The 71,765-nt window shown below is 40.8% G+C and overlaps 4 protein-coding genes across 28 annotated transcripts in view; 1 reads left to right on the forward strand and 3 right to left on the reverse strand.

Moving 5' to 3' along the window:
• The window catches only part of LOC121666270 (ABI family member 3 binding protein), a 129,666-nt gene extending 124,012 nt beyond the window's left edge, over nt 1–5,654 (forward strand). For all 22 annotated transcript variants that reach the window (XM_042031640.1, XM_042031651.1, XM_042031649.1 and 19 more), the window contains 2 exons: nt 2,143–2,256; nt 4,275–5,654. In XM_042031640.1, coding sequence (XP_041887574.1) covers nt 2,143–2,256; nt 4,275–4,390 — 230 coding nt within the window. In that variant the 3' untranslated portion in view covers nt 4,391–5,654. The remainder of the gene's footprint in view (nt 1–2,142; nt 2,257–4,274) is intronic.
• An 824-nt stretch (nt 5,655–6,478) lies between these two features.
• TFG (trafficking from ER to golgi regulator) lies at nt 6,479–30,460 on the reverse strand. Of its 4 annotated transcripts, none has more exons than XM_042031665.1 (9): nt 30,306–30,460; nt 27,841–27,945; nt 26,002–26,210; nt 19,201–19,284; nt 18,212–18,358; nt 16,580–16,747; nt 13,738–13,878; nt 9,695–9,784; nt 6,479–7,253 (listed from the first exon to the last, which is right to left on the reverse strand). In XM_042031665.1, the coding sequence occupies exons 3-9, from the start codon at nt 26,183–26,185 to the stop codon at nt 6,895–6,897; spliced, it is 1,173 nt and encodes a 390-aa protein (XP_041887599.1). In that variant the 5' UTR covers nt 26,186–26,210; nt 27,841–27,945; nt 30,306–30,460; the 3' UTR covers nt 6,479–6,894. The 4 variants fall into 4 exon arrangements, with proteins under 4 accessions (XP_041887599.1, XP_041887598.1, XP_041887601.1 ...); XM_042031664.1 differs by having other exon boundaries at nt 6,479–7,256; XM_042031667.1 differs by lacking the exon at nt 16,580–16,747.
• A 2,266-nt stretch (nt 30,461–32,726) lies between these two features.
• On the reverse strand, nt 32,727–58,332 carry ADGRG7 (adhesion G protein-coupled receptor G7). The gene is given in 22 exon segments (XM_042031668.1): nt 32,727–32,905; nt 32,908–33,021; nt 33,024–33,075; nt 34,301–34,457; nt 35,453–35,608; nt 36,113–36,126; nt 36,594–36,661; nt 38,226–38,590; nt 39,915–40,028; nt 41,360–41,509; nt 42,940–43,020; nt 43,022–43,097; nt 44,798–44,905; nt 44,995–45,060; nt 45,063–45,112; nt 45,414–45,505; nt 46,006–46,161; nt 48,526–48,570; nt 48,573–48,637; nt 49,406–49,537; nt 54,442–54,549; nt 58,227–58,332. Coding segments are annotated over 22 exon segments (2,319 nt in total). The 3' UTR covers nt 32,727–32,861.
• A 3,872-nt stretch (nt 58,333–62,204) lies between these two features.
• Nucleotides 62,205–71,765, reverse strand: part of TMEM45A (transmembrane protein 45A) — a 23,510-nt gene continuing 13,949 nt past the window's right edge. The window contains exons 3-6 of the mRNA XM_042031669.1: nt 69,727–69,939; nt 69,057–69,241; nt 66,817–66,962; nt 62,205–65,591 (exon numbers count right to left, since the gene is read on the reverse strand). Coding sequence (XP_041887603.1) covers nt 65,498–65,591; nt 66,817–66,962; nt 69,057–69,241; nt 69,727–69,939 — 638 coding nt within the window. The 3' untranslated portion in view covers nt 62,205–65,497. The remainder of the gene's footprint in view (nt 65,592–66,816; nt 66,963–69,056; nt 69,242–69,726; nt 69,940–71,765) is intronic.

A 71,765-nucleotide genomic window follows, 5' to 3' on the forward strand; every position in this document is an offset into this window, starting at 1 on the left:
AAGTGAAATATTTATGTAGAAGGAAAGCTGCTTTTCCCCCGTTCACTAAGTGAGGCCTCTGTGTGCGAGTGAGCAGTTTTCCAGTTTGAAGCCAAGCTCTGTTCTGATGCGTTTCACGGTCACCTCGCCTCGCCATGCCCCCGAGGCCAGCGGAAGTGTCCCTGCAAGCACCAGCCAGCTGGACCATGTGTGCCAGCAGTGCAGGGCTGCACTGAGCTCTGAATTCCACTGGAAGCTGAAAAATCTTCCAAAGCTTTGCTGCTGAAGCAGTGTAACTACCTCAAAACTTGAGTGCATTGTCCAAATGCTGTTGGATAAGGCAGGCAACAACTTATCTTTGCATGCTGGTTTTTAGCATGAATTTATTCTTCTAGTGCTGTGGAATTCATAATATATAAAACAAAGTTTGTATGTAAGATTGTAAGGCCACCCACAAGGGAACACTGGGGAAAAAAATTTACTTTGTGCTAGAACTGCTATCCCCGAAACAGAAAACCAGTTATTTGTTAGCTAAACGGTTTTAAGTGTGTTCTTCTATTATGGAAATAATTGGGCAGTAAGAATGTAATAGTCACTGAGAATGCTGCTAATTTATGAAGAGCAATTGTTTAAGTTATGCATAGGTTAAGCTGTGGGCCAGAAGAATATGTGTGTATCTGGTGTTAGCCATTAAAATATCTGGTTTATTCTGTCTCTTATGGAGAAAAACTGATCTCCATTACACATGCCAGGACTGTTCTATAAACCAGCATCTACTGCTGACCTCATTTAACAGTCCTCCAGAGCAGTCACTGTAGGCATTCCAGAAAAGCAGGCCACCTAAAAATAAGTATTTATTGAGGGGAAGAAAAAAATAAATTCTATGTGTGACCTTCAACAGCTGTGGATAAAAAAAAAGGCTTTTTTGAGCAGCCTGAATGTTCTTAATTTCAGAGCAAAAAATTGCTGAGAGGAACTCCCTCTGACCAGTTCTCCTATGGAAAAAACATGCCTGTAGCCAAAGCTAGATAGTAATAAATAATTTTGTAAGCTAGAGAAGAACCACATGCACAGAGGCCATGGACTGGAGGTGAGAAATTTTGGCAAAGTATTTTTGGCAAAGTATCAGATCACTAAAACATTGGAGAGTTTATTGGTAGGCTGCTCTTAATTGCATTTGGGAGCATATAACCCACCCCACCATCTCTCAAATGGCCAGACTGGCACAGATTCAAGGCTACAGGACACCCAGGATCTAATGAGTAACTGGACTTTCTGCCTAGCTTACACCTGCGTGCTGAGCCTATTTCTAAGTGCTCTCACCTTTCTTTTAAGCATCACAACTGAAGGTTGGACATATTGAGAACTAAGTGCTGTGAAAGGAGATTAGGAAGAATGGTAAATTTATCTACAAACATTTCCATCCCAGACTTGGGAAGAGAATGTAGCAGTGCTCTCCTCCATCTTCTGAACTGAATGTTATTAATATCTTGCAAATCAAATCAGTAAGTAAAAACATCTGTCAAAGCTTCTTCAGTGTGCCTGTTAACAGGATAAGCACAGCCTGTGTAACATCAACACATGCTGCATGGGACACTTGAGACCTTGATTTCTACTCAGTTGCAGTCAAGTGTCCTGTTAGACAATCCTGCAAATAAATACATGGGCACACTCCATGCTCTGGATAAGTACTTATTATCCGAGGTCATCTATATGTTAAGGGCTATCACTTGCACACATGTTGTAAAAATATGATTTATAAAACAGGCCTTGGCTATGTTAGGAGGTGGTCTATAAAAACATCTCTGAAGGTACTGGGGGCTTCCTGACAGGGAACCAGACCTGCCTTCCATTCAAATCACTACCAAAACTTGCTTTTTGATGAGGTTGTGGGTAGTAACAGAATTTCCCTTACTGTATGAAATGTAAGGAGAGGGAGAAATTACGTCCAGGCATAGATTTTGGCCAGGAGTGGGGCACTTCTGCCTTAGCCATGAGCACTTGGAGCCTGCACATCATGTTCAAATTACAGCTACAGGTCCTGAGAGGAAAAAAATCATAGCATTCACCTTGGCTTCCCCACAGAGGAAAGAGCACAGCCCATTGCCTCTGGTGGTTTTTGGAAATAGCCTTCACTAAACTTTGCTGCTTCTTTGCTTTCAGGAAAATTTTATAACATAGGAGACCAGAGGGGCCATGGAGAAGATCACTGCCAGTTTGTAGACTCATTCTTAGATGGAAGGACAGGACAGCAAGAAGATCTACCAGTCAAAGATGGTAATTTCTTACACCTGTCTCTGTAGCAAATCTTGGCAATTCCTTTATTTGAGTGTTTGTTTTTCCTGCCAGTGGATTCAATGCCCACTGCTGGGGTAGGCAATGAAAGCAGCTGCCAGCTTTGCAGGCAGAAGAGGGCCAAGAAGTTTTTGATGGTGAACGATGACTTATTAAGACAGTTATGACTTGGGTTCTGTCAGGTAGCAAACAGACTCTCCTCATTAAAACAGCCCAACAAATCATTCACAGTTGGTATTACATATCTAAACCCAACCACACATTTGAGTTTCCAGAGAGGCATTAAGTGGTGTGTTCAAACTAGCAAGGTTGATTTAAAGCACAGAACATAATTAGTTGGGCATTAAATACTTTGTTTGGTACTAAAGAGAAATGGAAGAGTTATGGCTGGAAAATATAATTCATGCTGCAGTAATTCTGTGTGTACTGATTGCAACTGGGTGCCCAAAATTCCAGTCTGGTCTAAGTGGACATGGCACTGGATGTGCTAAACACAGCTGTGACCTGCCTGGCTATTTTTCACACATTGCTGAGGCTGAAGCATAAGAAATTTGTACTTCTGTCAGCTGAACTCCTGCCTTGCTGCTTGGCAGCAGTGCCAGGGTGAGGTGTTTTGTTCCTTGTGGGGTAAGAACACAGGCTGTACTGGTATGTGCACACGTGCTGAGCGAGTCATGGAACATTTTATTGGGGAAAACAGAAAAACAGTTTTCAGTACAGCATCAGCATGTTGACCAAACCTTCCTGTGCTTCATTTATAAAACACCCCACAGGAGTCCAGAAACACATCAAGGTAGGTGTGGGAGATGAATGTGAAGTTCCTAAGTCTTTCACAAGTTTTTCCAAAAAACAAAGTAGGTGAACAGTCTGAAGGGTGTTTGTTTACGCGTTTTGTGAGTTTTTTCTAAAGAGGTTTTGCTTTTCTCTTCCCAGTCAGTGCTGCCCATTTAAAAGGTATTTTGTGTGACAGATCATCGGGACCCAATTTGACACTGCCAGGACAGCAAACTTCTCAGTTGTACCAGATTCACATTTTTAAAAATATTCGATTATTTAAAAACCTTTTACCTAACAACCTTGCTACCTCAGTTTAAAACACACTTAAAACCAATTTGATTTCAGCAGCTGGATTTGAGTGAATCCATAAGCTACACTCATTTTTAGACCAAAACAAACAACAAAACAAGCAAACAAGAGACCTCACCGTTTCAGTAGCTTGTATTTCTAGTAAATTAACAGAACAGAGGAAAAAACAGACCAACAGACCAATTGTTCTGGCTGCAGCTGGTTGATTTCTGAATTGACTACATGTATTTGACCTGAAGTGCTTCGAGGGAATCACAGCCAATGTTGTCTCTCAGCCGCAGAACAGTATTTTGTGTGTGTGTGTCCACACGAGCACATGCCTTCTCTAGCCACACATACATTCCTTATGGTCAGGTTGGATGGAGCCCCAATTCCTCACTTTAATTTGTAACTTAATGTTAATTGTTTTAATGGGAAGCAAGTGTGTTGTTAAAGACAACAGAGTGAAAGCAGGAGGACGATTTTGCATTTAAGGGTGGGGAGGTGGTGTGAACTATCCCCAGGGGCTGAGTTTTACTGAGGTTCACTGCGATGTCAAGGCTGCACAGTGGGGACTATTTGTTACTGTCACTTTGTAACGTGGAGCAGCCTCCTGTTCCGAGACCCCAGCATGGACAGAGGGGGCACAGGCTGTGCCCAGCCAGCACCACCCACGGGTGGGTGCTGGGATCTCAAGGAGAGGCAGGCTTCACCTCTGCGCTGCCATCCCAAGCACTTAATTTGATTTGGGTGGGCAAATTGCAGAGTGCTAATGGACATAGGGGCAGCAAACAGCCCTGCTTGTGGCAGACAGGTTAACAGCTTGGGGACCAGTTTAGCCACTAACTGGATTGATAGTTACAGACTTCTCAGGGAACCCAAGCATGGTACTGTCCTGAGGGCTTCCATGTAAACAAAGCTGCTCTCTGTTCCAGGATTTTTCAGGGCAGTTCGTCAGGAACCTGTCAAATTTGGGAAGATAGGCGGGGAGACTCAGATTAACTACGTCCGCTGGTACGAGTGTGGCACATCGATACCTGGCAAGTGGTAGAGGCCACATGAAGTTGGTGCAAAGGCCCAGCCCGTGCCACCCCCGCCGACCGCCCAGCGCAGGCTCCAGGAAGGCAACGCTTACGGTGCGCCTGGCACTTCAGTGTTGGCTGACGTGCGAGGCTTATACAAGTCTGATGCCAATACTGCATTAATTGTGTAATAGTGTAGGCTGCTTACTGTAGTTATCCAGTGTTACAAATTTGTTTTTAGAATAAAAAGAAACACAGGCTAGGGACATGTTGTAGGATAATGTATAGGGAAGCTGGCTCCCTATCTTGAGGTATGGTTTATATGGTATTTTAAAAGATACAGTGTGTATATTATTTATCACAATGTTGTAATAAATGTTTAAGGCACAGATATGCCAGAGTTGGTTGTGGAATGCAATGTGCGTTAGTTTTTAAATATTCACTGGTCCTGTAACACAAGTGCCATAAGCTACCCATCCTAATCCATCTGTAACATCTCCCAGTCATAAATTATAGAAAAGATCCTATAATTTTTAATATCCTGCAGCCAGTAAACTTGAAGCACTTTCTCCTTACACATACAAATAGTTTATGCTCCTGCCGAAACGCCGAGGTAGGTTGCTGTATGTGCAGCTTTAAATGATCAAGTTCAGTGGGGTTTTCTTCCATGTTTGTTTTCAAATGTTTCAGCACCAGCCCAAGCCATAGCCTGTCACTAGGGGGTCAGAGCTGCTGCCCGTGAGCCTGGCGGCGGCTGGCAGGGGGGGTTGGTGTTCTCTAACTGAAGTGGACAGGTACAGAGGTACATGGAATGAAAAAATAAAGCTGGCCTCCACGGCTGGGGTTTTTCATGAAAATGTAGTTTTCAGAGCCTGACACTTACTGGTTCAAAAGCCAAATGTTTGTACTGTGCAAGGGGACTTGGGAAAAATGAAAGAGGAAAAAGAATAAACTAGTTATAACAGCATGATCAGGTTTATTTTATTTAAAAAGGAAAATTCTGGTTTAAAACATTTTTCATTTGGGACAAAGGGGAAATAGTGATAACTGAACTTTAAAACTGCGCTACAGTTATTTTGATTAAAACCTCTCCCAAAGCTACTTGTTGTACTGCTTGAACATTTATGAACTAAATAAAGAGATGTAGGTTTTTTTAAAGGTGTTATTCATTACTAATGTATTGAATAAATATGAACAGGAACACCCAGATATATATAGTAGTCATTTATAGAAAATACCTTATAAAGTACATTGCAGGTACACTGTACTCCTAATAAAATATTTTTTAATCAAGTCGTTTTTCAAGTGTTTTACATGAAAGCAGGGGTTAGTTTCTGTGGTAAACGCTGTTATTCAGAACAAACTGATGGCTGGAAACAAGCCCCTGTTAACCAGCACAATGAACACGGGATGTATTAGGTATGAGGAGAGCAGAAATGGGAGGAGGTACTGCGTAGCTGTGGGCATAGCACTATTTAAGGATGCTGAAGGTAAGAGTATTTTGACTCGACTTCCTGATTTGTCTTTAGGAGAGTTCAAGCTCCAGTTCATTTTTTATTTCCTACTTAGTATTACATATTCCTAGAATCTGCAACAGGGAAAATATTAACTGGGAGACTGTTTTGCCCTCTGCTGTAATATGGTCTATTGAATTCACTATAGCCCTCGCTCTGCTTTTTCTTGGCTCAAAATTGAGTCACTAGGATTGCACTCCCAAGTTCTTCTGGGTGGCAAAGAACCTGTGGAAAGTTGAGGGTTTTCTAAGAGCTCTTTTTTAAAGATACATATTTGGTTTAAATTTTCAAGTAATAAATGAATTCTCCCCCACACCTTGTTAAAGCAAAATTGGTTAAGAGGCTTTAAGATTTTACAGATTCGTTTCTAACCATTTGGTAAAAGGGTCACTTGACAATTAATGACACCAGACAGCACAAAACCAGCTCCTGCTGTGAAACCTCTGTGAAAGCCATCTGCAGTCACAGCACTTCTCCATTTACACACTCAGACATCTCCCAACCCCAGCACCGCTGCTCTTTACACCCAGCATGCACACTGGTCTTAGCACAGTTGTCGTGTTCAATATTGCCTAACTTCTAAAATCAAGATCAGGCATTTAATAGATTCAGGGTTTTTATTAGATTTTCCATGTGAACATTACAATTTATAATACATCATATCTAGTTTGACCTCCAGAATGAATCTAATTTAGTACATCATGGTATTAGTAAAAACAAGCCTGATAAGTGGGCTAAACTTCCAACTAGTATCTTCGTATCCTTCAGACAAGGCAAGCTAGAATGTCAATCACTTTACAGACATTTAAGTAGTGTTTTCCAAAAACCACCCAGCCCCAAATTAAACTAGGAAGCGAATACAATTTAAAGCAGGAAAGATTTGGTCATTTCCCTCCCCCCAGCAGAATTTAATTAACAGCTATAGTTTTGCCTCATTACGGTTTTGGATCTCAATTAAAAATCCTGGAGTCTGTCGGGATGGAATCGCACGTGTCAGTCGCCGTCTTCGGGGCAGCTGCTTAGCGGTAGCCGGGCCCGGGCTGGGTGTAGCCCTGAGGCCCGAAGGGCGGACGGCTGCGGGCGTAGGGGTTGGGCCCGCTGGGCGGCGGGGTCATGGTGCTGCCGGGCGGGGGCGTGAAGCCGGGCCGCGGCTGGAAGGTGCCCGGCGCCGCCTGGGAGCCGCTGTAGGCGGCGGGCTGGGAGGCCTGCGTGGTGTAGGGCTGCGGGGGGAAGCTGCCCGCCGGGTACTGCGGCGGCTGCTGCGCCGGCAGCTGCTGCGCCTGCCCCGGGAAGGTGGCGGCCGGGGCCGGGGCAGGCGCCTGGCTGTAGGCCGGGAACTGCTGGGCTTGCTGCGACGGGGGCTGCTGCTGGCTGTAGCCTGCTGGAAAGGCAGAGAGCAAGGTGGGGTGAGAGACACTAAAGAACCGTGGGCGCCTGCAGAAAGACCTTTTGTTTTCATGTTCACAGTGACAAACGCAAAACGATGCAGGAAGCACAGAAAAGGCAAACCAAGCGCGAGCTGCGAGTTTTCCTGCCCTTCACATAAGCGCACGGCCGAGGTTTTGGTGCACACCGTGGCAGCACAGCACACTGACAACAGTTACTATAAAACAGTTTTCCTGTGACTGACAAGAAATGAAGAAAAAAGACAAGGAGTCTTTTCCTTAATATCACACAAAAAATAAAGTCTTCATTGGCAAATGAGGCGAAATTCAACCCTTTTCCCAAATAAAACCTCCAAATTAAACTGTCATGAAAATACTCTCAGGGTTTAATATAAGTCATACCTTTGGATAAATCATAGGTGTTTTCAGTTCCTTAGAGTTAAATATGAAAAGGGTGTGTAGAACAGAATACTTTAGCACAAAACTTCCATTTACACATGTCGCAAATTTGATTTTTCTGTATAAAACCAGCTTCCAAAGGGAATTTCTCTTCTCAAAAATTTTAAAATAGAACAAAGTCCTTTCATGAAGAAATAGCTACTTTTATCCATAATGAAACACACCTGCAGCTACTTGCAATGAAACCTCTCCAGTGACTGGAATCCTGTCAGCATTAAACACCAGACACACAAATTATTAAAAGTGCACAGCCCTAAACGGAAAGAGTAAGGGTAAGAATGCACTGGCGTAAACTCACCTTGAAACTGGCATCAAAATTTACTCATGAGACAAACCACTGAAGGGTCCATTTTTACAACCAGGTATAAATAGCCACTGTTGCCTAGTAGATCTACAAGAGTGGGAAGGGATCCTTCTCTTGGGGAGACATGGGTTTAAAAGGAGACAATACTCATGGGAACTAAAGCAACACAAACAAAAAGATCCTATGACTCAACATCTTCAAAGGCTGCTGTCAATAGGTCCTCAAAAAAACACCCTGTTTCTGAAGATTAGGTTAATTGTGAAATAAGTTATGAGACACAGAGGTGCCTCAATAAGTTTTTGGTGGCGTTTCATTCATACTTGACAATGATGTTGACTGGAACGCAAAACTCACATTGCACTGCAGCTTTCACAGGAACATCAGTAAAATGATGGATTAGATAATGGTAGGATATGACTAGAAAGCAGATTGGAATTCCTTTGTTTGCCCACCCAGTTTTTAAGCCTAGAGAGTCAGACAGACCCTTCTACTTCCAGCAGGCTTGTTACTTCTGAAATTAGACCTCAGCACATGTCACTGTATTCTAATTACAAAGGTGGGGGGGAGAAATCTGCAGAGAACAAGATACCATTTAGACACTCAAACCAACCAGCTCTCAAACAGTGCACAGGAACAAGGTCTGAGGTACAAACCTTCAATCCAAGTATTCTAGGGTTCTTATCCAAGCTAAGCATGGAATTTCTCCGTGAGCTCTGCAAATCCTCTCATCTATATAAAAATTGATCAACTCCTACTGTGCACCAAGAAAAGGTCACACTGGCTCTGAGTCACTTAATGGGAGTCTTTTGTTTAGTTTAAGGAAGATTTTTTAAAACAAGGAATGATAAGTGCTTTGTATCATTTTCTAAAAGTATTAAAGCAAAATGCAATTTGTTACAGAATCTACTCTTACAGGTTCATCCCTAAACCTCATCGGGATTTATCATTCCTAGCATATACTAAGCATTCCTAGATGCCAGCTACTTCTAAAGGAAGTAACTGAAAAGTTCTGAGGTCAAGTTTATTTTTGGTATACACCAAAGCCAGCTTTTCATATTTCACTGCACATAAACCACTAGTGCACTAAAATATTCTTCTGCTAAAAGTCTACTGTCACCTTAAGGTATCAGCAAAATCAAAAACTAAAAAAAAACCTATCACTTGAAAGTTTCTCTGGGATTTACAATATTTGTAGTAGCCAAGGATTTACTGAATGACAACTACCGTGTTTACACCACTAAATTTTGCACATGGAGATCATTCTAGATGCAAGAAATAGGGGCCATCTTTAGACACCTTCAATATTTAAGGAAGCTAAATTGGGATGTTTCACTTGCTTGCTAGAATCCCATGATTGCAGAAGATAATCCTGAAGGCTGCGCATCCTTCAGGTGATTCATTTTGCCTGCCTTTCTAACAAGGCGTTCTGCTGATTAGTAATGAAGTCTACCTTCAATCAAGTAGGACTGAGACAGCAGAACTCTGACTACGTATCAACAATGTAAACAGCTACAGTGTTCTCTTCCTGGCAATTTCTGAATTGTGCCACTTCCCATAAGGAACCTGGGCAGCCCAGCACCCTGACCTGCCCCACAGGGTCAGGAAGTGCTGACAGGGCCGGGCGCTGCAGGAGAGGTCCTACAGCTGAGCTGCTGTTGCAGAGCTGCTTACCTGGGTACTGCACGCCGTACTGCTGCTGGGGCTGAGCCTGCGGCTGCTGAGCAGGGTAACCAGGCTGCTGGTACTGCTGATACATCTGACCTAGGGATTAAAAACGCATTTCATTGAAGCCCAGTACCCTGGTGCATTACAGCAAACAATACCCTGACAGTTCAACATCACAGAAACAAACCCGATGACACCGAAGTACAGATTTTAGTTGCTGAAACATGTTGTTCTGACTAAATAATGTTTATCTAAAGAGTTCTAATTTGGTATGTGAGGCTTACTATTGCACATTTTCAGAGGCTGCCAGAAGCTATGCACCTTAGTTAGCACTACTCTTGTTGGTAACAGACCAGGAATCTTTAAACATCTCCATTACTGCTCCAGAACTTACACTGTAAATTAAAGTACTTCAGAAGTTAAACATGTCCTCAGATTGTCTGTTTAGATTAGGTTTTTAAGACCATTTCTGCAACCAAGTACTGTAAGCAGAGTGGTACATTATTTATGCTTACCACATTTTCCAGATAAGTCATCCATCTTTTAGCATCGCCAAGTCTTCTTAAGAGACCCAGGGGTATACACCCGAAGCAAAAATAAAACCATACATTCTTAAGCTTGGGTAGTCCAAGTCAATGCTTATTTTTCCTACATTCACTGTTTTCAATTTCTTGGCCAGAAGAGGCAGAATATTTGTTTAGACAACCTATGGGTCCTGTTGAGGCTTTATGCTTCTGCTGTTTTTCAATCTAGTAAGTCACAGTCAAAGAACAAAATCAATTATCTGCCAAAACTAAAGCTTAGCTGAACTGAAGCAGACATGGAAACTTTACTATTATGAAGTGTTACTGTATTATTATTCATTCTGCAAAGACCAGCAGACTGTATAAATAGACTGTAAACTCTGTCTTTGGAGCCACACCAAGACAAAAGCAACTCGACTCTACTCCGAGTCCTCCCAGACAGACCCCTGTCCACACTGATTTAAACTCCTTATTTCTTCTTTATCTGCATTATTTGTAGCTGAAAGGAACAGTATTTTACATTCACACTAAGGTGTTCTGAATACTTTATAATGATGCAGTCACTTAAACTATTATTTGGTGCGCAATTATTGTGGGATGATGAGAGTGCTGAACACAAGGCTGGAAGAGAATTTAAGCCTGTTAGCTTGATGTTTAAGAATTAGAAACTCAGAAAGCGTGTTTTCTCTTTCTTAAACTCATTTGACACGGGGAAGTTCTGGGAGAATAACCAGCAGGCTGCCTGTCCTGGGATAATTCCCTGCAGGCTAACAGAGAGACCACACTGGCACCTGCTGGAAATCCCAGGTAAAGGGATAGCAAAGGAACAGCATGGAGTTTTACCAAAGGTTTCTGAGAAGGCTTGCTGTCTTCTCCAAGGCTGAGGCATTACTGAGGAACAGAGAGGTGTTCCAGTGCCATTCAAGAAAACATTTTAAATTTACAGCCATGAATACAGGCAGGGATCCTATGGGTCCTCAGACACAGAGTCTTCTCTCTCCCTGGATTTTTATTCTGAAAACTAGATGACCTACAGCATCAGTGTCTGGTTTTGTACTTAGCAGTGCTTATTGCAGTGAAGGATCTGCCAGCATTTACCATTGTTCCTGTGCACTGAAAAAGACTTTTAGTCTGATTCAGAATAAAGACCATTTACATATATTCACACAACATTCTCTTCCCTAGAAGATCATGAAGTGCTTATGGGAATGAGATTTTACATGTATTTCAGTAAGGACTAAAAAAGCAGTATTACATAATTGGTTCTTCTCTGTGTTCAGGACTGAATTTAGTGGTAGAAAAGCACCGGCCACAAACACAGCACTGTATTAGAATATCTTTGCTGGATTGATTTAATTCAAATTAGTGAATACTGAAAACTTCTCAAGGGAGGCAGCCCTTCAGTAGTATCAGCACACAGAAGTGAGTTGAGTTGGTATTCACATGTAACAACAACCTAATAACCAATCATAATCATCACAGCATTTACTGGCAGAGAATGCCATTAAAAAATAATCCCTGATATAACCAGAATGACTGACACATGACTGGCATCACCAGTTTACTTGTATCTTCAAAATACTGGGAAAGTGTGTGGGGGAAGCAGAGCTTGGGGTGTTTTGGGTTTTTTTAAGAAGTGAACTAATAATTTCAAACTAGTTTCAAAACTAGTTTCTAACAGAACCTGCTCTTCACCAACAGTGCCATATATGTGAGTTCATCCTGTTGAAAACCTAACAATCAAAACTTATCCGAAGTTCTGGCTGGGTTATGGCTCTATGGGGACAGCACAAGCCCCCAATTACGACTGGACTGAGGTGCTATCAAACCTCAGTGAAATATGGAAAACTACTCCATGTTTCAAAGGAAAGTCTTTGAACACTGTGGAATAAAGTCGGTAATTGCAACTACTTTACCCAGCTTTGGTAAGACGCTGATGTTTATCATACGCATACAAGGCACAGCAAAAGCAATCCTCCTCATATTTCTAATGAACTGATCTCTGATCTCTTCCCCAAAGACTAAACCATGGAGTGAAGAAAATATAATCAATACTTAAAATATTGCAGTAGCAATAATAAAAACTATATAAAACTAAAGATCAAACCCTTTATAATTATTAGTGTTGCACTATACTTTCCTTGATCCAAGTTCAGAAAAATCACTACATCTACTCTGATACATGAGCCTAGATAACTTCTTCCCCAAGTAAGATGAGTTTTACTGAAACAAATATTTTTCCCCTTCCCTGGTGTTAGCAGCCATACAGGATTCCAAGCTAGTGTTGCTAGTGCTTTTAAGTGTTTCATTTCTTTGTTTCAGTTCTAGTTTAACAGCAACACTTAAAACTTCTTACCTTACTGTATTAAACTAAACTAAAAAAAACAAACTCAAAATGCAAATTCAGTAGCTGAGAATATGGTTTCTGAACATTAAATTTTCTGGCTGCCAACAGAACAACCTGGAGCCCTTTTTTGCAAAAGTAACTTTTATACATAAATGCCAAACCACTCTAAGCTATTTAAAGACAAAAATGTCTCTTGCTATAATACTTGACTAATAAGCAAAAAAAGGCTGAAAGCTGCAAAAGAAGTAACCTCCACTGCAACCAACAGTATTCATACCTCTTTAAATATACATAACTACTAGCTGTTCAAATACTCTGCTTGATCAAAATATTACTTATTCCCTTCAGGCAAGACAATCCAAGTGACTATGGATACTGTGACCACCATCTCACACGTGTTGAGCATTACATCATTAAAGCAAGCATCAGGGGGCTCTCACTTGTGCCTACACAAGCACAGAAACAACTTTATATTATTCTTCATACGGAGGAAGAAGTAGCAAAGCAGGTTATTTCACAGACAGTTTAATCCAGAAGTGTGCAGGTCAAAAGGCTCAGTGCACTTAGAAAATAGGAACAGAAAAAAATGATGCCCAGATGTAGGAAACCTCAAAATAGGTTAATTTTGAGAAGTCGCATAGCATGCTAAAGGGCATAGTGCAAACAAATCTGAATAGCAGAGTTAAGACCTTAAACTTTAAAGGACAGCCAGGTGGGGCTCTCAGGAGTTATAAGGAACTCCATGCATTTAAGATGTTACAAGGTTTAACTTGACCAGCACAGAGCCATACACGAAAAGGAAGCAACAAAATAATGGCTCCAGTCTGTCAGACAGAAATGATGAGTAAACAACACTTTTAATACATAGTAGACAAGTCCACAAACTGTTAGTTGAGTGAAAGCTCGACACAACACACAGTGTATGACACGAGCACAGATGCAAGCAGAAAACCAGTACCATGAAAATTCTCTCATGTTACACCGCCTGCCCTTTCAAACAGAGCCACTGCTCCACCTGCTGTTTCTGTACTGAACAGCACGGGCAGCGAGGACAAAAGCTGTTCTGCCTAGGGGCATACATCGATTTGCAGTTTGGTATCCACTTTGGGTCTGCTAATTGAAGGCAGAATCAGACACCATCCTTCACATCCCGGACAATAGAAAAGCACGGTGCTTACCTTCCACCTGCCCCGTCTGTGGCTGTGTGCTGGGGTAGGGCGGCTGCTGTGCCTGAACCCCAGGGGGATGGGCTGCAGAAGAGGAGGAAGCTATGCTGTCCGGCGTTCCTGATCGCTCTTCTGCAGGGGCACTGGGTGGTCCTAGAGGAGCAAGAACAAGTATGTGAGATGAACAGATGTGAAATAAAAAATTCTCATATAAGAATTTTTGCAAATATTTTTAACGTTTTTTCCACATCAGATTTACATCTGTGTGTCATGCCCAAGCTAAAACTAAGTGTGTATTTACACATCTTAAAAATATTTGAGGGGGGGAATTTTCCACCTGTCTCTAGATCACTCAGATTTCATTCTTTTGAGGAACTTAACTCATTTGTGAGTTAAAACCCTTCATGATAGCATACTTTTTCAACAGCTTCAAGAGTTAACCTTGTACACACACACACCAAGAGCTGCCACGTTTGGACACAACATGCACTTACCTATTTTTTCTAATCTGGAGAAAAGGTGAAAGGTTGTGATGCCATGAAGATTTTTTGCCTTTTCTTTTACATCCCTTTTATACCTTTTTTACAACTTCTGTATTCTTAGTGCTTTTTCCCTACATTCTTGAACTTGTTGTCAAGCTGAGAGACTAAACATTTTCGAAGCTTCGTAGCTAAGGATCAGTGTGCCCCAGACCCCAAGGTCCTCTCCAGAACACATTCTGTAAACTGAGATAGAACCATCCAGGAGAAGGTTCCTTGGGGAAGGGGGCTCACTTGAGCCTCTCACTGGGGAATCTTTGATAGATCTGCTAATTAGTAACACCTATAGTGTTATACCAGATCTTTTGAGGGTGTGCATTTTTGCAGGGTGCATTTCAGTGCATTTGACCTGGATATAATGCACCCAAGGATCCTTAAAATAAATACCAAGGTAAAATCCCTTTTTCCCTTCTAACCGTGTATGACTCTTGATTTTAAGACCAGGAAAAGGCATCAGATGCATGGAAGTATCCAAATGGATTAGTGAACCACATGGACCAGGCCACAAAGTGTTTTACTGATAGTCAAATGGCATGTGAACAGAAAACCGCCAAAGAGGTGTTAAAATCACACTCCCAGACAGGATATGGCAGGCTTCAGTCTAAAAGCAATTGACTGCTCTGCTAATTCTGAAAATATTCCAGCTGGAACCCAAAGACAGCATGGAATCAGGGAATTCAAATTTTCTCTACATTAGTAAGAAGTTCTGAAACACACATGTGAACAAATATAAAATACTACAATTTAATGCAAAATATTTTGTTAGAAACATGGAAACTTAAACCTGGATCTTTCCAACTGTATGAATGCTATGAGACTCTACTTTCAAATACACACTTAAAGTTAAGCACAAGTACTACAGCTGCTGCCAATTTGCAATTTTAAGAATGCTGTATTTACACAATATAAATATGCATCCAACAAGCCCCTAATTGTGTTTTCATGTTAACCTTATTAGGGGAAAGTTAATTAAATTTGCCTTCTTCTTGATTTGCATTTATATACATAACTGCAGGATTACAGCTTTAGAAATGGGATTTCTTATATCCTGCTTAAATGGTCCTCTGTGGAGGTCTTTGTACGTTCAATGAATGGTCAAGTCAGTTCAATCTCTCAGAAGCAAATATTGAGCTATCACTGCTCAAAACATTAACTGAAACTGACAAAACCACTCATTCAAAAATTAGCTCAAATTTTCTGCCAGTTGTGCTTCACTTGCTATTGCTTACTTGTTCAGAGAGCCCATTGCAAGTTTTCAAGTACCATCAAACCTTTTTCAGGCTTGTGAAAGAACCATGCTGTGACAATAACCAAAATGTGCCATGGAGGAAGAGATCACACAATAGGCCTGGCCTACAGACCAGTACCTCACACTGAAGTCAACCACTCTCTGTGGGTACAATTTTGAATCCTGCACAGACACAATCCCACACCTATTCCTTTTACTCCACACTTTTGCCATGGCAGCCACACTGAAGAAATAAGCTCCAGATGCTACTGGCTTGCTCATCTGTATCATCACTTCATATATTATATAAAACTCACTTGCTCTGAAGCTGAGAGTACACAGCAAATCCTGTTAGCTAACAGCAGTTTCATTTTCATGTTTAAATGCACCATTAAACCTTGCCAGGCCCACACAGATTCTGTGCAAAATCACTTCCCTATGTTCTGCATTGCACTCCTTATCACATTCAACATTGCTTTTCTAGCTTCAGCTATCCTGTCTCAAACTGATGGCATTCAGTTTAGTATAATCAGTTTTCATATGCTCAGCATTCTACTAGTAGGGCCAACAGTCCTCCAGCTCTTCAAAAACAAATGTAAGTCAGACAAGTATGTTATTCCTTTCTGTTAATAGTACAAAAGTTGACTCTATTTACTTCTAACACGAGACAGAGAAAAGGTGGGGTCATATAACACATCCTGACTGACCCAAACAGCAGAAGCACAAGCCAAGAACATGAACTGCAAGATCAAACCCTAAAGCAGAGCAATGGGTTCTGGCAGATAACAATTAAGTTAGTCTACACAATAGCTTTAAGTAATTCAAATTTTTTTAAAAATGAAGCCGTTTTCTACTCCAAGCTAAAACACAATGCTAAAATCAACAGCAACATTTCAACATTTTGTATACGAAAGTTAGCACACAGATACAACACCTTAACACAGCAAATTTTAGAATTCTGAAAAGAAATAGTGAACACAGAACACAGCTTAATATATCCAAAATACACATGCTTTGCTACAAATCAAAACTGGAGTCATTGATTATGAACAGATTAAGCTTTCCTTTTCACCAGCCACATCCTTACCTGACACCTGATCATCTGTCAAGCCAAAGGCTGACATGACATTCTTGCTGATTTCATCCTGGTTCTTTAGTGGATCGAATGCAGACATGCTCGCTGCTATAACTTGAGTGGATGGCTTAACATTAGCGTCAGCAGCAGCAGGCTTTTCATCCCTACCATCTACAGCATCTACAAAGCAAAACGCCCAGTTACCAGCTCTCCAGAACTGAAACACCAGCACACACACATTGCACTACAGCAACCTTAACACCGCAGAGTTGAAGGCTTTAGAAATTTAACTGTTGAAATGGGCACATTAGGATAACAGCAAAGAATCACTGCTGTATCTGGGATGGATCACAAAGCTTAGGTTTCTTTCACAGTTACTTAAAGATACACTAACACTGAGGAGTATCAATATCCTATACCACGTGTTCTGAAATTCAAAGGCACAAAGCTCCTGCTTCAAACAAATGAATTGACTACAAAGAATTCAAAATAAGAAAAACATACAGGATAGTTCCAGCTTATTATGGTGTTTTATCACTGCAGTTTCTGGTTTGTACTCTACTTTTCTCCACTAATTTTTCCTAAGCTGATAGGTGAAGTTGAGATCTTTGCAACTATACACGTAACTGAATTGCTCAGAATTGCCTTGCCTAATTAGTGCTACATTTTCTGTTAAAAACAAACCAGTACAGATAGATACAGACTGGCTAGTTTTGTTTACACTCTTAGATCATCACTCTAACCTCCTTCCAAATAGGTTGTAACGAGAATCCATGGTATTCCATTGAAATTAGTATTTGCATATATTGTAGGAACAGGGCTGGGATTTTTTTAAGCAGCAAAAGCAGTAAAATTTAAAAGTGCAGATACAAAAGCAACATTTCTTAAAAGGCAGGCTGATGTTCTTCTTTCACCTCTTTACTCAGAGCACTGTACTTCATGACTTTGTGTCATTATTTTCTGTGTCCAGCTGACCCAAACTCTGAAGTTGAGCAAACAGAGATACAATGTTTGCAGCAGTACAACTGCCCTAAGCTAGGAGAACAAGACCTCAAAACTGTGAGAATAAGACTTTCTTTCCCATTTTGCCCTCCCCCAAAAATCCTTTCCCACTCCTACCTGCACCCTTGTGCTGCTTACCCTGAGACAGCTCTGATGCTGGTCTGAGCTCAAAATGTGTGGATTCAATTTCCTAACCTGGCAAAAAAAGTGGATATAATTTTTGCTGAATTCACTTCTTACTGTTTTAGTGAATCAAACTTGCTTAGCAACACTAGATAAGCACCAGAGCTAGCCCAAAGTAAGCAGAGGGACTACTCAACTGCGAGCAAGAACTCTTCAGCAACAACAAACTATTAATTTAGCTAAAAGCCCTTTCAAGACATTGCTGGGGTTCACAGGTGTTAGTTACAGTGTTTTCATACATTGCAACAAAACCTTGGATTCTGAAGTTTCATTCCTAAGTTAGTTCAGTGCTTTACTCCACATACCTCAAATGAAAGTTCAGTCTCTGAAATAGCTAAAGCTATTAAAAATTAAGTTCTGGGCCATCAAGCAACAATTAAGAATGATCCATGTTTCATTTTGTTAAACAGCACACCACTCTGCAAATCAAAGCAAACAACCCTTTGCCAGGCTGCCTACCACTCTCAGGCAGATTAGTGGAAAGCCCTGGATCCGCTGGTGGTTCTAAACAGTCCAGTAAACGATTGACTTTATTGCGAAGTTCTATCAGCTCTCGGCGCAGGTACTTCACCTGGTTAGATTCTAGGGGTCTCGGTTGTCCATTCACTGCAAAACAGCAATTAGATAAACTTAAGACTGTAGCTAACATCCAGTTCTAACCTTCAGTTTAAGATGACAAAAAAAAATTCAAACTCTTACTTGCTTGTAGCATCATCATCCTTTATGGAGTTTAAAGTGACCAAGTTTAGTCCACACAGACTGAACTCATTCTAGAGCTTACTGTTCCTTTAATAGAATCTCAGTTCAGCAAAAGCTACAGTACCAAAGCAAAGTCCACAGTAAGCGTCCCTTTAGAACTAACGCAGCACACGCGACACTGCGGCAACTCATGAATCAGGTCAGTGTCCAGGTTAAAGGCAGGAGCTATTCCTTGGAACTAGATGCTAAGTTACCTACAACAGCTTGAAAATACAGAACTTTTACACAAAGGCTAAAGGATAAATGTTAAGATCTATTCAGCTCCAAGCAACTAACACTAGTTTGGAGCAGTGTACCAGTAACACTGTAAGATAATCGTCAGCTTCAAATTCTCATGCACCTGTGAAGAAAACCCTACAAATGCTAGAGAGTGGAAGATAACATGGAAAAGAGCACTAAGGAAGAAAAGAACCACTGATCACATGTATATGTACATATGTCAAATACTTTGAGCAATCTTATAAAAAGCAGTAGTTTCAGTTTCCATTAAGTTCAGAAGTCTCATGAAAAACATCACAAGAAACCAGATATCATGTATTAATTCAGCAGTTCTAATGTACCGATTGCCTTTTCTTCACCTTATAAGCTGACAAATTTAAAGTTTTTTGTACCTTCCAGTGAAGCCTACTGCCTGAATCTTAATAAATATTATTTAGAAGAAATTGAAAAATACAGTCTTCTATACTTACCAAACAATGTCAGTTTAAGTATCCTACTGCATTGAATTGCAAATGAGAGATCTGAGCTATCAAAAATTGTTATAAGATCTCCATCTGAAAAGAATAAGAAAAAGTTACATTAAAATCATAGCCTGTGACTACTGAACTTTACATTAGGACAGAAATGTTCCTTCATTACTCAAACCCAAATTTCCCTATTTGATTGTGAGGTCACTAGAAAAAAATGTTTATTATTTTAGTGCAAGAATCAGCGTGCAAAAAAATCATGCACAGAAGGTAAGACAGAAGCACGACTGGTTCCAAAAGTTCCAAATTAGCCCTTTGATGTTCCATATAGCACATCATTCTTTTATGTTTACATACAGGATGAAATATTAGAGCTAAGAATTTGCAAAGTCCGACACCAGAAAGAATGATGCTACCAGTTAAAAGTGAAATGCCTCTGCTGAGTGCCTCCAGAACCATGCTGTTCATGAACAGACAGGAGTCAGATAAATGGCCCAAACCAAACCCAACTCAATTTTTAAAAATCAAAACACAGATGCTGACAAGGGAAAATTTCAAATGTCTAGAACACTTCCTCAGGTTATATTCAGAACACATGAGTTGCAAGACTATTACCATTCCCTTGCTGAAAAACAAAGTTCATGTGTAGAAGTGAATATTAAAGATCTCTCTCAGCTTTAACACACAAATAAGTATGAACACATGAAGATGCCAAAGTAGTCAGAAGAAAACTTCTCTCAAACAGGAATTTGACATGAAGTCACAGATCTTAGGCATGGGTTTCTCCCATGTCACATGTCAGAGGATCCTAATGAATTTGCGCACTGCCATCAGTCACAGGAACTATATTACAAGTGGATGGAATCATTTATTTTTAAGATACAAAGGGCCATACACAAAGCACTGATCACCTTTAATCGTATTAATTAATCGTACCTCAAAAGAGATACCAAGTTCCCATTAAGTCTGGTCTCTCACGATTTTTGAGTCAAGAAAAGCTACATTAACATCTTTACTTACTCAACAAAATCACAACTAAAACAAGACTATTGTCTTTGGCAGGACAGATTTTCTAGTGTTTAACATATTCCACAGGTTATTAACAGCTTAAATGAACCCAAGCTAAGCAGTGCAAAGGAAAGAGTGGGAGCACATTATCAGGAAAACGGGTACTGGCACAAGGGATAGCAGGCACACTTCCTGCCAGGGCAGTTTGATGACTTCGAACTGAGGTGAAACACCATCTAGTGATGTTTCACCTTGAAAAGCAACAGTGTTTAGACAAATGACACACAGCTTGGAACAAAGCCAACTCCAGGCTGCCCAGGTTCCTCCAAAAACGCTGTAGCAAGCAGGCTCTCTGGACAGACACAGGAACACGTTTTCCATTACAGATTACTGCCTAAAAATTTTGAATGTATATAAATTCCTTACACATTGGTGACAAAGGCAAACAACCTGTATATAAGTTATGGTTAAAATTTTCAAATAAATTAATACTTCAGTATGAACAGTCATAAAATATGTGATACCAAGTCAAAAACAGCTCAGAATTTGAAGAACTACATATTCTCATTTTGTAATACCTGACTACAAGTAACACCTCTGCAATGGAAGGTTTTTTTAAGTACAGTATTATTAATAACACCTCACAGTGCCTGTCAGTCTTCAAAGAAGGTGCTTTCTAACAAAATAAAGTTGCAAATACTAATGAAGTGATGGCATAAAAAATAATTTTCAAGTTTTCCCGAAAGAAATACTGCTGCCTCCAAAGATTTTTTTTTATGCTCTGTCTCCACTTTCACAATCTCAAAAGACATCTGTTGATAGCAGTATCAGTCATGGATTCTCTGACTAGAGACTGGAAAGTCTCCAGAAATGAGGGCTCCAAACCCCACCAGGCAGCCTGCTCCAGTGACACACTGCCCTCCTCGCCAAAACTCAGGCTCAGCCTCTCAAACTGCAATTTCTGGGTGCTGCCATCCAGTGCTACTGCAAACAGGTCACATTCAATGGTCTTTGCAACTCCCATTCTACTCTAAGCTGCTCTGAACTCTGCCCTCAGCCCCCTCAGCACACTGAACAAGCGCAGCTCCCTCCCGTGCTCCCTGAAGGCCACCTGCACAAAGCCCCTCCCTGTCCTCACCACACCCTGCTGGACCCTCTACAGCTTTTCCAAGTCTCTTTGTCCTGGAGTGCACACATTAAAAGCGAGCACAGACAAGCAGCCTCACTGTTGCCACCTCACCAGTGTGAGGAAGAGGAAGATCAGTGTCCCTGTTTGCCATTATGATCCATAACGGGACTTAGACAATCAGACTTAATCAAAGTTAAACAGATTTTTTTTTCTTTGGCAGTAAAGGGGGATGGGATGAGGTGTGCGTTCCCTCCAACTCACACGCTTCCTCCAGCTTTTCAGTAACCTTTCCTAAATGCTGATACCAAAATCCACTGGTGTCTTAACACAAAGCCCTTCTATTCCTTATTATCCTGGTAACACAATAAATGATAATTACTTCCCTTAGCAATCCACAACATTGGCAAACCATCCTTTGATGCTCTTCTGTCATATCAGTCAACACTCAGATTCACTGCCTGAACAAAGATGCATGTTCTAAACAGTCTATCCTGCACAGTGAAATGAAAATGCACATCAATACACATGGCTTATATGGATTAATGTCATCCAAAAGAACTGGGATCATTCCATCTCAATTCTCCCTCACCTACTTTAACCTTTAGGTTGAAGGCATTTTCAAATAATGAATAATTACCTATTTTAAATTGTTCGCAGAAAAAAAAGGCTGAGAAGCACCAAGTACAGAATCTTGTTAGATGCATGACGTCAGTTCTGTGATTCCTATTGATAGCCACCAAGTTATTATCCAAGTAGAGTATATGCCAGGATTCATAAGATACATGTCAAGCCATAGAAATAGCTGATAATTTAAGTATATTAGATTTAGCAAAAAAACTTTTCATCTTAAGGAATATCAATGAAGCTTAATTCCTGTTATCATGACACACTATTACACAATGTTAATTATTTTCTGTTGGAAAACAGAACAGACCTTCCTTTATTTTCTCTACTAATCTTGTTATTTTAAGAACTTATCTTTCTCATTTTTACAAGGGACACAGCTTTCCCTCTCTACAATTTCTCATGTATCACATTCTCTGCTATGCCAATTATAATTTTTTTATCTTTCTATAAACTAGTGACACCCTTAACTAATGAATGGACTGCAAGGTATTTTAGCATTAATGCTGCATCACCATGATGCATTTCAACCTTTATGACATTAGAAATCTGCCTCATTCCTTTGCCCTGGCAGCTGTTTCCTCATCTACTAAGCTTCATTATCTACTAGATTTATCTACCCTTATATTTCTCATTTAGTCAATTTTTGAAAAAACAAAACCAAAACAAAATCCCACACAAACAAAAATCCACACTACATCAAAATGTAGTTTTCCTTCACTGATAGATTTCCCAAAGGCTGAGAGATTACTGACTAACACAGCAGCTTGAATACATGCAGTATGAGTAAACAATCCATTATTTGCTCTGACACGGAGACACCAACTTCTATTTTAAGGTAATGAAGAACAAGAGCAAAAAGGCCAACCTCACATTACACCCTCTGTTTTAAATTCAAGCATAACTTTAAAAAAAGTGAAGTTCTTGTTATTGGCTCTATAGGGCCTTTTAGCATGTGCAACTCAGTAACATGGCGTGCTTAAGATGCAATTTTACTCTTTGATTCATACAAATTCACTACTGACAGTTCTCATTAGTTTGTTTGGGGTTGGGGGTTTTTTTGCTGACATTGGGTTTTACGTGCTCAAGAAGTTTAAATAGGACATGAAAATTGTTTCATATCTAGCAGACCAATTTCCTTAGCTCAGGAGTTTGAAAGATGCCAGCTTGAATCTAGAACTTGACTTCACAAAGCAATATTCAACCTGAGACTTCTTTTTAAGCACCACATAAGCTAAATACAATGTAGGAATATGGAGGGGTAGATGAAGCATTCTTTGAATGCTCAAAGACTGTGCACATGAATTTGGAGAAGACACAGATGGACATTGTTAGACCAGTTTAAGATACCTCCTTGTAACAGATCCAGACAAGCATTCCTGCAGGTCTTAGGGGATAAATAACAAAATAGAAACAACTAAAATATATACATTCCAATGCACCTCATGACTGAAATAGATTTAAAGAATCTTAGCTTAGTTGAAATGAAGTTAACGATATCACAGCTCTCATATGACAAGAAAATTGAGGCCTTGTTAACCTTTTCCTTGATCACTTGCAACTACCTCTGATACTAACATTTATTTGTTTTCAGTAGTGATGATCAGCTAGGATAGCATACACTGAAATCACAGTGGAATAGGAGTACATTCTGTGTAGGGGGTGAGCCCTGGCTGGATGCCAGGTATTCACCAAGGCCATTCTATCACTCTCTTCCACAAGTGGCTGGGCAGAGAACATACAGTGAAAGGACAAGATACAAGACAGGCGCAGGGAGAGATAACAAATTGATTACTGTCATGGGCAAAACAGACTCCAGCTTGGGGAAATTAACTGAATTTATTACCAGACAAAATCAGAGCAAGCTAATGAAAAATAAAACAATCTTAAAATCACCTTTCAACCCCTCCTTCCTTTCCAGCCTCTATCTCTTCCTCCGCCAGTGGTGCAGGGGCACACAGAATGAAGATTATGGTTTTTGCCACTGCTTAGGCAGAGGAGTCCTTCCCCTGCTCCAGCTTGGGGTCCCTCCCACGGGAAAGTCCTCCATGAACTTCTCCAATGTGAGTGCATCCCACTGCCAACAGTTCTTCAGGAACTGCTCCAACATGGGTCACTTTTCCATAGCGTGCAGTCCTTCAACAACAGCCTGCTCCACTATGGGTCCTGCCCAGTGTCACAAGTCCTACCAGGAAACCTGCTTGAGTATGGGCTCCTCTCTCCATGGGTCTGCAGGTCCCTGCCAGGAGCCTGTTCCAGCACAGGCCTCCCACGGGGTCACAGCCTCTTCCCAGGCATCCACCTGCTCCAGTGTGAGGCTCCTCCAGAGGCTGCAGGTGGATCTCTGCACTTCCACTGATCTCCATGGGCGGCGGGGGCACATCCTGCCTTACCATGGTCTGCACCATGGGCTGCAGGGGAATCTCAGCTCTGGTGCCTGGAGCACCTCCTTCCCCTCCTCCTCCACTGACGTGGGTGTCTGCAGAGCTGTTCCTCTCACATATCCTTGCTCCTCTCTTCTCTGGCCACAATTACATCTGTGCTATAACTTTTTTTTTCCTTTTTAACTATGTTACCACAGACACATTACCACCATTTCTGATTGATTCAGCCTTGGCCAGCAGCGTGTCTGTCCTGGAGCTGCCTGGCTTTGGCCTCCCCTGTAGCCCCTCCACTACCAAAACCTGGCCACACAAACCCAATACAATCCTGAGACAAAGAAAGCTAAAAGTAAAAGCAGGAAGTCTCTAGACTGTAAAAGACAACCAAAGAATGAACCCATAATTACTGTCTCCATCATACACCATTATCTTATTTTGAATAAAACAGAGACAGTAATATACACTAAAAACCCCAGAAGAATATACTTGAAGAACAGGTAAGAATGCAAAAAAACCCAAAGTAACTAGAAGCTTTAACCTGAAGAAAAAGCATCCAATCTCCTTTCACCTTTCTCATTCCAGAAAGTAAAAAAAAAAAATTACGTGGTAAGAGGGAAAACAAAACCACCACAAATCCACTGAGCACCCTCCCACTACAGATCAAGACCCAAAATATTAGGCCTACAGTGCTTATCTATTTTGATAAGCAGCATCACAAAAGCTTCGTGAACCTAAAAAAATTGTCTCAGGGTCATTCAAAGTGAAATTTTATTGATTAGATACAAGAACAGAAGTTATTTGATATTTTAGGTACCACAAACAGCAATGAAGTTTTCCTAGGCCTATTAAGAAAAATGAACCTGACTGCTTCAGTAAAGTAGCACTTTTTACTGTATAACAGCATAATTATCACAGTCTTTAAGAGACTTTGGATTTTATCACTTCATTCCAAGTTTCATTTTATCAACACCATCCCTCTGTCCCAGATTAAGTAATTTATCCATTCCCCACTGATATTCTAAGAGGAAAAACCCTCCAATCACAACTTTGTCTCAATGCATCTCAAATAGGGCTCTTTTCATTCTGTGGAAGTCCTTAAGGTTATGTTTGTTTTAACACTAATTATCAATATTTTATTTGGAACAACCAATGTGCAATTCAAATGGTCCCACGGAGAAACGACAACTTTTCATACATATTTCAAGTTAAAATTATTATTCTAATCTTTACTGATGGATGAAAACAATCAAGAATTAGTACCACATAAATCATGTTTTCAGTCTTATAAAGAAGCTTGTGTTAGGTCATACATGTTTATTCTCTTTTCACCTTCAAACCCACTGAAAACTCAAAAAAATGGTTAAATGAGTGAACAGAAGAGAAACCTGCAATCAGCTTCCTGCAACAGCAAAAAATGTACTTTCAGAGAGAAAAAATGGAGGAAATATTTCAGAAAAAAATTGAGTAAATGTTGTTAAGAGAGCCTAACAAGAGACACAGCTTCTATATTGTCTGATTAAAAAGATTTCACAAGAAATCACTTGCATTTGCCCATGACACTGGACAATTCTGAAAAGTGAATTTCAAAGTTTTTATCCATAGATAAAACATATCGGAACAACAGTAGTCAACTAAATTTCAACAGCAGTAATTAAACCTTACCTTCATCTTTATATTTTATTGTGACTTCATCATTGCTCAGAAGTTTTCCTCTAAAAACTCTTTGCATCATTAGCACCAATTCATCATAGGTGATATCTTCATTATGAATAGGGATTCTCCTAATATCTTCCCCAAGCTGAGCTTTGATGATCAGCTTCCCACTTAAGTCCAGCTGCCCATTCATGGTGGATTTCTTAGCGCCTGCAGACCTGTTAGGAGCAAAACATTAAAAACATTTCGGAAAACTCAACTGTTAGTTATTTTAGTCTATCTGATGACAGTTGTGCAGCTTTACATTATCATCTGATTCGATTACTTTTACATGCCCCCAGTTATGAAAAAGAACAAATGGCTTTTTTTTTCATTTAAGAAATGACTGCCAGAACAAATATATCAAAGATTATAGGCTGTAAGGTGGCTTTACTAAGGGGATCAAGCTGAATCATGTATTTTTTCTTGAACAAAGAAGTGCAGAGCTAAACACCCATTATCACATGGATGATCAGAACTGAGGGTTCTTCCCCAGACAGGAAGATACACAATTTTTAAATTTTGATTGAGATATTTTAATCAAGATTTCAGACTTTTAAAAGCAGTTGAGAAGACCACACATTAGCTACTCATGGGGCTCAACACGTGGTCAGAACAGTCTGTTACTCTCAGCATTTTAAGAAGTGAGCAACTGCTCCAACTTAATAGGAAGTGCAACAAAGCCATCTTGTGTCCTAGCAGCACACAACATATACTTCTGTTATACCTTTATCACTTTACGTAAGAAAATTTTAAAATTACCACTTTGTATGAAGCATCTCTCACTTGAAAACACAAAGGCTTTACATTTAAAAATCTGAAACTACAGTGAAGTTACTCAAAAGAGGAATGAGAAGGAAAAAAACCCCACAAACAAGAGATCCAGGTAGTTAGTCAAATGTGCTCTCCTATTTTCACTGCTCTGGACAGGGTCAAAACAATAGATCTGGAATGAGGAGCAACTAAAGAAGCAGTTTTATCTTAACATTTGAAGTACAGTTACTGGAGATCTTAAAATGTAGACAGCCCACATCCAAATCAAGATTTCTGAAGCCACACGCAGGCAAGTATGTTGCTCATTCTCTTGTGCAAGAACTCTTCTCAGAGATATGCAGCTATTTCTCCCTTACCTTTAAGGATGTTGTAACACAGTGCCTTATGAGAAAAATGAATTTTGCTATAGTCAGTCTATTTTTAAGTACTGCACTAAAAATTAATTCTCTCCTACCAGAAACAAGACACTCAGCTAAAGCCTTTAATACATTCCTTGATGCACCTGTATAAATTAAAATCTACTGTTTCAGTGACAATATTTTGCATTAAAATGATACAGTATGATGCTATCTTTAGATTGCAATTAAATTTCTGGTGGGGTTGGTAATTAACTTAATATAAAGCAGATTTCAGGCAAATCTCTTTGTTTAGCCCAAAGAGATAGAAGCAATTATTGAACAAAACTCACTCTCCTCACCACACATAAGAGGAGGTAGGTGGATACAGTCTAATTGCAGGGAAAAGGGACCTGCAATTAACAGAGCCACGTTGCTGCTGAGATACTGTGATGAAACAGTGAAGTTTATAGTATTGTTAATGCTCGCTAATGCATTATTCAGGTTTTGCAACATAGGAGTCTTGACTGCAGGCACATCAACCCATTCTGATTAACTTTAAATTAGATTTAAAAGCATAGGGTTTTGCACAATTTGGTTGGTTGTTGGATTTTTTTTAATTTAAGCATTAAAAAATAAAACAATATCGACCCACGGGTTTCCTTTCATTTCCTTGCCAAAAATATCCATTTAACATTACCTTGTCTGTTTTAGTGATGCTGGATTATTGGACAGTTTTCCCACCTCACTTCAGGACTGAGTTAGGACAAGCCGCCATGCACTGTCAGTGCCAGAGAACAGTAAGCTGCATCAGAAAAGAAACATATTTACAGACACACTTCCCTAGAATGACACAATTCACATCAATCTTTCATTTTAGAACATTTTAGTGAATATACCCAATTTAAAAAGCCCTTGCTTTATCCATAATGTAACAATCAGATTTACATTTTTGAGTATTATAGAATTTGAGTTCATCTAAAGTAGATCTTGAACAAGACTTTTAATTTCATAATAGAAGATTATTTTTTCTAAATTTTCTAATAGCATGTAGGAATTCCTAACAGTAATGTATTCCTTTCCAGGACAATCTCCAAGAGATGATTTAGCATACAGAACAGTCCAGTAAGGAACACACCTGGCTCCTTCCTCTGACCCCATGGGTGTACCCTACTGGCAAGCTCTTCTCTCTCACATGCACAGCTGATTTCAAACATCCATAATCTGGTTTTTAGATGATTCACTGCTAACCAGAGAAAAACAGTAGGTTCCCCTCATCCACATAAAGCTGGGCTTCCCAGCTCTCCTCTTTCAACCGAACTGGAAGTAAACTGGAACATAAAGGATGAAGGCAGAGAACAAGCAAACCCCAGAGAAGACACAAAGCCACTCTCTGGTTCTCAAATGCTGGCAGCTGCTCCCCTCATCCTGGGTATGAAATGCTCCCCTTTAAAAAGGGTTGTGCCTGCTCCTGACAGCAAGAGACTGTTGTGACATACTAACCAGGTGAACAGCAAGAAGCTACTTTTCTGATGCCTGACTCATGTTTTATGAAGTGAGTAAGGCATAAAGATAGTGCCCCTTTCACCCCAGACCTGCTACAGCTCCACTGCTAAGCTCACTGCACTGGACAAATACGGGATACAGATAATGCATCTAAGAGTGGTTTAACCAAAGAGTTCATGTAGCTACCCCCTCATGTTGTTTAAACATTAGAGCTGAGCACTGGTTTTGCTTCTTCAGCATTACAATATATGCTACTCAGAAACTGTTAGCAGTAAGAAATGAACCTCATCTCTAAGTCCTAAACATACACATTTTGGTGAACACATAGCTGAACTCCTGCAGCCTTTCAACAGCTTGAACGTATCATTCGTATCTTTGTGCAAGGAAAGGAGCTACTGAAATGACTTACTTACCAGCATCACCCAGAGAAACCTCCTCTCTATCAATGACTATGAAAAGGTAGCAGGAAAATATTTAAACGCGCTTTTTTTTGGTCCAGCTGTTCTCCATTCTGCTTGAAGGTGTCCAGATTTAAAGACACAGATTCTAAACACTGCAGCTGTTTGCAAGCGTTACAGAAAACTACGTGAAATGTTCAAATTACTGAATTACACAGCATTAAAGCTTTTTCCCCTCACTGTGACACAGCTGAACGGATGACTCCATTGAGAGAATTTTTCAGAGAACACATCCAGAATGCACACTAATGAGCTTTTTAACAGAATCAACGTGTGTCTACTTTCCTGGGGAGGGGTGGGGGGGAATCAACCAACCAAAAAACATTTATGTCTCCATGTTTCCGATTAAAGATTGCTTCCCATAAGAATCACACTGACAATCTTTCTAACCTTCCTGGTGTAGCACATGCATTTAGCAGGTACAGACGTTTCCTCCCCTCCCGGGTCACTTTCTATTCACATCATGCACTAATCTAGGTGGTGCATGTGGACAGGGACTGCCCAATCTAGGCCAGTCACTTCAGGATCCCCTCTAAAACCAGCATCCCATCACCACATCGTATTTCACTACCATTTTTGCACAACAGCAGAGAAAAACAGCCTTGCCTAAGCAAGGGAAGGACAGGCACTCCTGTTTCAATTTTTCCTGTCAAAACAGGGTTAAGGATCAGGGTGAAGCCGACAGGAACACGGACAAGGACTGCCTCCCAAACGCCACTCCGGAGTGAGCCATGAGTTTTCCCAAGACAGCTGGGGGGGGTGAAGGGAGGGAGCAGAAAGGAGAAGAGCTCTTTTCGGTTTTCTCCAGTTCCCATACGGGCAGGCCCGGCCGAAACAGGAACAGGAGTCACAGCCATTCCCCGCCTGGCAATGAGGAGTCGGCAGCTCCTGTGGCTCCCAAGGGAAAGCGGCTGGGTGACCCAGGGAACACCCGGCCGTACAGAAGGAGGGATCCCGGGATCTCCCGCTCCCCCGGGCCCAGGAGGCCGCGGGGCGCTTTCCGCCTCCCTCAGCCGCGGCCGGGGGGACGCGAGGGGTCTACCGGCCCCTCCGCCAGGGGCCGCGTCGCCCCTGGCACCGGGGAACGATGGAGGGGAGGAGGGGATGGTCGCCTCACCCCAAACCCAAGGCTGCCCCTCTCCCCCTCCTTCCCGCCGCCTCCACAGACGGCTGCCCCCAGGAGCAGCCCCCGCTCTCTTACTGTGGCTTCTCCACCGTCCCGCCGGTGCAGCCCCCCCGTCCAGCCCCGCGCGAGCCCGGGCCCGGCCGCCGCCGCCCGTACGTGGCAGGGCAGAGAGAAGGGGCCGGAGCGAGGCCGGGCCTGCGCGAGCCGCGCGCCTGCGCGCTCTGCCGCGCGGGGCCCCGGCCCCTCCCATGGCCTGAGGAGGGGCCCGACATGGCCGCCCGGGGCTGCTCGGCGGGGCCGCGCACTGACACGGGATTTCTTTCGAAATACGAGCCTTGGCCTTCGTAGGCTGGTGGTGCTCAGAGAAAAAAGGGGCTGTAAAATTCCCCTGTACTTGTTAGACACCGCCAACCACACACAGGAGCCATTCATCCTTGAATGGTCGCATCCAGGTATTCATTATTATCGTACACTCAACACGCACTCACACTCTCCTGTCTTGCATTCAGAGCTTGTCCCCCTACTAGAAAAAAACATTAATCTGTAGCTAATTTCCGGAGTTTTGTCAGTCGAAGGTGCGGGAATGGATTCGTAAGGGCGCCTCTCCCAGATTTACTGGAACTGGACCTCATGTTACTCTGGGATATTTGAGATTTCCGCTGCCTTTCTTCATGCAGCAGTGAAGCCACGCTGTGCTGGTACTTAGGAGAGAGGTGCCTATGCAGAGCAATCTAAAGCACAACTGTGCTTAGTTATTTCCTGGGGTTAAAGATGCCTCTGAAAAGACACCTTTTCCTTTAGTATCTTAAAAAGCAAAGCTTCCAAATAGTGTTTTCTGCCAGGACAAGAAAAATGCCAGTTGTTTGATTTTTGTAGTATTTGTCCTTGCTGAGAGCGCTGTCCCTGCCTGAGGAGCGTCCAACAAGAAGTAAGCAGATTGAAAATGGAGGTGAGAACTTGAAATAGAAGTGAGAAAAGAGGAACACGATACAAATTTTTATTCTAAACATTTCAAGGAGGAGGAGGAGCATGGTTCAGGAGGCTTCTTTGCTAACTGTTACAAAGTATTCAGAAAATATTTGGGTATTTTTAATGAAAAAATCTTTGCTTTAAAAAATATGGGAAAGATCTGGAAAACTGGACAAGATTATACTTTCTGCCGCTCATATTTCATACCTTTGTACTGATGATTCAGTCCTTCCCCAATCCATTTCTTTATCAAAGCAGTGTTTCCAAGGTTTTAACAAGAAACTTTGTGATCCCTAAAGTCTACATATCACAAACAATACCAAAGTTCACTACACTATGAAGATAAATATGTTCCACGTGTAGATAAGAGCTGAACTATTGTTCCTGTAACAATTTAGCATATAACCTGAAAAAGATCATTTTACTTTGTTCAATTTCCAAAATTAGGATTCCCCAGATAAAAGAAAAAAAAAAGCCATAAAATATATAATTTGGAGAGTGGGGGGGCTATTCTGAAAATGTTTTGTATTAAGCAAGACATGTTCAGTGTTGGCTATAACAGGATTTTATTCACATCTGAAATACTTAGAGACAGGATGCTTAATTATTAAAATAAGTCAACATTTCCAATTCAATACTTCAAGTTCTTCTTGGGACTTTTGATTGTTTTCTGGGATAATATGGAAACAATATTTTTATTAGTTTTTTAAAAGAGATATTCAAAATTAAATGGGATGTTCTTTAGAGAATACTTCTCTTTGTGGGGAAAAATATCAGTGATTAGAAATAGTATCACTTATTTGAGGAGCCATCCTCATAGTGCCTAGCTATGTTTTACAACACAACTAAGTATCATCCTTCCTAAACCACACAAATTTCTAAAGGAAAATTTCTCAAGGAAATTGAAGGAATTGCCAAAAGCAAGCATTATACATTGGACTTAGAAACAAAAAATGGATGCCCACAGATAAATGAACTTCCTGTCCAAAAAAATAAAAAGTATGGACTACCTATCCTAGGTAACTTTTAATGACCTTCTCTCCTTTTTCTGGAGCAGTAATGATGAATTTCAGCCTTGTACCTGATGTGACTGCTCTTTTTGGAGGCTTATCAACACTACAGAACGCTTGTTTTCTGCCTCATAAGAGAGAGCATGGGTTTCTAAGACATGGAGGACTTTTCAGGACTGATCAAACACTTCTATGAAGACACTCAAAGTCTCATGTATAATGCACAGTGTATGTATAACTATGCTGCTTGTTGATTTACCCTTTGGTTTCTAATTAAATTGTATTTTTACTTATGAAAGGGAGAGGAGAGCTACAGTGCATTGGCCACGTTCAGCAGGCCTGGAATATACAAAGGGCATAAATAGAGCAACTTCTATACATCTGTACTGGAGTATAAAACTGATTAGCTCAGGTCCTTTCAAAGACCTTGGAGTACAAGTCACCAAGAAGCTCTGGTGCTGCCTGCCTGGTTTGCAGTCACATTGTCCTGCCAGCACGTGGTCCCGCTTTTGGCTCCCCGTGGTCTCAGCTTACGATCTATTTCCAGCTACATGCAGCTGAGGAACTGTGGCCATCATTCAAGATGCCTGTGAGAGCTGCATGAAACAAACCATGAAAAATGCAGCATTGCATTTCACATATCTGCGGGTTTCTAGTTCTGGTTAGGGAAGGTAGACAAGGAAATACTATCTGAAAGATCTGGGTTGATCTGAAAGTTTCCTGTGAATGTTTTTCAGGCTGTGATTTTGAAATATTTTATGGTTTTGAATGCATATACAGTGGTACCTGGAAAACAAGAAACACTTTGGAAACTTTTTCTTGAAGAGTGGTGTTCTGAAAGTGCACAGAATACAAATCTGGAGTCCCTGTAGAGGAGGAGAAAGTGTGGAGTAAATATTTTGCTGTTAAAACCAGAAAAGATTAGTCAATGTGACTTGATTCGAAAAACAACCATAAAATGATTTTCGGTAACTGTTAACAATTACATTAATACCTTAAAATACAGGAAGCACTTTCAATAGGAAAACTATTCCATGTAGGTGATTCCCAGCTATAGGCACCTCATTTGCACATTGTAATGGATTAGTTAGCATGTCTCAGGAGTCTGTCTCAGGATCATATTATTACCCTCAGCTGGATAGGATGAAGGTAAGACCTGGCTGAGGATGCCATAAGCATTAAATGTGGTGTGCCGTATCAGCACTTCAGCCAGACTCACACAGAGTGAATAAAGACTTAAATATTTCTATACCTGGTTTTCTAAATTCTCATTTCAAGGATTAAGCAGCAGAATCCTGAGTCAAAAAAAAAAAAAAAAAAAAAAGGCTTATGCTTTTAAATAGATGGATGTCTGTTTCCTTTTCATTATTTCAGTTTTAAATCCTTGACACAATCTGTCCATCAGTGTGGTATGATCACCTTGGGACTTTTTCCACAGAGTTTGCAGATCTGATCATCACTGGTATACAGGCACACAGTTTTCAGTAGATTAAAAGGATAATAAACAACTTATTGTTTGGGGATGGGTGGATTTTCACATATTTCCAGTTAGCTGTTTTATAGAAAATAGCCAGGGGTGTAATAATGAAGAATCCATTACTCCTAGTACTGCATATGCCTTATATGAAGGGACGTATTTATAGGAATACAAAGCCAGGAATCCAGCAGAGCTGTGGGGGGAAAGAAGAGGCAGACACTTTCCTGAAGGCTTTTTTTCAGTATCTGTTTGAAAAGCCTCAAGCCATGAAGCTCTTGTTACTTCCCTGGGGCTCTTTCCAACAACTAATGCAGAAGAATTTTTTCCTGCTATTCTTTCTGAAAATAATTTTATATATGATTTGGTGTAAGAGAAGACACCCAGACAGAACAGTCTTTTCAGTGCTGACCTTGAAATAAAATCCCACCTTGATTTGTACAATGGGAAGAGTTTTATGTGTGACAGACCAGCATCTCTTTCTGAACAAAAATTCTGAATCCCTATAACTGCTTTCCAACAAGTTCCCATACTGTATCAAACTGTAGAACAAATAAATCTCATTATTATTTTCTTCAAATCTCAGTTATTGGTCTCAGAGTTGCTAAATACTTTGCCTGGGTAGCATTCAAAATGCAGAACAAATAGCTGAAAGCAAGACTTGTTTTTTCATGACTTATTAAAATGAGGTAGCTGATCATCCAGGTGATCCCAAGCACTATCACTATAGAGACAGTGCTAATCATATTTTTCATTAATGAATCCTTTTTATTCCTAGAAGCACAAAGACACAAGAAGTTATTAATTCTTTCTCTATACCATTTAATATCTATTTGAGCTTTAAACTTTCTATATATTTGGGCTGTATTGCAAAAAGATATGATTAAGGTGAGTTGAGAAGATACACTTCCCTACATTCGTTTGATGTATCATTTGGAGAAGAAATCCAGAAAAATAAATGTAACCAAATGGATCAGACTAGTCTGTGTTTAGAGTATGCAGCTTGGATGTATCTGGTTTTAATTTAAAAAGTGATGTTTACCAAGCCAATTGAAAATTAGCATGTTAGCTATTATAAGTTTTTTAGAATGCTTATAAGTTCATGCAAATGCACTTAATTTTCAATATAAGAATTAGCTGCCCATGATGTCTGAATATCCAGTTTCTCTTAAGCCTGAACAGACTCAGAGGTAAGGTATTTTGTTTGCTCCAACCATGAAAATCGTACATAGAGAAATGAAGAAATGGTACAAAGTTTTATTGAATGGATCAGTCCCATGGGATTAATAAAAATTAGAGCAATCCTTTTTAAAATAATACAGTGTACACTGAGGGTTTGTGACATTCAGCCTGTGACAATACATGGAGTGTTGATGTAAAACTGAGCAAGTAAATCTGCTTCAAGCTACTCAAGAACTGGCATGGTGTTTGTCTGTGCTGAGAAATTCATAATTCTCAGTTGGCTAGACCCACTCTTCTCTCACTTTTATGGATTTAAATTGGGAATAACTGTCACTGAAGTCGACTGACACTGCAATCCAAAAAGGGGGACAAAAGCCTGAAATGTGTTCATTGATATGCACTTGTCTTGAACAACGTCCGACCCATTGTAACAAATGGAATTCATTTTCTGCCTGCTTAAATTATACATTTCTTTAAAATAAAGGTTTTGTAAAAAATCTGAGTTTGTGACAAGAAAGTCTGAGCTGGTGACAAGAGACTGAGGAATAAATCTGCTGAATGATGTGAGGAGTCCTGTGCCATCTCACCTTATCAAATTTGTCTTCTTCTTCAATATCACAGAGATACTGATTTTGATGAAGATCAAGATGTGAAGCAGGAGTGCTACTGTCAAGAGGAATGACCACAACATGGGCTTTTGCACTCTGAGATTCTGATTTTGTTCCAGTGCTGCAAGCCATCAACTTTGAATATAAAGAGAGATAGGTTCAAAAGATACTTCAGATACATTATTCAGAATACCAAAACAAAACAGAATAATATTCCACTTTTCATCCTGAAAGACCTTACAGTGCTTTATAGGTCTTATTAACTTAGCTCTGAAAGGCAGCCATTCCTTGAGAAATGAGGGCTTTCAATCATGCTTCTCTTTCTCTGGGAATGCAAAATGATACATCAAACAAACGACATGGAGAAATAATAAGGTACAATATAACCAAATAGATATCTGGCCACCACATGCACCTTTATCTTTAGGATATATTTTATAGTAAAGAATAATAGGGCAGACCTAATGCACAAAGGCTGAAGAAGAAACAGGGACAACTTCAGAAAAACAGGGTTATCCTGTAATAACCTTCACCTCTTTTTCATTTTCAAATAATCTCAAATTAGAAGTCACACGCCCTAAATGAGTATCACAACATGACCACCATCTGGAAGGGGGTTTGTGTTTACATTTCCTAAACAAGTCTGTCTTTCTTTTCTATCATCCACTATCTCCAAGGTACACTGCAAGCCTGATAGCCTACTTTGGTATGTGTGCACTTGAATACCTATGCCAAAAACACTGGGCAAATAGGTATATTGTTATTATGGCCAGATTTTAAATAAATGTGAGGATTAAATGTAGGGGTGGGGTATCAGTTAGGCTAAGGGTGTCCACAGTTTACACTTCAACTCACAGGGGACTGCACAGTCTTGCAGAAGGATTCAAGGCAGATGTAGATTCAGTACCCTAAATCCTTAGTGAGGAGAAAATGTGTTTCCTTCTAGTGAATGTCTAGGTTAAGTGAAGACTTCTATTTCTTTTGACTACTTAGATGTACAAAATAGTGTACCAACAGTACATCTAGAATTGTATTAATAATAAGCCATCACAAAAGGCATGGGGATAGCAAGTGTTGTAATAATACATGAAATTAAAATTCTTCCTAGAAGAAGAAGTCAGTAGTTTAGAGCTTTTCCTTCTCTGTAAGTTGCTCCAAGTGTTACTGCAACTACTACGGCAGGGATTCCTAATTAATAAGAGAGACATTAGCATTTTATTGTTCGGTTGCACAGGCATACCTCCCTCCCACACAAATAGCTCCTTGCCTCTGAAATTTCATAGATTTTAAGAGCTATGTTTCACCTGCACTGTACTAAGTTAAGTGGGTTTTCTGTAGCCTAGACAAAAAGCAGGACTGAGGGTTGTGAGCACTATTTTTTTGAGGGCAGCTCATGTCCATGACTTGCTGATTTTTTTGCCATCAAAGAGTTTCAACAGAGCTTCCTGAGCCAACACCAATGGTGAAAGAGCAAGCTCCCTCCTGGGCTGTAGTGGGCTCCCTTATCACAACTGTGCAACCCTAACTTCTGGTCAGCAGTGAGAAACTAATTTAAGAACATTCTGCACCAGACACCATTGCATTTCATACCAGATTGATGCAGAGTGTAACTTTCACCCTGCAAGAAGCTTGGCTGTGCAAGTTTGCCTCCTCAGTGCCTTTGCTTCACTTCTTGTCTTCCACGTCTCTGCCTCCCAGGTCACCCTAGGCAGCACATCTCATGGAGAGGAACCCCATGCACAATTTTTTGTTTGGGTAATAAACATGCTCCTTAAAGTCTATTCCTTCTTCATCCCTAATACAGACCTTCCAGCTTGCCGTGCATTTACTGTGCTCTCAAAAGAGATCCAAAAGCAGTGAGTCAGAATCATGCTGGTTTGGATGTGTGTGACTTGTCACAGGACACACTGAAGAACATAATGCTGTGTTGTCATGCAGATACGTATGGAGGGAGCACAGTGCCACGTAGCCAGGCAGTTTTTGCTGAACTTTTCCTGGCTTGCATGTGCAGTCCGAATTCTAAATGTTTCAGGGGAATTGCCTCTACAAATGCAAGACATAATAATGGAACAATGAGGATTGAAAACTGCTTGGTGGGTGCCATCAGAAACAGTACAACACAAAAGCTGAATACACAACATGGAAAAGACAGGTGTTCCTGTACACTGCATTAGAAGAGTTTCTTGAAACAAGCTGAGATTTTCACTTTACCTAGTGAGCATCTGTCTGAATTTTTCCATTTTCCGGGTACTTTGCATTTCCCTTTCAGTCTGCAGTGTTGTTGCTAACTGCTGTACTGACTTTAGAATGTGTTCTTTGTTTATTAATAAATAATATATAACAAATAATATCAGTCACTCATTGCTTTTGGATGTATTCAAGGCTCTGGCTGGGAATCTCTACATCAGGAATTTAAGTCCACATATGACATCACCATAACTGAAAGATTTTTTACTTAGTTTCCAGAAGCAGATTGTTGAATGCTTGATTACTGTGAAGATTTCTCCTGCACCCAACAGGCCTGTGTTGCTGTGCCAGTGACCAAGCTATCAGTTTCAGTGTTTTATTAGGACAATAAAAACAAGCTCAGTTTATACCAGTAGTGTGAGCAGCAACAGGAGATAATAAATCACGTGGCACTAACCCAGAGACACTGATTGTAATTGCTCTCTGCTGATTTCCTGTCTTTACAACTCTCCCTGAATGTACTCTGTACTGTAAAAGTTGCCATATGGATAACTTTAAATCTCACCCCATCCAATTACTAACATGGTTACGAGGGAGTGTCCAGGCAGCAGTTTGATGGCTCTGAGCAGCAATAGGTACAACTGTGCAGAATTGAGTGCTGACCACAGAAATGTTGCCAGCAAGAAATAGTGCAGTAGGGCAGGCACAGCTGTGCACCAGGAGTCTGCAGGAGGATCCCCCTTGTCAGAGGTAAGTAAGGTGTTACTGGTGGCATCATAAGGAAGGTATTGCTGGTAGCATCTGGTGATATCATTGCTGCACTTCCTGGCAGTGTGGTTTTTGATTCCAGAGATGAAGATGATGTTAAAAATGAGCATAGAAAAGCAGAGACTCACTAACATTCACATTACAGATAACTTTTGAGTTTTCCTATTGGTAGGAATATGTTTAGGAGAAAAAAGGAAGAGAAAAGTAAGAAAAATTGGAAAATATTTTCTCATTTTCATTTATACTAAAAGCAAGCTAGAGTACAAACTTCAATACAGACAGAAACCAAAACAATAACTTGTTCGCAAAATTACACCAACGTTACTCTCAGACAGCTTAACAAATCCATCAGTTTTGTCTGACTTTGACTAGAACACAAAATACCCAGCACCTTTTAGGACTAGGCCTTGACTCAGCAGTTTGGGATGCATTTTATTTTTTTCCCCTCTGCTCTTTTTGGAATCCTTTTTTTCGGTGTTAAGAAGTGAAGTAGCATAAAACAAGTATTTCTAACTATTCTCCAAAGTGCAACAGAATAATAAACCTCAACTTCCAAACTTTGTCTTGTCTCAGAATCACAGAATCACAGGATCAATGAGGTTGGAAAAGACCTCCAAGATCATTGAGTCTAACCTATGACCAAACACCACCAGTATCAAGTAGACCATGGAACTGAGTGCCTTGTCCAGTCTTTCCTTAAACACCACCGGGGATGGTGACTCCACCACCTCCCTTGGCATGATATATATTATATACCGTATATGTATGCATATGTATAAATATGTATTTTTATGCATATATAAGTATGTATTTATCTATATAAAATAGTATCATAAATAAATGCATTTAAAAGGCAGAGTCTGGAAGCTCCTACAATCTTTAAAACAATAACCTCGATGGAATTGTTCCAAATCTACATTAGCACACGCAGGATGAGAAACATGCATTCATCTGTTGTAACTACAGCTCTGCTGGCAATTTGCTCGTTGTTCAGAGGGGAATCACAGGACACCATTAATCACAAGCACATCCATCAAGGCAATTTGCTGCAATTGTGTTTGTATTAAGTCACTCACAATAAAACAGTAACACAAGCAGCTACCAGCTAGAAAAAAGATAACTGTTTACACATTGTAGTACTGGGGTATGGGGAGAGGTCACGCTGGTGGTGGGACACTGTGACACATTTTTAAAACCTAGTATTGAGATAGTGAACTGAAAATCTCAACATGTATCACAGACCTGTGTAACGATAATAGCACTCTGGGTCTGTGTTGTCAGTGCCTGGCCAGGGCAGTAACAGAGGTGTAAGCAGGTACCGAGCCATGCTATGTGATTTAGCTATTTTTAAAAATACTATTTGCTAATCAATAATATTGCAATATGGTCTAAACTGACTACTTTTAATTGTTTTCTCAAACTACATGCAGAGCAGAATATTGTAACTTAGTGCAAAACACTTGCAGTTTAACATCTTCCCTCTTACCTAGTGAGTGTTTGAAACAAAATTGTAATAACCAGACCAGCCATGGACAATCCAACTCCAGTATAAGAAATATTATCCAAAGGCTTTGCATATTTATATTTGATCTGAAATGCCTAGAAAATAAAATTGTATCAGTTAGATGAGAAGAGATAAATTTCTTTCTGAAATTTGTGTTTCTAGTTGCACATAGAAGCAAGAATGTTCTAGTAAAGTTTGATTATTGCTAGCCATTGCCAGAATTTTTAGATCACACAGAATGATTATAAAAATAATAAAAAACTCCAAAACTAGAGAAATTTGTGAAGAACGCCAAAAAGAGATTTAACAATGCTGATCGGGTATTCATCAAAATAGCAGATAAAATTATGCATTTAAAATGCAAGGTGACACAGACTGGACAAAGCAGCTTTTAACTTTTCATACTGGTGAGCATTCTAAATTTTGACTTCTTCTTTTGATCTTCTTAAGGTAAGATGTTACAAAGAATTATAAATTGAAACCAGTCTATGTTTGTATAGCGACAATAAAGCAGCAAGTAAATGTAAATGTATTCAGCAAAACAGAAAATGCTGTTGTGTTTGCATAAACAGATGGGAATCTTTGTTAGAAGTCACTTTGTGCAAAAAGGACATGCATAACATAAAGGGAAATACAGAAACAAATAAATAGTAAAAATATGGAAATGCTGTTCTGTGAAGACGGTAAAAATGAACTCTGAAATGCTGGCATGCTGAAGTTAGTGACCACAGATACGTGATTTTATCCAGGGTGTGTTTTGTTTAGAGAAGCTGAAATAAATACTGAAAGAATAACAAACGTCAGAAACAGACAATCATTCCAAAATAGTCTTGTTAGTACAAGAGGGCAATGTATAAAACTTTACGGTTGAAAGCTTAATATTTACAGAGCAAGTGCTTTTATAAGCATATAAGCAAAGGGAGTAGTTAATGCTAAATCCTCTGAGTTATTTACCCAGCACAAGGCAGTGCCACAGCTAGACCAGATTCCAGGCTACTCTACTGTTCATCTGGGGGCACTTTAGCCTTTAGACAAACCCTCATTCAACCACCAGCTGCAGCAATGGAGGTGCAGAGCTGGAGGCTACAACAGCTGAGCAAGGGGAATGAATTAGGCCAGCCCTTCCCTGCTATGGAGCTGCACAAGCAGGTGGCACAGCCACAGGTCGTGTCAGAGGAAGCCAGGACTTGCCAATACATTTGGCTATTCAGCAGCTTGGGCACAACTTGCCCGATTTGCCAGATCTGCCGTGGGGCAGAAACAAGTACATGAAGTACATGGGGACATCTTAAACTCCTGTGCGTTCTAGCTGAGTGCACCTATGCCCTTCTATTGCCATGCTGGTCTTAGAGTTAAAAACAACCAACCAACCAAAAACATTAAACAACCCTGGACTCTTCCCATTCAAGAAAAGACAATGCCCTATCATCAGAACAGCAAAATTAGTGGTGTGATTACACCTGCATCTCAAGAACTGGTCTCTCCCTTTTGCACGGCTAGCGGTACTCCAGTCATTTCGAGTGTAATCCCAAACGACGTAGGCGTGATCACACAGCTGCAGTTCGGATGTGGTGTACCAGGGACTGGGATCACAAGGGGAAAAGGGTCTACAGAAACACAGAGATGGCATCAGCAAACAGTGTGTACTGACAGTGATTTGATTTTGAAAGGGAAGCTGGTGCCTACCAAGGGATATATGGGTTTCCAGTAAACCTTATGAATGATATCAATAACAGCATATTTGGCATTTTAAACTTGCTTTATATGCCTTTCTCAGTTAAGATTGCCAATGAAGTTACCAATTCCTGTGATTTGTTCAGGTAATTAGGATTCAGGCTCCCACTGACTCCCACAGCATTAAACAACTGCCAGCTGAATTCTGTGTAAGCCAAACAACAGCTTTCAGTTTGTGGTAGCACTGTGTTACTGCCAACCGGAGCTGGATCCACACTGGAACAGGAAGCAAACAATGATAAACGATAAACCCACCCCACCACTTCTGCCACACAGTGGTGCTCAGGCATTCATACACCAAATGCAGTCATTTTCAGACAACAAACTTCTGCTGGGTACTGCAATTAGAACCACTTTTTAATGAGCAACAAGCAGCTTGGAGTGCAAATAAGAAGTGAACAAAACCATTCATGGTATTAGGTAGTTCTGTTTAAAATTATGAATAAAAGTAGGAGTAAAAAAATCAATTATAAGTTTGTTTCAGTAATTTCCTTAGAAATTACACATTTCCTGCATCACTTATCTGTATGGTTCCATGGTTATGATTACTGATCTGTCATATGTATTTATTTGACCTTAAAAGCTTTGTTAAATGTTGTAAGAAGAAGCCAACTACTGTTTTCGGGAGAAACCATGCCAAACATGAATGCATATTATCTAAAAATTTTGGGGTTTTGGCAAATGGACACTCACATAAGAGCATTTCCTGCAAGAAAGTAGTAACACCTGGAATCAGTTCCTCGTGGAGGAAGTCAAAGCACACAATGGTTTTAACTGGAAGTAGGAGTTAAAAGATAGCATGAAAAGTGAACATTCCCCACATTAATATGCATATTGAACTATGCCAGTCATGTTGACTTTTTCTTGTTTTCCAAGATTTTGGTAGTCTTCTGGAGAGAAAGACTGTCCTCCAGAGACCTGGTTTTTCATTCTTGATATAGGACTAATGGACCCTAGGACAAATCCACTCTGGCATACCTATAACATTTTATGGAATACAGTTTTGCTCACAAAGGTCCCAGTTTAGCAGTACGGAGTCAGTAATATCAGCTGTTTAGTACAGAAGTTGAAGAACATTTTCTATGCCACATTATCCAAGCACGCTTCACTTGTATCAGTATACATCCCACAAACTCTGTCAATTGCTTATTGCCAAAAACCAAAGCAAAAAAACCCCAACCCCCTCTCTGCTGGAATCTCTTTCCCTAAGTCCTGAAGAATGCAGCAGGGCCAGGGCAGCCTGTGGTTCAAACTGGCCATGGTGTTTCTCACCTTGGGATTGAAGGCTATTTCAGCACTGCTGGCTACTCCGCCATCAATATTGCCAGAGATGACTCGTTTAGAAACTGTGGAGACTCTGATAAACCGTGGACAGGAGGAGTTTGTCATTTTGGTACAGGACAAATCCAACTCTGCCACTGTCTGATGAACCTTTGCAAGGCAAAGAGAAAACTAGGTATAGATGGCAGGTATCAGAGAAGCTGGTGCTTTTGGAGAAGCCTACACAATGCTGTCGCACACATTCAGCATTTACAGATTCTTGTTCAGATTTTTTTTTAGAATCCATATAAGTAGTAGAGAAGGGCTGCTCTTCCCGTGAATGTCAAGAGACATCTTCAATTTTTGCTGAGGTGGGGTGTGAAAATAATTATTACCATTCTCTTAATGTCATTTCTGGGGGAAAACACTGGTAAATGAGGAAAATAATATCCTAAATGCCAATATATGCACACAGTCCAAATGGCCAGAATTTTAATAATACTGAATAAGAAATAGTCACACCAGGGACGTTTACTGCTAGTGAGAAGTCAGAGGAGACTGCCTGGTTTTTTGCCTTCAGATCCCACTTTTTGACTGCGTTTCTTTTGCACACTTCTAGCAAATTAGAGTTCACTACATTATTTAAATCACTCAACTGTAGCTTAAGTGAGGAAGCAAAATCCTGGATGATATAATAGACTTTGTTATTGATTTTATGCTTTTGATTTAAGATCAAGAGGGACTGATTTGATCACTCTCTGATTTGATCATCAGGTGAGACTAATGTAACTGTATATCAAGAAAATATCATAAATGTGCACTTAATATTGAAGAAATCTGTTGGGACTTTTTTTAAGACAAGCTTTTGACATCTATCTGTCTTGAGGGGACTGTTATGTGATACTGGCATTATGATAAAGGCTTTAATTACATGATCACACTGTTTTTCCACATTGTTGTCTGAAACAGTGATCACACTGTTTTTCCACATTGTTGTCTGAAACAGTGAACAGAAGTGGCAATAAACAGTTAATGAGTTATTCAGTGATTTTTTTATTGTCAGTGCTGGGTGTGTGAGGTTACTTGGTTTATCTCTTCACATTTTATTCTAATCCTGCTGAGAGGACTGAATTATTCATTTCCCTGTGGGCTTGTTTACCATTATGGTGTCTAAGTGCTCTACTAACTTCACCTTTGTTATACTGTTGTGATGTCTCAGTGTTACTGACACTACACGGAGAGACTGAGGACAAGTCTGCTGGTTTCTGGTGCCTGGTTTGAAACTCTTGTGATGTCAGAGAAATGCATGTTTGAAACTCAGCTCTCCCACACCCACCAGCTTCTGAAGCAAATGAAGCAGAGGAACTGTAACCTTTTTCTTTTTTCCTCTCCTGGTCAATACCAATTTATCCTCTGAGCACTGCAGAGTGCAGTGGACATCTGGAAAAATCCCAAGTGGGTAATCCAATTTGCAGGTGGTAGGATGTGGATGTCCTGGCTGACACCTGACAGTAGTAGTAATTTTAGTTGAAATGGTTGATATATTCAGATTTCAGGCAAAGTAAATATGTACTGGTTCTTGATCTCAATGTTTGTAGAGGTATGGACAAAGACTCAACACACTCTCAATTTTAGAAAACAAAACAACTGAAAAAGTCCCAGACACCAAAAGCATTCTAGCCATGACATGTACTTTTTCATTCTTCTATAAATAAGATTATCCAGCTCATTTGACACGTGCATTTCTTGTACCAGGCGTCAGCATGCATAAAAACCAACCAGCTAAGGGTTTTTTTCCCCAAAGGAGATTTTTAGTGAATATTCATTAAAAATTTTCCCAGCTGCAGTTTTCAAAAGAAGAAAGAACTTACTGTGACTTAAAATGTTGAACAGTATCTGAACTTCAGTACTGAGGCCACCAATCAGCCCAGGAACATTTTCCTGTATTTCTAGTTTTGTTGTCTGATACTTTCCCAGTGCTATATTTTTCACCATTAGCAGTGTATGAGTTAGGATTTATGGTTCATACTGCGGTGTCCAGGTAAATCCAACAACCCACAGGACTTACTTCTCTGTGCCAAAAACAGAATCATAGAGGACCCTAATTTCAGTGGAGCAGACTGGATTGCAACATTGGCTGTGAGATGTTGCCAGTCAAAGAAAATTCCTCCATTGTTTTCATGAGGCTGCATCAAAATAATGAGTGGGATAAAAGTTATCATTATTTGTTATTATACAACTACAGGTTCAGTTTCTGAGCTTCCTCTCTGATTTGGTTCTCCAGTGGGAAGCACTCCTTGTTTCCTATCCATACCCTTTCTCTAACGCAGAAGAATCCAGCAATGTGTATGTTGGTGGAAATTGGAAATTAAACATTGGCGTTGAAAGCTAAAAATATTTTGACTTGTTCACAAACTGCTTTCAACCTAAACAGAAAGGGAAATGCTGTTGACTGCATCTAAAGAAAATGGCAAAAGCTGAAGTTACCTGGTTGTAGCATTGACAAGATTACTGTGGATGAATTCTGTTTCGTTGGCATCCAAGAGTTGACTCACTGTAGCCATTACTGCCACAGATGCCTGAGACATGCGGAAAAAAAAGGCAATATTCAAATGCAGTTGAATAAATCACCCCATGTGCTACACACTGAATGGGCAAAGTAAGAACACTTAACGAGCATTGCTTGAAAGTACACAACAGAGTAGAAAAGCAAAGGAAGCCATTCAAGAGACCACAGGCTTTGTGCCAATGGGTTCGTAAATTCCACACTTCTATTAACTTAAGAAGGATTAAATTATCAACTTAAACATTAAATGGTGCTCATATTAAAATTTCAGATATACATCTGAACAGCTGATAAATTTACACTCCGCTCTGAGAACAGACCCAACAGTGATTCCACAAGTATGTGCTCAAGGATGCTTAAATAACTGTTAAATGGCAAAATTAGAGCATTGTTTGTAGTGTTATGTACAGTTAAGAAAAAGGACAGTGTCTTTTCTGCTGGTAGAGGGGGGACAGAATTGATATCCCAAATATTAAGTCCCACAAGTCTTATTTTAGTCCTCACAGAAGTCACCTGAAAGTCTTCTGGAACATTTGGCTTTTTCATAATCTGTGCTGCTATATTTGCAGCAGCAGTGATGTTCTCTCTGGTCAGTTGGTCTGGCACGGAGGTGAGGATTTGAGTGTTATTTGCAATAACTGAAACCTTGCTGGAGCACGCAGTTTCAACCTGTGAGGAAAATGTCATTCAACAGAAACAAAATGAAAAACGGAAAAAGAGTCACCACCTCATAACATTCTCACAGAAAATAAAAATATACAAGTATTTGGCCATCTAAAATGTTTATGTTAATGTCAAGTACATGTTATTTGCAGATTCTCCCTAGAGATTGTTTTCATGAATTCATGGAGTATCTTGGGTTGGAAGGAAGCCCTGGAGGTCCCCTAGCTCAGCAGGGCCTGAAACCAGGCTGCTCAGGGACTCACTTTGAATATCCACAACCTCCCTCAGAAAATTGCTCTTGTTTGAACAGTGTAAAGAAGAAAAATTTTCTCTTATCTAACTGGAATTTCCCATGTTGCCACTTGACTCTGTGGGCACTCATCCTAAAACTGCACACCTTGAAGAACAGCCTGGCCCCATTGTTCTCCACACCTTGCCATGAAGTAGCAGCAGGACCTCTCCTTTGTCTTGAGGTTACTGAGTTCTGAGTCTATAAACTTCTGTACACTTTTCATTGTTCCTTAAATAACTACAACAGGATTTTTTGACAGGCCATCAGAGGAACTTGAGAAATGTCCCCTGGAACAATCATGCCTCCCAACACAGTGCTTATAACCTGCACTGAGTACATTATCCTCACTTCAGCACATTATACAGAGTGTCAGCTTGGAATAAATATTAAAAAAACCACCAACAAAACAATAAAATATTCTTCTTCTGGAGATACTAGTAAGAATTGCTATAAGCACTGGCTGGGTCCAGTTTGAGTTAGTTAGCACTGAATGGAGAAAATGTCTGTTGCATCTTAAGAGTCTAAACATAAAAGGAAGTTGAGTCATATGATATATGATATATGATATATATGATATTTGATATATGATTTATGGTATATGATATATGATATGTGAAGGTGTAGCTAGATAACAATAAGAGACAGAAAATCTGCCAGTCATCAGGTGAAGTCCTCTATTTCTTAATACTGCCAATGAATATCTCTACTGAATTGCTTCAATAACTGAATTGTTCTCAAATTATTTATGTTGGGAAGCTACCAAAATCAAGATTAATTCTATCACGCAGCTTTGAAGCGTCGATAAATCTTGGAATGGTAGGTAAGAAAAGTGAATGTGTTGCACAGGGAGGAAGGAAATTTGCTTTTATAATTACTGGAGATGATATTATTTGACTTGAAAACATCTGCCTATGCATGATGGACCAACAGCACATCATGAACACCTGTGTTCACTGTTCTTGCTTATGACTTTTAGCATGACCTTGGATTCAAGGTGAATATTTGAATTTAAAAGTAATCAAATCCTTTTAAACCTGGTCTCTGGATCACTAGCATGAGCACTTCCTCCTCCCATTCCCCAGATCCCCAAGCAGCCCTCAGCTCACTAGATGGCAGCCCGACATCACAGCTCCCAACAAAACCCCACATTACTGATGGCAGCAGAAAACCCATAGGTCACACCTTACTGGCACTAGAAATAGATACTGCTAATATTATATATTACTTTGAGCCATTTAGTGAAGGTTATGTACTGGGAAAATGTAAAATTGAGCTCAAGGGTTTCTCAGGAAAGGATCCAAGCGGGTGAAGCATTGGGTTGAAGGTACAGTAGTCAAGCAAAAATCTGCGAGAAAAGGGACTTCTCTTATTTAAAGGGACAGTACCTGGTGTATTTTTTTTTCTTTTTTTCTTTTTTTTTTTTCAATTGGGGCTAGTGATAAGGAAATGAAACACAGAAGCAGCAGAAGGGAAGCAGTCACTGTAATGTGCTTAGTCATGTTCAGCTCTCCATGTTTTGCAGATACACAGAGCTAAACCTTAGAGCTAGACTTAGGGGGTTAGGGATTTTATGGATTTTATGGAATTTATGGATTTTATGGATGCCATTCATACAAGAGAGTTTGAATCTGGATTCTTGGTGGACAGAAATGTTGATGGAATGGAAAGGCTTCACTCTTAATCCTTCTGAACATGTTAGTGTCAGTATCACCCTCATGCCAGTCTTCTCCAAATCCCTTGCATGTTCTCATCAATTTGGCACCCTGGGTCGGCCTCACCTCTGCTCAGAGGCATTTGCTGTGAACTGGGAACCTGACTGAGGAAATTGAAGGCCAGTTAAGAAATAATAAAAAGGATGCTGTGTCCAGGCAAGCCCAAGCAAAATAAAATGATCACTGTTGGAAATTCAGGCCATTTGCAAAGCAGACACATGCCAAGAATGCCACTGGAAAAGGCTTTGGTCACTTATTTTGCTTTCTGCAAAGTTTTGATGAACATAACATATATTTCCTGCCTCAATTTTCCATTCCCACTCCCCTTTCTTTCCCCAGGATGTTTAAATACTAATTTAATATTACCTGTGATGCTAAGGAGTCCAGCTTTTCATTACAATTCAGAATTTGATGGGAGGCTTTAAAGTAGGATTTTTCCTTTCTCTGGAGCACGTCTGGATTGCTACTGAAGCATTATCTGTAATTTTGTAAAAGCAGAAAGATATGCATTTGGTACAGAAGCTCTCACACATACACATGACCTCACTGGGAATTAAAACTGTTCTGTGGGTGTGACACCCTATGCAGTGTAATTTTCTGTTTGCTTGTAAAATTTTGTCTTTCAGTGTTACAAGTGACCATCAATTATTTAACTATTTATTGTTCTTTTTAGAGCATGTATTTTACATTCATGTACACAGTCCTGTCAGAGTGGCTGATATTCTTTATGTCAAAGTCAGACAGGCTTTCATTATGTTAGAGCTGCAGAAACACGTCTCTTAACTGGGGGGCACTGGCATCAGCACTGAGCTGTCGGAAAGACTCTTTACCATGTCCTGAAAAACATTGTTTATAATTCATGAAAGAAATGCAAAGGACATGTGGAGCAGCCATGCAGCATTTATTCCTCTACACAGTCTCTGAACGCTGAGACAGGTCGTGGAACCACAGTTGATGGAAAGCATCCTGAATCCTAATGCTAAATAGTAGGATATAAACAGATTGTTTTTCTATTAAAAGGCTGTTCAGGAGCTGACTCTCCTCCCAGCCCCAGACAGGCACAGATCCATCTCAGCATGTGTACCTGAAATTCTCTGCATTTGGGGTAGAAAGCTTTGCAGAAAAGTTTGTGCTATGGAGTTCTGGCTTCAAACACAGACCTCTCATCTGGTCTAATAATCCAACATTGTTCACAAACCTTACATTTACTTTTGGGAAGTGGAAGCAAAAGGAAAGAAACACATACCACTCACAATATGAGGTGCACATTTTTCTTAGGAGTGACCATATTTACCCACTATAATCCGTTCAAAAGTAAAGGTTTTTATATTGCTTTCAGAAATGTTCACTGTCTCAGTACTGTAGTCACAAAAATTAACTGCACAGAAAAAAATATATATAGATATATCCAAATGAAATATTTTTAGGATAAGGATCAGTTTTCAAAAATAAAATAGTGCTGAGACAATAGAAGCTCATTGAATCTTTTGCCCTAAATGAAATAAAAGCAGTTAGGTAAATCTTGTCTAAACCCAAGCTGCTAAGCTGCCTCAAGTGATATTTTTGAAATAAATGAAGTCTTAAAAGCCCATACTCTTTGCCATCTCTTCTATTTTCACTGCTTTAGTCCTAGAAAATTTGTGACAAATTGTAAAGCCTCACCTTTGGTGTCTTAATACCCGGGCAGAAATCAGATTTGATAACCTAATGCCACAGAATACAGCAGGGGGGCAAAATTACACACTTTTGAACAACTAATGGGGAACAGTCCTTTGGTGACTCTAAACAGCGATGGGTTGGATATGGCTTCTGGTGCAGGAAGTTTCTGCCCTGCTGTCTGCTGGACTGGGACAGGCTGGCCACCCCAGACCCCACAGCTGATACTGGCTACATCTAAAAGCAGCATGATGAGCCTGGTGAACCCTGACCTGACCCAAGAGAGGAGCCTATTACATTCTCATGTACCACACTGCTATAACTTAACACAAATTTACCTCACAAAACTGCAACCACTTGGGGAAAATATTGCCGCACATAGGCAGAGAATTTTTTGCTTCATCTTAGGACTTGCAATATCCTGTTTTTGCTAACTTTTGCTAATTCAGACCACATTTCAGCTGACTATGTCCCATTAGCAGGACTGACTCCAAGCATATTTATGGTCAGGGTCCTGAGGGGGCTTAGGAAAGCTGGAGTGTTCTCTGTGTTCTGGCATGGACTTCCTTGTCAGGTTACTTAACTTTCTGGATCTTGTTTTCTACAGGGCCTCAGTTATTATACAATGACACTTTCCTTCTACACGAATTATTATGAGCAAATAAGGATGCATGATGCTGTGAAGATGAGGCTGCCTTACAGCACCATCCCCGAGCCTTGCTTGCCAGAAGGTGGTTAGCAGGACAAGGTGTCTCAAAAATCTGGTGGAAGGAACCTCTGGAGGGCATCTAGGCCAAACAGAGGCTCCACATCCTCACCAGGAGACATGCTGCAGTGACACGCTACCTTTTTAAATCCAAGCATTTCTCCTAATGCTCAATCTCAGCATCGCAAACTGCATCTTATGACTTCTATGTCTCACTTTACCTTCTGGCGGTGCAGAGAAGGTTTGGGTTTGATGGTCTTTGCAACTCCTTCTCAGCTGGAGGCTGCTGTTAGCCCTGCCCTCAGTCTCCTCTTCAGCACAGTGAACAAGTTCAGCTCCCTTCCATACTTCCTGCAGGCCACCTGTCCAAAGCCCTGTAGATGCTAAAAAAGCTGGCAGATTTATTTTCCCAGCTTTTTACAGCTGCTTGTGAAAGTCTCCTTTCTCACGCAAGCTAGCTGAAAACAGGGTAGAGGGTTTTGTAAACCAAGACTTTATCTCACAGGTGCAAACTTGTTATGCACAGTCTTGTTTTCCACACTGAAGAAAATATTTTGAAATGGGTGCTGTACCATTCAGCCAATCACTCTGGGAGGTGTATGGTCAAGCACCTAATGATGTTATGCAAACAAAGCTGTATAAACAAATCTGTAATTAATTAAATAATCCCATTTTATCCTGGACTTCTGTGTCGTTCTTCACGCTGTCCCTGCGGACAACAGTGACAAAGCCGCTCACTGACCTTACTGCATCCTGCTGAGCCCTCTCCAGCTTCCCTACGTCTGGTTTACCTGGCTTGCTGGTGGCAAACCTTAGCTTGTATTTCCCCGTGGTGCCTCACCAGTGCCAGGAGGGGCAGGGTAAAAGTGTCCATCAACCTGTCTCCCTCCACATAACACAGCTGCTCTTCCACCTTGTTTGCAGAGAACCGCATGCTGTTGGCTCATATTGAAGTTGGCATCCACCATCACTCCCAGGTAGTTTCCAGCAGGCCTGCTTCTCAGCCAATTCCAGCAAATTCCTGGTCTGTACCAATGTCCCTGGCACAGAGATCGGCACTTATTCCTGTTGGATGCTGTGAGGTTTCTGTTGGAATGATCTTCAGGTTTCTCAAGTTCTTCTGCACCTAAGCTCTGCCATTAACTGTGTCAGCAATGCCTCTGCCCCGCTCCAGGTTCAGTGTTGTGGGCATACTTGCTGAGTGGATGTGCTGTATCATGGTCCAGGTCTTTGATGAAGACACTGAATGATTCTGCCCTATTATTGACCAGTGAGTTGTTCTACTTTTACAATATCCTGATCAAGTCACTGATTGCTACCCCTTGAGTTTAGCTGTTGAGGTAATTTTCAACCCAGTGAGTTGTCCATTCACCCAACCTGTGTGTCTTCACCTACCAAACAAGAATGCTGAGGGACATGGTGTCAAAGGCATCTCTAAAATCAAAGTGTATTATATCTTGTTACTTTTCTGTTGTCTACATAGACAGTTACTCAGATTGATCCTGCATGTAAATCCATGCTGTTCCTGATGATCTTCTGGTGTCTCATATGCATGGAAATAGACTCCAAGAGGACATGTTCCAAAATTCTTTTAGCACCTGAGGTAAGCCTGACTGGCTTATGGTTCTCCCAGATCTCCTTCCTACCTTTCTTAAAGGTGAGCATAATATGGATCTTTTTCCAGTTCTCTGTGGCCTCTCTTCATCACCATAGGTGTCAGGAGTCCCACAGGGGCATCAGCCAGGTCTTTCAGCTGTCTTGAATGAATCCTCTCTAGACCCATGGATTTGAATGCCTTTGTGGTGATCCTGCCTTCCCTCTGATGGATGAAAACCAAGAATAAGTTGCTATGAACACATATGCATTCATACACGAATAGGTACTCATACAGGAGTACCTATTCAAACTTTTTTTTTTTCTCTGTCTAGTTATTCAAGCCTTCATCCAAAAGTGCTTTGGGCTGGTTTATATGCTTATACTACTTGATTTCAGACTTTAAAAAGAGAGTCCATCTGAAGTAAAATTTTCCCACTGATGCAAGTCTCAAATCATTCCAAATATTTTGACTTCATTAGGATCACCCAGATTAAAACAAAACAAAATGAAACAAAACAAAGCAAAAAAAAAAAAAAAAAAACAAAACAACCAAACAGAACAAACCACAAGTAAGAATAAAACCAGGCCTTTTGTCATGATTTGTGAAAGAAAATAACCAGGACATAATGTAGAAAAGCAATGAATTATGAGCCAAGTGGAAATTTTTCATCATTGTTGGAACAAAAGTAACTGGGTTACAAAAGTTGTCTACGCTGTATGCCATGCTCTCTTTTCCTGGCAATAAACCAGATCACCTCCTCCATACTCCCAGCACGTGACTGCCTTTTCTTCCAGCCTCCTCAACACCTTTAGCAGTATGATCTCATGCTCTTTATGCTCCATCATGTCTCAGCCCCTCTCACCTCTTAGATCCATCTTTATATTCTCAGTACATAAAATATACATCTCCATTTTGTTAGCTGGTGAAGAGGAAACAAATGTCATGAGTAGTTTATGCATCTTAGTGACTAGACTGGGTTGACTGGTCATGTGGCCTCCACCTCCTTACTGATGGCATAAGTCTCCTTTCCTTTTCCTCTTTGAGATATTTATAGGGTTGGTCTTCTGTACCCAACTACTGATATGTACAAAACTCAAAAGATTTTGAGACCTTTAAGATCTGTAACCACTTAGTAAATTTAGTTGAAACTGATCAGCAAGTTAAAGAAGGTGCCAAGAAAGTGGAACAGCAGACAGATGAACAGTATAAACATTGCTCAGGAACACAGGGTAGAATTCAGGGTTTGTAACTTCAATAATGTTTGTTATGATTTCAAGTTAATTGCATCTGTCCAAACATTCCTACCTCATGCATTTTAACAACTGTTGCTATTAAAATCTATTCTTTAAGGCAATTCACAGCAAATCAAATACAGAACAGTAGAGCAGTGAACAAAGGGAGTTATGGAATCATCATAACGCTTTGTTTCCAGTGCTGAAATTCAAGCCATGATTATTTAAGCCAACTTCTCTGAAACATTTTGCCCAAATACTCCAATCAGTCGTGAACTCATTCAATCCGTCATTGTCTGTTGGATGTGCTGCCCATCCTGTCGCAAGGGAAATGACATGGAAGACCTGGACTTTCCATCTACCTATCCATCTTCACCAAGCATATTTTCCTGGATACACTGCAGATATTTTGACATCCATCTGAGCAAATATTCACATTGTTTGACAAAAGCACAGCTGACACATGACGGTGTATTTGTGTGTCACACTGGCCACATTGTGGGTTGTTGGCCTGGGAAAGTATGAGCTGGGGATTTTACCAGCTCTGGAGATCCTGCAGCTTGGTGAGCTGGCAGCCTCCCAGCACAGGGCAGTACAGAGAAGCCATGTTGTGGCAGAGGGGACTGAAATGGGAGTCAACCAGGACAGTGCTATTCCAGGTGTAGGAAATTTGACTCATCCAAGACCAGCGCCAGTGGCAGCAGGAGCTGAAGGCAGGCATTGTCCTGCAGCGTGCTGAGGTGGATGGTGTCCTCAAACACAGGGCAAATCCAGACATGGCAACAGTGGTCACTGAGGTCTGAATCAGATTTTCAAATCACTGTGATCTTCAAACAGGGGAATTCAAACAACAGCCAAATTAGCTAGAAACAGGCCACAGATTTTTGAAACCTGTAATGTCTTTCCCAGATATATTACTCCTTTGAGGTGGGTGAAAAAAACGGCATCACCAAGCAAGAAGAGGCATGGCACTGCTTGCAGATCTGACCCCACTGAGCAGGTCTCATCAGCAGGAAGGGTCAGGGATCTCCCAAAGTGGAGAGGTTCCCAGAAATTATTCCAGCTGCCCATTCTGCCTGGCTTGTAGTGACCTATAGGACAAAGAGATCCCACTTACTCCTCTGGGCACACTCAGGCTCCGTCCTGACAGCTGCCACTGTTGAGACAGAAGCACAGAGGTTCCATGGGTTCTGTAGTGCCTGTGTAAATAAAGAATCAAGCTGTGTGTATATGAATCTTCATTAATGGGTAGGTAAAACAATGTATCTATTTAATTTTATGAAGGAAAGAAGGAAACATGACATTTTTGAAGCCTCAGCTAAAAATATATACATGACCCATAATCTCACCCATATACTCAGTCCCTTGCCCCTAAACCAATGGCATGAACGTGGGGTCAAAGCTTCCAAACATGAATTTGTGTTCCCAAACTAATGTAGGTGGGAACAGTTTTGTGTAGATGCTGAATGAGCAGGAGTGTGGCCCTCCAGATCAAACTTTTGAGCCCATAAAAAACCCAAATTGCTTCAGCAGGAATTCACGGGACCAAGAAGGCAAAACAATGCTGCAGATTCCCAGTGCTGAAGGGCCTAGAACAATAACAAGGACATGGATAGTCACACATCCAAGAATCAGATAAAGATGCTATTATTGAAGACAGGCATTATAGGATAAAACAGAAAAAACCCCATGCTGCATCTCTGCCATAGCCTCTATACCCATTCCAGGACAGGTGACAATTTTTATTCTGTCTTTTGGCAGAAATAGTAGGTTTTCTTCAAAGTAGTCATTGAACTGGCTGCCACAGCTTCAGGAAACGAAAAGGCACTGTCTAAGCAACTGTAGGGAAATTGCGGGTCTCAGAAATTTCTGAACATATTGTGTTATTTCCTGTGAACAGCGAGCTCTGAAAATGTTAAGGTTTTTTTAGAAAGAGACTGACAAATCTTGAATGGCTAAGGGGTATTCTGCAGCAGGGGTTGCAACAGGGAAGGGTTTGGTGGACCTCAGTCTTAAAAAGATGGATCCAAGATCTGGGGGATCTCCACAGACCAAGATTTCCTCACAGTCAATCTCACCAGGTCCTTAAGTGAAGGATGGAGTTGGAATCCTTTCCAATAAGGTTCACAGTGGAAATTGCACACCTATGCACTGGGTGTAGTGTATGGCTTCAAATAATGCAGAAAACTGGATTTGAGGTTTTTTTTTTTGATCTGATTTTTTTTTTGATCTGATTTTTTTTTGATCTGATATTTTAATGCCTGTGCTTTGAGACACTGGCAAACTGAGTAAAGCCAGAACATTCAAAAGTAAATGGCGCTGCCAGGAACACGTGTCACTGTGTATTTCTAATGTTCTCCCTGAACTAAAGAGATTGCTTAACTTCTTACTCTTTAATGGGATTCATATAACTGGAGGATTATTGCAAAGTAATTAGCTGTGCCACGTGGCAGAGGTAATTCTGTTCTTGGCACTCTTTGCTCAGCTCTTGCTCATGTTATTGCTATTTAGCATTTGTGTTTCAGGCTGTCTCTGCTCCACTGCAGCCAGATGTCTCTGATGATAGTGGAATAACCTCTAAGTGTCACTAGGTAGTGTCTGTACTAGCCAGCAGCTTTTCAAAACACATCATCTCTCCATTGGAAATCTTACAGGAAGGAAAGGAAATCTCCTCCAGCAATTGAGACTTGTGTGGCTCAGCTGAGCAGCTGTGGAGAACATCTGTATCTGTGGGAGCTGGGTGTCTGATCACGCAGTTGTTGCTGCAGTGCCCAGCAGCACTGTCCCACCAGCCAGGCACACAGTGTGGCACTTGGGGCCATGTGGCAGAGACCCTGCTTTGGACTGGGAGCCTGGGAGCCCACAGGACACTGGGAAGCCTGCAGCACAGCTCCAAGGCTCTGCCTTGCTTGGTGAGCACAAACCCGAAGCAGCCAGGCCAGGCAGACTGCTGGGTCATGTGGCACAAAGGATCCCAAAACCAGGGAGGGAGCAGGGCTGCCCTGCAAACGCCTGGACCCTGGGCTGCCAGCGGAGGAGCAGTGGCTGGGACAGCCTCAGGTGGGAGCAGTGCTGGAGCTGCTGCTGCTGCTGCTGCCGGCTTGTGGCAATGTTGGTCACGGGCTGAAAAGGAGTGCAAGGAAAGAAAGGGAAAGGTGGAAAGGAAAACTGGGCTGACACTCCTTTGAAAGCAACAAAACAGAAAAACAACAGGCAGCTGTGGGGTAAAAAGTTCAGCGTTTACCCCTGCAGGTGTAGACAGAGCCGCAGTGAAGCCCGTGCAGCAAAGGGAAAGTGACAGCAAAGGGCATCAGCCTCACTTACCTTTGCATTCCCCGAAAGATTTCCTCTGTAGCAGCTCACGGGACCTGTTAATGTCAGGCGAAACTGTGCCTCTATTTAGTGCTTCCTGGTAACTTTTCTTAGCCTACTGTTCAAGGTCTCACGAAGCTTTTTTTTTTTCAGAAGGAAACTTGTGTCTTTCACAAATGTAAATTCCTGAGCTGACTAATGCAGTCACACCTACTACACATGCAGTAACTCACCAGGCTCCAGTAATCGTGGCACTGGCTTAAAATCATGGGGTCCTTTTGGTTTTGTTTTAAGGTTCAGAAAACATCCTCTTTGTCTTTTAAGTTTTGCAGACATTAATCATGTCAAGAAGCCTGCTGATTTTTGACCATATATATTTCTAAACTAAAACTATACGATTCTTGCATAATACCAGGTCATAAATGAACTGTTGAGCATGTTTTAATCAAGCGTCATGGGAACGGTTGATGCTGGTGCTTGTGGTTGAAATCTGAGCAAAGAAAAAGCTCTACCACTATACACAGCAAGCAGTGCACCAGATGGGCATGGAGTTATTTTCCATCCCTGAAGTAGCTGCAGTTGAAATGCCTTTCTTAGCAGCTCTTTGCCTGCAGCTGTGTTAGGCACAAGCAGAGGTATCCCCACGCTGCACTGAGACTTAACTCCCATCTCATCTGGCTTTGGCTCTGTCAAGTCAAACAAAGCTCTGAGCATATTAGCAAAGGTAGATTATTATTGACTTATGTTAAATAATCACTGTTTATTTCTGTGTCCTTTCTGGGGCTCAGCTATGTTCAACCCCTACAAACTATCTGATAAATCTCTTAAAGTAAATGTAACCTAATGAATCCTCATATAAACTTTTCTTCAGGCTTCTTGGTCTTAAATCATGTCTGACTCTCTACTGGACAAGCAGCCAGGACTATTTGATTCTTTCAATGTATTTTGAATATAGGTCCATGCATAGTTTCGTATCACATCAATGTAGTGAGTATTTTGCTGAGAGGAACCACTGACCAGCTTTCTGCTCCAAGTTTGCACACGGAAATATTTTACAAGAGTATATTGACCTGATTTTCAGATAGAGAAAATGCAAATCTCTGATATGCTTTCAATAAATTTTTCAGCAATGCAGGTTGCAATGAAAACATGAACAGGTGCTATATGCATGCAAGCATACAAGCATCTGCAAAGTAAATATTTCCTTTTTAAAACGCAATTTACTATACTAGCTAGAGGTTTATTTTTGTCTTTTGAAAAATAAATCAGGTTTCTACCAGAAGAGTGAGAAAATGTCAAGACATTTCTCAAAGTTATATCAAAGGGGTCATGAGCAGTGTACACATTACAACAAAAACACTCCAGAGATTGTTTGTCACCCTATTCTGTTTTACAGCAGCATACAAAGTTTGGAGTGCTTCTTTAAACATCATTGTAAGGAGAAAAATATTTCCACCTGAGAAGCATGCAACGTGGATGTAATGTTTGTCAGCAGTCGTGCTTAAATATTTAAGGAAAGGAAGAAGAACCCAAAGAGTTCAAATGGGGTAGAATAATTTCTTACCTCCTTTGAACCTGAGGAGTTGCCAAATACACAGCTCCCAAAGGGTCACAGTCACCACACAACAGGTAACTCCAACTAAAATTCTGTCCTGGTGGAGTGAAGTCATGTTGTAGTGCAGGCTGTCTGCAATGCTGTGAAATGATTATTTTACATTCATACTTCTGTGATAAACCATTAACTACGCATCTACTGATAAAACTTTAACCTTTTCCGTTCCACCTACAAAAAAAGAGTTTTGAAACTTCTGTGTTTATTATCTCTTGGGAACTGACTCTGGTCCTCAAAATAGATCTGCACGTACCCTAGAGGGAAGCAGGGGTACTGGCTGGCACAGAGTGAAAGTCAACACAGTCAAAGTGAAGAAGAAAATAGACTTATTTTAAGAGTTAATTGGAATAAACACATCTTTTTTGTCATCAGCATTCAGTGGATGAATTCCCATTGTGTGAGTAGGGACAGTACCTTGTTTTTACATGGTGTTTCTCACTAGTGAGGAAAGGAGATTTGTTTGGCTTCTTTAATTACCAAAGCATTTTCATCTCAGTTTAAAAAAACAGGACTCAAAAACCTAATATGATATGACAAGGATATACAGAAATAGTGCAGTCAAAAAAAGGGGTTCTGTGATCTTGGGATGTGGTCCAATGGTCTAGCCATTAGATACTACTGCTACTGCTACTGCTACTGCTGCTGCTGCTGCTACTACTACCGACTACGATTCCTTTAACGCCTTACAGATTGTTATGATGTGTAAGGCGTTATCAAGAATAAGAATGAGTAAGATAAGAGATGTATTTAATCTCCTTGGTGGCAATCTGCAAGGTATTCATAATAATACTCATACTCGTATTCAAAATGTTGATAAGGAAAATAAAAAATATCTCTTATCAGGTGATCAAGACACTCTCTGTGGAAGAAAGCACCTAAGGTCATAGGAGAGACTAGGGAAACGCACAAGGAAATAATTAAGATTACTTTTACAAATGGGAACACCAAAATTGTTAATGTGCTTCTTCAGATAGCCAAATGTCTTAATAGTCTGCTCACAGAGGTTAAAGACAGGCTGTGCCACCACACCAGTGACAGGTGGGTACAAGCCTTTAGGAGGGATGGGCTGCATGCTGTCCCTTTGGGTGCAGCTCTGTCCAGCTGTGGGGGAGTCTGCCTGCCTGTCTGTGGTAGCCCTGGTGTTAGAAGTGTGTTTCTTGTCCCAGATCTTTCCTCTCTCCATGTTATTCTCATTAGCATGGGAAACAGAAAAGGGAAAATATCCTCAGTGCTGGGACCAGCACAGTGACGTGAGAAGGGTGCAGGGGCCATGGCACCCAGCTGATGGGCGAGAGTCCAAGGTGGGGAGGAAACAGCTGCCCCCGGCACCCAGGGGCCACCAGAGCCCTTTCCCTCCATAAGATGCCAAACTGCAGTTTGCCCCAAGGAGATTGCCAGGGAATGGGAGGCTTCATCAGAGGGGCAGACACGGGGCTCTGTGGGGCAGGGCAGCCGTGTGTGGGGCTGGGTGGAGGCTGGGGGCACAGCTCAAGGGCCGGCCCCAGTGTGCATCCCAATGCCTGGTCCTCCCGTGGGCTTGGAAGTACTTGAGGGGCTGGCCAGACAAACCCTGGGAGCCTGATGGCTGCATGGCCCAGCTCTCCCACTGCTGTCAAACTGTGAGCAGCAGCAATGCTCAGCTGGACAGAAACATCTCCTCCTCATTCTGCTCGCAGAGAATGCTTTGGACCCTTGAACATGTTAATTGCTTTACAGCCTCTTGCCATAAGCAGTTAAATGTTTGCTTTTCTGCTATTTAAAGAGACAAGGATGTAAAACTGGATCTGAGAGACACATGAAGATGCTCATTTCTGAGCAGGACTCTTACAGACAAAGCAGAACCAAGTCTAATTTGGATCTAGAAGATTGAGAACCTGAGGCACAGAACAGTTCAGTGACATTAAGTTAAGCTACATCCAGCTTGGCTAAACTGAGTCTGAGGTTTGCAGTATATTAAAAGCATACCCAGCTTCTGAATCACAGGTCTGAGTCCTTTGCTAATAGAAATCCTGCTAGATGGTTGCAGATGTTTTTAAATGACAAAATAGGAAAGAAATTGTAATTCATTCTCATGGTTACTTACACTGCCTTTCCTGTTCAATGGAAATAGCATTGCTGCTTCTTTCCTTTACATGGCTAACATGATCATGGATGTCTTTGATCAGAATGTTGAGTTTAGATACAAGAAATACTAAGAGTCTGAAACTTTGGGTAGCAAGCCCAGCTTTGCAAATGGAAGACAGTTTGTCAGCTGGGAGGTTGCAGTAGGATTGTGAGCAAAACAGATTGTGAATTTCTAACTTCACATGAACATTTTATATAAAACACAGAAAAAAAAATTTGCATAAGGCAGCAAATGGCAAAACCAACACAAAGAGTGAACACCTCTTAAAATAGAGTATACTTTTATTTATGAAAATATTAAATCATGTTTATATGATAGAATAATCAAACTGAAAAGAAACCTTAATGCTTGCAAATTTGTATCTGGGATGCAGCTGCAGGGAGATAAAATCACTCTTGAGTGACTGGTTGTGTTTCTTCTGCTTTCCTCTGTTTCTTTCAAGCCTTAATTAGAGCCAGATGTTTCTTATTTCCTTTCTTTTTTGTTTTTAAGTGTGCACAAAGTGTGGTGCCAGCAGTAAACACCATCTTTGACTTTTTTTTTATGTCAACTGCATCTGAGTCAGAGTCACAAATCAGTAAAATTCCACCAAATCAGTGCAAGCTTTCACTCCTACTGTCATTCCCACTGGAAGCAGGAGATTGGCATTGCTGTTTCCTGCAGCACAGGAGTCATAAAAATCCCACCACATGTCTGAGAACCTTGCCCCTGGTAAATAACACTGGAGGTAGGCTGGAATGCTGTATACCATGAACACAGCTGCCCCTTCCATGCTCATAAGAGTGCTGGGACTGATTTCTTGTTGCTTAATTGCTATTCAATTATATGGGTCTGCAGCCTGTTTTCCATTTCTTCTTTCTCCTCCTCAGGGAGGCAGTGGCTGGTAACCAGGGCATGTAGGCAAAACTATTTCTGCTCCAGTTTCATGCCCTTACTGTGCCATTGACCTCTTAGGTGCCATCTCTGGCAGAGTGTTTTGTCAGTAAATGGCAGAGGTCTATAGGTAGGAGCTTGCTTTCCAAATCAAATTGCAAAGTAGTATCGCTGTACTATTTATAATTATGGTTTTCATCTACTTTTTAAAACGTATTTTCATTCTAAGAAGTGTATCAAATACAGAAATCCATGAACAGCAACAGCTACCTAGCAAAGAGATAGAAATTAGTGTTCAAAAAAGTCATCTGAGGACAAGTTATGCCTTATTTGACAAATACTAGGTTTTTTACTCCCACATATTTTGAGTGAGCACATATTGTACCTAGAATAGATTTTAAGGACAAATTTTCCGGCAGTTTTCCAGCTGTCTTTCTCCCTTTTAACAGATGTGCTCTTTGTTGCTTAGTCCTTGGGAGTCAGGATCCCTTCTGCTACTGCACATGCTGAAGGGCTTTTTGGATAAAAAACTATTCTGTTTTCTTCCACCAACTTCTGTACCAGCAACTCCCACCCCAACTGCTGTAGTTTGGAGGAAGTGAAACATTCAGGGTGAGGGCATTAAGGTACCAGATCCACTGAAGAATTTTAGTGCCTAGGTTTTAAGGATGAGTGAACCTGGAGGATTCAGATTCCTTGCTGTCATATTTGCTCTTTGTTCATGCTATGTTTAGTTACAAGGGAAAAAAGTATTTATTTACAGAATATAGAACAAATATCACAGTTTCTAATGATGAGGTAGTACTGACCTTTCTTGAATTCAAGTGCAACTTGTTAAATGTCTGCATGTGTTAAGAGAGTAACCTGTTTATCCCACCCCATCCTGTCCCATAAATGGGTATATTTTTCCCCCTGAAAACATGACAGACATCTTACATGAATAAATCAATTTTATTTAAATAAAATTACAGGTGTATTTTTTCTAGTATAAACTATCATATAGTTTTTCAAAGGCACCAATATTTTAAAATAATTTAAATTTTCTTGAGAGCAGCTTCCTTTTTCTGAGTGGTGTTTGTAAACTTGTCAGACTTCCCTCCCCTCATTCAACTCAGTCAATACCTGTTGCTTGTGAAATGATGAAGGCTGTACCTTTTTCGTTGTAATAGATGCCCTACTCTTCCTGGACACCTCTTTTGAACACAGGAGAACAGGTCAGGTGTTCCATGTAGCAAAACCCCACTCTGAAACAGGGTGTTTCCTTCCTTTGTGGCACCACAAATTTCTCAGGCACAAACCCCCACTATGACACTCACTTTGCATGTACTGTAAGTATTGAAAATTAAAAGAATGTTTCTTTGAGACTTCAGGATCTGTTTTTCCTTGCATTTCTTCAAGTTTGATAATGCAATGCCACCTTTTCTGGTGTGAGGAGAGAGCTTCTTGCACAAAGCCTGCCCTACAGTTCTGTGTCCCAGTCTGCATCAGCCTCCAGTTTGGTCTCCTTTAGAGGCATCTTTGCAAAGCACGGTTGTACCAAAACCAGCAGACGTGTGTGACGGGCTTATTCATCCAGTTGTGTGAGCATTTACAGGAGATTCACAGCAGGGGCACAGAGGGAGCTGCAGGTGATAACTCTCAGCAGGCCAAATCCTGCTCAGGTTTTCTCCAAAGAAAACACCCAGCTCTGCAGCCACTGCTGGATGCAGGTAAGGACAGAGCCAGAGTCCCCAGGCAGAGGGCGGCACGGGAGGAACTGTGTTAGGCAGACACTCTCTGGCCAGTGAGTTCAAGTACTGTCACTTTTTGCTTCTGTAAAAGCAGGGAGTTTTTTTCAAAGGAGATTTTGCTAAGCACCTTCCACATGCACAGCTCACCCATGAGGTTCACTTCATCAGCTGATTTTGGCTTACTGTGACAGACATTTGTAGTAATCCCCAAGTTCTCTTTGATGCATAACCATCGTCCTCTCTGCCCAGCACTGCAGAAGCTTTGTAGCCCAACCATTCTAACAGGAAAAAGAGTCTGCCCTTTAAAAAAAATCCCCACAATTTCGAGATGACAGTGATGTGGTGCAATGAAGGTAAGACCGTAACAGGTATACATTTGGCAAATGTATCTCTGCTTCAATTAACAGGCAGGCTCCTCAGGGAAGCCATGGATCTTCCTTCTACAGAAAATCTGATTTTAATGGAACCACAGTAATTAAACTCAAGTCTTAGATTTGCAGAATGGAGGAAATACAATTATTTCAGAGTTTATAGTAAGACCACTGTAAAGCTGAGACACAGAGCTACAAATATACCATACCAATACCTCTCCTGCAAGAATGTCCCAGACAGGCTTTACTAAAGTTTGCCAAAATCTCCAAGACTTTTCAGAGAAAGGCATTGAAAAAGGGCCAACAATTGCTAAGAAAAGCAGTGATCTTAGGCTAGCAATGTGCAATTTCCTTTTTGCCATTTGTAAATGTAGAAATGTATGTGAGCCAACAACTCTTGCTTTCCAAAGAAGATTCATCTAGATAATCTGACAACTGGTTACAGGTGTTACTTCACAATACTTTATTTAAGCCAACTTCTCTGGAACATTTTGCCCAAATGTTCCAATCAATCATCTAAAATGTCTAAAATAATTTTTAAAATTAGCAACTGAAGTCTTCTAAGAAGACACACGAAAGCTCAGCCAGTTTATTGTGCTTTTCATCCTGTTTAGGTTATCCCTTTAGTTTAGAGATACAGCACCTTAATATCTGCATGGTATTAAATATATTTATCAAGAAAAGCAGTGAAGAAATTTGCACTGTTCCTGCCTGTAAGAAGCAAAGTAATTTCTGATTATATCCTTCAGAATAAACAACACCACTGATTTTGGAAAGGCACTGTCAAAACTGACAGACTAAAATTCAGCATCAACAGCATGTGCAGCTGAGAAAGGTGCTCCTTGAAATATGGGAGATAAAAGGTAGATCTTAAAAGAGAAACAAATGTTTATGTTGCATTAAAGGTAAAGTAGTTTTAGAAAAAGCCTTTAAGGGTTTTTTGGGTCTTGGGATCTCTTTGAGGTACAAACTATTTTATTAGCTAGTTTTTATAAGCAATCAGTTTGCTGCCATTAGTCATGAACACTGTGCTTTTCACTAGATCAGTTTGGATGGAGAAAATAAATGCAATTAAAAGCAGTATTATTTTTTAATTCCCTCGCTGATGTTGTTAGCTGGGTATGGAGCTACCATGAAGGCAACACCTGCCCTCCCACAGCTCACTGTGCAGCACTGTGCAGGCTGCCTGGTGACTGAAGGGGTAATACAGGGAAAGGGATGCAAAACCATCTCAATCCTGCCCACAGAGCAGAATTACCCATGCCTGACTCAGGTGGTGGGTCATGTGTCTGCTATGAATCCTGCAGAAAACCACCAAATTCCACCAAAGGTAAGGAAATCGCTTTGGGAAAGAAGATGGTTTTGCAGTTAGGTGCTGCCTGATTGGACACCCTCAGCCTTTCTGGAAAAGAAATTGTTCCAGGCACCAAGGGAAGGCAGAGTCAAAGGGTAGCAAAGACACAGGACTGTGTAGGCCTGAAAATGAACAACTGCACTGGTTTTTGATCAACATACACATCTTTGGTCCTCCTGCCAGCCTTGGTGGTACCTCTGAGGGGGTGAACTCTTCACACGCTTCAGTGAACCACTCAGTGGGTTCACAGTGAGAAGTTCCTTCTGTTTAACACAAAGCCACAAGCAGAGACACAAAGCTGTTACATAAGACAGCTGCAAGACTGTGGTTCCTTATCTTGTTCTACTGTTTTCTAGGTCTGCACAGTTATTTATCCACAGGTACTTGCGGGGCAACGAACACACGTATTTAGACACCCTAATTATGGAAACTTTATGTCCAGCAGCAGCTGAAAAACATTTTGCTTAGCTTTTAATAAGGCAAACATACAGATTTCATTGTGCCACCTCATCCACTCCAAGTCTGTCTAATACTAGCCTGATCTTCTGGGAAGTGGGTGATAAGCAAGGTACCAGTGCAACCACCATGAATCAAGATCAAGCTTACCCTCCACAAAAAAAGTATGACTGTGTAGATGTAGACATCAGAGGGGATTGATATTTGCAAAGCAAGTTGTAGCAAAGAATTAATAAGATGGCAAAGAAATATAGAAATGAGGTATCAATTAGCCTAATGGTTGGAGTGGGCAAACTGGTCAAGCCATACTCATACTAAATTTCTTCTTCTGACTCATGATCCCGTTCAGATGTTTTCAGTAAACCCATTTCCATGGACTGGGACTGTTTAACCTTCGAGCGAACTGCCCTGGAAACAACAACAAAAAAGGTTGTCAATAGTAGCTCAAAGGCTCATCTGACCTTTTTTGACATGCTAAAAACCTGTTTAACTCTTCTCATCAGTGAGTTAGGATGATTCATTCTATGATTCTATGGTTAGGAAGTACTGCCTTTAATGATACCACCTGACTGTAGAGCTTGTAAGCTCTTGTTCCTATGAACAAATCAGAGTGCTGTAAAAAACCTCAGTGTATCTTCCAGAAGGTTCAATGTTGTGCAGGCACAAGACCAATCGCTGTGTTCACTTGGGAAGGGACCATAAAGCTGTGAGAAAGAGAGGGTCTGGCCAAACTACCCTTGGAGGGGAACTCTGCCAGCGTGCCATGATCAGCCTCCTCTGAGGCCTCGTCTGATGCTGCAGCAGCCACTGGTCCCAGCATCAGAAGGGATGTGAGATTGCTGCCACCTTCTCAGGAGCTGCCATTCTTTACACAGCAAACCAGTTACCCAGCCTTGAGTGCTGGTGCCTTTCAAACTGAGATACAAAAAGAACTGGCACCTCAGTGCAAAACAAGACTGGAAGAACTAGGTATTTAACATGATTAAATAGGGCTATTAGGATGGTTGGGATCAAGCAAGGAGCGAGAAGCATGTTTAGGTCACTGCGGGCAAAGGCTTGGTAAGGTCCTGTGGGCAGAAGGTGATCACATTCTGTGATCTGATGGCAGAGGCATTTTTACAGCCAGATTAACACCACAGCTGGAATTTTGTTAGAATTAGCACTGGGCAGCGAGGAAAAGGGCTAACTTTAGACACTAGGGGATGAAAATGGCTAGTGAAAAAGAAATTTCTAGCAAGGAATTCTGTGTAATAGTCTTCAAAGTAAAGTCATGAAGCCTGCGCACTAAGCAACTTAAAATTAGCAGAGATGAGCAGTGGGAGACAAGATTCAGCAGGTAAAAAGAATCTCCTACTTCTGACTTTATATGCACTTACAAATGTGGAATTTGAGCTCATTTTATGTGAGAAGTATTATGCTATCAGAGCTGTATTTATGGATGTTTTCCCCCTTTCTACTGAAGCAATGTCATTTGCTTTTCATTGATTACTAATAACAATTTTTATTTTACCTTTCAAGACAATTAATTACTTCATAGAAACCTTTTCATTTGTCAGTGAAACTTTTCTAAAATAAAGCTCCTCCGAGACTAAATAGACAAGTCACCAAAGTTTTAGTGTTTCAAGTAACTTACCAGCTGACAATTGTGTAATTCACTGCAAGTATAAGAAAAGCAAAGGCGTAATGCCAGCAATAGCACATAGTCAGGAACATCATGTTAGTATGATCCGTCTGATTCCACTCTGGGCTCCCATTTGGAGGATAAAGCACAAAGCCAATCTGTAGTAAGATAAAAGATACTCAGTAGATGTCATTTGGTGTGCACCCTATGCCATATCATGTTTTATGCTACCCATCACAAGGCAGACATTTAATTCTCTTATGGTGTTGCTTATTTCTGTGTATATTATAAAAAGCTATTTTTGCAGTCACTGTCAGGTGTGATGGATCACTTTACTCAACTCTGTGCAGAAATACCTTTGAAGATGCAGAGCCAGTCCCAGAGACCCACTGCTCTTGCCCAGAGAATGTAGGCACCTGCCCAACAACCCAGCCCTGCAACAATCACAACTGTGCACTGTAAGGAGAGGGGCTGGTGCTCAGCCCTGTGTGCTCTGAACTAAAAGTGCCATTTGCACTGCCTTGCTTCTTCCCAGCAGCATCTGGGAATGCATCATGTGGCTGGGAGGATGAATAATCAATGAATAAATAAAGGGCAGCCATAAATCTATTGCTTCTGGGCCATCCAAGGGAAAGGTCAGAAATGGCACAAAAATGAAGCTTCCTCATCGAAGACTGTGAGTTCATGTGAAATACATAGCTGATTTATTTATTCAGAGCTGGGAAAGATCAAATTCATATTTGTGCATAAGATGGGAAAACCATTAATCCTGTGGCTACACAGAGTTTGCATGACAAGCACCAACCCTCTGTACTGCTTAATACTCTTCAAAGTCACCACTCAGCAGTTTAGCTGAGAATTTGGAAACTGGGAAGAGGAGAGGAAGAAGGAGGGGAGTGCATTTTGCATTTCCATGCAGAGAATTCAATGAATGAGGGTGTTGATGATGCAGAAAGAAAGTCCCTTTACCTTTTACAAATTTCCCCTGCTGCAGCCAGTGTGTGGTTTTCCGTCACACAGATGGTTGAAGTCTGATGCGGGTGTGAAAAAAGCCACACTTCAATTTCTTCTATTTTTAGTACTTCAATTTCTTACTTTGAAACAAAACCCACATTGTCTCTAGAGCTAAAGAAATAATCTGTTCTAAAATTAGACTAGGCAGAAAACAATGAATAAATGGTTGCATCTATTCCTCCTATGTAAAGTTTCTGAAATCACCAACAGAAAGTTTACAGACAAGAAAATAAAATAGCAAGTGCTGCAGCACCACATTCTTGAGTTCACTTATAGAAAAATACAGCCAATTCCAAGGTCTGTCTTCATGCCAGAGCAAGCATTTAAATATTTGATTTGGTGCTGAGTGTCCTGTTCTCCTAAGAAACAGCAAACGTTTTTATTCATCATGTCTGGCCAGCATAGAAAAAAGGGAAGCCAGTCTAGACATGCTGGAAAGAAAAATCACTGGAATGACCTCAATTCTCCACTATAAGATGAAACACACATCAGCACTAGTGCTCCTATTTCTGTTACAAACTCACAGCAACTCCTTAAATCTCTCTTTTGTTCTGACAGCAGAGAAAAGGCTATCAAATATCTCTTATTGGATAGACTCGCAAGTAATTGAAGGCATAGAAGCTACATTTTGGAGAGTCCTTTTGGGAGCCACATCCCTCAAATATCAAAGTTTTGGCTGCTCGGTTCCCAGAGCACTAGAAAAGCAGGAGGCTTTATATCACCCAGCCTCCTAATGAGAATCTGTAGCTTAAGTACCTCTTGAACCTGGTAATGCCAATGAGGCCTTTGCCTCACCCACCTGTCCAGTACTACACTGGGCATCAAAGAGCTCACTGCTCCAGCAGCTGGCAGTGGAGACTCTCTTTGTAAAGAACAACATATATTTCCATGCTCTAAAATCACTGCCATTTGGCTGGTGAATTTGGAACAGGATGTTACAGGGATCAGAGAGAATGGTCAATGACTGTAGTAATGGAGAGCTCAAGAAAAACACCTCAGCTTTTCTATTGATTCAAATAAAAGGCACTTGAAGTAAAATGGCTGCTGCTTCTTCTTCTGTAAAATGGATATGAGAGATACTTTTATCTCCTTAATGGAACATTGAGAGTGCATTGTTTTCTATAAGTCTTTTGAGGTCTGTGTTTAAAAGGTATTTATATCACCTGTGAAACATCTGCAAAGGGTTAAATGACCCATTTTGGTGAGGAAGAAGTTACAAGGGCAGAAAAGTGACCTACCTGCCAGAACCAGCTGCCTTGTAATATGCAGAGGCTTGTACGGAGCATCTCTAGCACAATACTGCCACGGAAGAAAACTTCCAGAAATATGCAGGCAGCAGCTCCAAAGATAGCAAATAGCAGTAACTGATGAACATGAACATCCAGCATGGTTCTCCCATGGAGATGGTAGCAGAAGAGAAAACCTGGAATAAATTGTGATCAGTTTAAGATTTTTTTCTTCCCTTGCAATTTCCCTGCATTTGCTTTTAGAAAACAGCAAAGCATTTCTGGCATTTCTCTTTATGCCAGTATCACCTTCACTCACGCTGGCTTTAGCTAACTAGTTGTGTACCATGGCAGTACCTAAATCAAACACATTCCCGAGCTACTTACCCAAAACAGGCTTTTGCTGCTATTTTCATAACATTTCTGTTGCTGTCTGAGGCAGTTAGGAAAGCACAGATTCACCTCTATCAGATTCACCTCTACAATGCATGCTCATGACCTGGGCTGCAGATAAAGCCTCAGCAGTGTAAGGAGGGCTAAGACTGATCTTTGTTTGATTCAGTTTCAGGGAGTGAAACAGCCAGCACCCATGGGGTCAGTTTCTAATCTGAGATTCCCAGACCAATGATCAATCCCCATCTGCAGGATTCATGTGCATTCCTGCAGGGAGAGCTGAACTGACCTTCAATAAAGACTGCTAAGGAAAGCATCATCCTGTCCATGGCCGCTGGCAGCGCATTGGTCCCATGCGCCACGATGTCCACCAGCCCTGAAATGCCATAGAAGAGGTACATGGTGGCATGTTGCCAGTTCATCAAGTGATCCCAGTGCTTCTTCTCATAGTTGTACAGCTTCAGATGAGGTCCATCAGGAACAAACTGCTCAGCCACCATTCCTGTGCATGAAACAAGAAGAAAAACCATTTGGTCTGGTACTTAAGGTATAAACTGATGCAAAGTTTTCACACAAACAATAGTGGCAGCAATATATCCCCATGCAGCATAATGCCAGTAAATTTGAGGTTTTAGCATCACATAATCTGGAGAGTGAAGAGCCAGAGGAAATCAGGCTTCAGCTCCACTCCTGGTGGAACTATCTGCATCTCGCAGTTTCCAGCAGTGAAAATGAAAACAGCTATTCTGTGCTGCTTTTTCTTCTTTTAAACAATTGCTATTGTAGTAGTCCTCTGACCAAATTCTTCAGCTGCCTTTCCCAATGGTTCTGACATGAGCATAGCACACACTAAAGTCTCCAAAAGAAAGATTTACCATTTTAGTGCCCTGCCAATGCAGGATGACAGAGTTCAGACTCATAATTCAAAGCGGGATTTTTCCTCTAGAGCCATAAAAGGAAACCCCTTCACCGTGCAGGGTTATTAAAAGTCCCATGGGAATGTACACCAAAGTAGTATTTGAATCACTGCTTCACTCTCTCCCTTACCTTGGCCCCTCAGTGTCTTGCTAACTAGCTGAGGTACACCAGCAAAGGAAAACTGCTTTAAAATGCTTTATATAATCACTGAAGTTTGGGGAGGGTTTAAAAGTTGTTATGCTTTTAAAACATTAAAGCTAATTATTTTGTTTATGGAGCATAGGCCAGCATCCTGCTGTATAAGTAGATGTGCTGTTGAACAAATGCAGTGTTGTTCCACCTTTATTTCCGGTTTTCCTAACATGGAAACAGCAGGTTTTACTTCCAATGCCTTTACTGCCTGTCTTAGCCAAACGTTTGTCCATACTTTTGATTGGAATTGGAATTTCTGTATGTTAAAGTAATAGCTTGTTGTTTCAAAGTGAAAATAAAACCAGTAGATTAATGTTTTAGCTGCCAAGCTACCTCTAGACTGGGGGATTTATAGGAAAGATGTCCACAGTCATGCCTCAAAATGAATGCTATTATTTAGATTTTTATCATTTTTTAAGGCATATAAAAATATATACTGTAGACACAACATCCCTTCAGTGCTGATATATCTTAACAGAGAGGAAGGAAAAGCAAGAAACAGACTGTCACAGCCTGGTCCTTGATTAGAAATGAGGCAGCTCTGAGCATCTAAATGAGAGCAGACAAATAGAATCTAAAAGTGTAAAAATGCTTAAAATTTAGATACTTTTCAACTTGAGCTGCAGGTGCTGAGCTCCCCAGATCCCCTGTTGTTGAGTTTACTTACCCTCTACAGGTAAATTGCTACCATACAGCCTGCTGGGATGTAAACAAGAACTAAACACTTCCAGTCAGCTCTCAAAACCATCCCTGTGAGTTTGTACCCAGGCCTGGACACAACAGAAGGACAAACAGCTCCCCCATGCCCCATCACAACAGTCCTGCAGCAGTAAGATCTGGAGTTTAGTCTTTCTTTGTGAATATTTTCACTTTTAACTGACATTAATCAAAAAATCACCTGCATCATTTACATATTTTATCAATAAATCAGTGGAGGCTTCCAACATCTGAGATGGTTGGGTTCAAAATAGAAAAGCAACACCTTCACAGTCTGGTGCTCCCAGTGTGCAAATGAGAGCCCCTTGCATAAACATCTTATCTCCCTCCCTGAACAGAGAACAGTACATGAACGCTGACATGTGGTCAGGAGTGGTCAAGTGGTCAAGAGTGGTCAGGAGATCTCACAGAAGCTCCAGAAGAGTGCTACGGATGGAAACCATGTTACAGCCACAGCTGTGTAATTAACAGCAGTAGCCCCACCACTTCTCAGTGGTTAAA

This window comes from Corvus kubaryi, unplaced genomic scaffold (genome assembly GCF_017639235.1).
Source record: "Corvus kubaryi isolate FWS band 111438036 unplaced genomic scaffold, C.kubaryi_AGA036_p1.0 37341, whole genome shotgun sequence".
In the NCBI taxonomy this organism is placed as follows: Eukaryota; Metazoa; Chordata; class Aves; order Passeriformes; family Corvidae; genus Corvus; species Corvus kubaryi.

What these genes read in the sequence shown, in the direction of transcription:
- TFG (XM_042031664.1), bottom strand. Translation starts at nt 26,185, where the DNA reads ATGAATGGGCAGCTGGACTTAAGTGGGAAGCTGATCATCAAAGCTCAG. An exon ending in GACAGATGATCAGGTGTCAG is followed by an intron (nt 13,879 to 16,579) that starts GTAAGGATGTGG and finishes TTGCTCCTCTAG; the next exon opens with GACCACCCAGTGCCCCTGCA. An exon ending in ACAGACGGGGCAGGTGGAAG is followed by an intron (nt 9,785 to 13,737) that starts GTAAGCACCGTG and finishes TTTAATCCCTAG; the next exon opens with GTCAGATGTATCAGCAGTAC.